Source organism: Rutidosis leptorrhynchoides, chromosome 2 (assembly GCF_046630445.1).
Source record: "Rutidosis leptorrhynchoides isolate AG116_Rl617_1_P2 chromosome 2, CSIRO_AGI_Rlap_v1, whole genome shotgun sequence".
Taxonomy (NCBI): domain Eukaryota; kingdom Viridiplantae; phylum Streptophyta; class Magnoliopsida; order Asterales; family Asteraceae; genus Rutidosis; species Rutidosis leptorrhynchoides.
In genome coordinates, this window is record NC_092334.1 from 27,770,994 (window position 1) to 27,843,082 (window position 72,089).

General features: G+C 35.4%; 1 protein-coding gene across 1 annotated transcript; it reads right to left on the reverse strand.

Moving 5' to 3' along the window:
- Positions 1-26,799: 26,799 nt before the first annotated feature.
- LOC139887737 (transcription factor MYB36-like) lies at positions 26,800-28,158 on the reverse strand. Its single transcript, XM_071870798.1, has 3 exons — positions 28,023-28,158; positions 27,772-27,901; positions 26,800-27,553 (listed from the first exon to the last, which is right to left on the reverse strand). The coding sequence occupies exons 1-3, from the start codon at positions 28,156-28,158 to the stop codon at positions 26,800-26,802; spliced, it is 1,020 nt and encodes a 339-aa protein (XP_071726899.1).
- Between the last annotated feature and the right edge of the window lie 43,931 nt (positions 28,159-72,089).

Below are 72,089 nucleotides of genomic sequence, written 5' to 3' on the forward strand. Positions count from 1 at the left end.
GCCGTTCTTCACGAAGGTATTGTGAGAAGATGGGACTTTCTCTATAAGAACTTCAAGGATTCTCAACCTTCCACCTTTGAAGGTGAATGAGACCCTCTAAAGAGTACCCGTTGGATCTCCGACATGGAGGGGGCCTTCTGTACTTGTGAATGTCCTCCCGAGAAGAAGACAAGATACGGGTGTGGTATGTTGAGGGGCGATGCTAAGTTGTGGTGGGACGCAAAGCTCCAAGTTTATAGTGAAGAGCAATGCATGGAATTCACTTGGGATGAATTCAAGTCCGAATTTTTCAAAGAACACCGAACTTCGGCCGATCTTACTAGGCTTAAGGACGAGTTACGTTCCTTGAGGCAAGGGTCGATGGATTTGAACACTCTCAAATCCGTGTTTTTGTCCAAGACCCAATTTTGCCCGGAATACGTCGGCAATGATAAAATGTTGAAGGAATACTTCTATCGAATTTTAAATGACAACTATCAAGAGAAGATTAGTGTAACGGTGGTAAAGACTTTTAATGAGTTGTTTGATATGGCCAAAGGCTTCGAGGCGCTCGTGTTAAGGAAGAGTGGCTTTACTTTTGGCAAGAGAAAGAATAAAGGTTCGAGCCATTCGAACTTTTCACACAAAAAGAACAAGAAGGGTCCGGTAATGTTAGTAGTGGGAAGAAGGGTGCTTCCGGGGATTTTTCTTATTCGTGCTACAATTGTGGACAAAAGGGTCACATGGCTCGTGAATGTCCGAGTCTATCCTCCGCAAACAAAATCACTTGTTTTAATTGTGGTAAAGAAGGGCACAAGAGGCCGAAATGTCCCGATTTGCGCAATGATAATGTTAAGAGGTTGGATAAGGTGGCGGGTACGGCTAGGGGTCGCAATTATTTGATGACCAATGATGAAGCCAAACAATCCAACAAAGTTATCTCAGGTACTTTCATGGTTAATTCTAATCCGGCAAGGATTCTATTTGATAGCAGTGCAAATTTGTCGTTTGTGTCTCCGAAATTTGTGTCTAAACTTAATAGACCGTTAGCTAAGTTAAGTCGTCCGGTAGAAGTCGAAATAGCAGACGGCAAGACGGTGCTAGTGGTAGATGTGTGTAAAAATTGTGATGTCGTTTTTGGTGCCAATAACTTTAAGATTGATCTTATCCCGATGACTTTGGGTGATTTTGATATCGTGGTTGGTATGAATTGGCTCGATCATAATAGAGCCGATATTGCATGCCATGAAAAATATATTCGAGTAAAGACCCCAAGTAGGGGAGAGTTAATTATTCACGATGATAAGCGTAGAAGACTTGTGCCGATATGCACTTTTGCACGGGCACATCGTTTCCTTGTTAGTGGTGGCATGGCTTTTCTTGCCCATGTTGTTGATACTCGTGATGAGCCAGCACCCATTCGTGAAATTCCGGTGGTTAGTGAATTCGAAGACGTTTTTCCGGATGAGTTACCGGGTGTACCGGCGGAAAGACAAGTTGAATTTCGCATTGAGTTGGTTCCGGGAGCTACTCCCATTGCTAAAACTCCTTATCGTTTAGCACCGACGGAAATGCAAGAGTTGCTAAATCAAACCCAAGAGCTACTTGAAAAGGGTTTTATCCGACCGAGTGCTTCGCCATGGGGCGCTCCGGTTTTATTCGTGAAAAAGTAGGATGGTAGTATGCGGATATGCATCGATTACCGGGAGTTGAACAAAGTGATGATCAAGAATCGTTATCCATTGCCTAGGATTGACGATTTGTTTGACCAACTCCAATGTGCAATGTATTTCTCTAAAATCGACCTACGGTTCGGCTATCATCAAATGCGGGTCCGGGAGGAAGACATTGAGAAAACAGCTTTCCGAACGCGTTACGGGCATTTTGAGTTTGTAGTTATGCCTTTTGGTCTTACGAATGCACCAGCAGCATTCATGGATCTTATGAACCGAGTGTGCCAACCTATGTTGGACAAGTCGGTAATTGTGTTCATTGACGACATACTTGTCTATTCGAAGAGTATGAAGGAACATGAACATCATTTGAGGTGTGTGTTAAAGACGTTGCGGAAGCAGAAGTTGTATGCTAAATTCTTCAAATGTGAATTTTGGCTAAGGGAAGTTCAATTCCTTGGCCTAGGGGTGGTCAGTATTTGGTTTGAAACCGTGGAACCCGAAAACCAAACCGAAACCAAACCGGAAAAAAACCAAACCGAATTTGAAAAACGGTTTTTGGGTCGAGTCAAACCGAAACCGAATTTGAATTCGGTTTTTGGTTCGGTTTTCGGTTTTGAAAATTCTGAATTCGGTTTAACCGAAAACCGAATTCAAAACCGAATTAAAAATATTTATATATTTAATTTGTATATTTATGTTTTAATGTCATTATAATTTGGGATCCAATCAATAAACTATGTTCTCACCCATATGACGATTTGGTACCTTACATTATAATTATGTTACTCACATTATTATGTTCTTTTTCTTAATAACAGAAGCAGTAAACGTCATAATTAAGCTGTAAATATTAATAAATCATCGAATTCTTAATAATTTAATAGTACACCATTGTTTTAGGATATAAATAACGAAGAAACCAGTAACGCCACAATTAAACTACCACCGTTCTCAGTTTTTCCTTAATATTCGGTTTTAACCGAAAACCGAACCGAATCCAAATTAGAATTCGGTTATCGGTTCGGTTCGGTTTTAACTTTGAATTCGGTTTTCGGTTCGGTTTTCGGTTTTGCTCAAAAAAAATTAAAACCGAATACACCGAACCGAATAAACCGAACAAACCGAAAACTGAACCGATGAACACCCCTACCTTGGCCATATTGTGAACAAAAATGGTATTCAAGTAGATCCGGGGAAGATAGAGACGGTGAAGAGTTGGAGACGACCGACTACGCCTACGAAAATCCGAAGTTTTCTCGGATTGGCCGGTTATTATCGTCGGTTTATCCAAGACTTTTCTAAGATCGCTTCTTCGTTGAAGAAATTGACGAGGAAGAACGCGAGGTTTATTTGGGAGAACGAGCAAGAGATTGCTTTTCAACTGCTAAAAGAGAAATTGTGTCAAGCTCCGGTGTTAGTGTTGCCGGAAGGTGTGGAAGACATGACGGTTTATTGTGATGCTTCGCTAAATGGGATCAGGTGTGTTCTAATGCAAAGAGGTAAAGTCATCGCTTACGCCTCTCGACAATTAAAGGAGCACGAAACGAGATATCCGACTCATGATCTTGAGTTGGCGGCGGTTGTGCATGCATTGAAAATTTGGAGCCATTACTTGTATGGTATCAAGAGTACGATTTATTCGGATCATAAGAGCTTGAAACATCTCTTTAACCAAAGAGATTTGAATTATCGTCAATGTAGGTGGATGGATGTGGTAAAAGACTATGATTGTGAGATACTTTATCATCCGGGCAAGGCGAATGTGGTCGCGGATGCGTTAAGTCGAAAGAGTCATCACCCGGCGTTACGATTGAGATTGTTACGTATGATTATTACTAACGATTTTCTTGAAAGACTTGGTGTGATTCAAATAGAGGCTTACGTTCACAACAAGCATGCGGAACGAATAGTGGGGCAATTGGAATTCATTACTATGGGCTCGCGTAGTTTGTTGTCTTTTCAAGGAAGGGTGTGGGTGACTAAGATGGGTGATTATCGACAAGTGGTACTTGATGAAGCACATAAGTCAAAGTATTTCATTCATCCGGGCGTGACGAAAATGTATCTTGATTTAAGAAAAGAGTATTGGTGGCCGGGCATGAAACGTGATGTTGTAAAGTATGTTGAGCAATGCGTCACGTGTTTGCAAGTTAAAGTCGAGCACCAAAAGCCGTATGGTAAGTTGCAATCGTTAGAAATCCCGAAGTGGAAATGGGAGCACATTATCATGGATTTTATCACAAAGTTACCAAAGACGGCGAGAATTCAATTCGATTCAATTTGGGTGATAGTTGACCGATTGACAAAAAGTGCTTTGTTTCTTCCCATTCGGGAAGCGATATCGTCGGAGACCTTGGCTAAATTGTTTATCAAGGAAGTAGTCGCTCGACATGGGGTTCCTATATCTATTATTTCGGATCGAGATACCCGTTTTACATCTCGGTTTTGGGAAAAGTTTCATGGCGATATGGGTACAAAATTAAAATTGAGCACGGCGTATCATCCTCAAATGGACGGTCAAACCGAACGTACGAATCGAACATTAGAGGATATGTTACGGGCATGTATTTTTGATTTCGGTGGTATTTGGGACGAGCACTTACCTTTGGTGGAATTCTCGTACAATAATAGTTATCATACTAGTATCGGGATGCCACCGTATGAGATGCTTTATGCGCGAAGATGTCGAACTCCAATTTGTTGGGGTGAAGTGGGACAAAAGGAAATTGGGAGTACCGATTTGGTTTTAGAGATGAATAGCAAGATTGATGTGATTCGGGATCATTTGAAAAAGGCGCAAGATAGACAAAATTCGTATGCCGACAAACGTAGGCGAATGATCGAATTCCAAGAAGGTGACATGGTGATGCTTAAAGTTTCACCATGGAAAGGTATTATTCGGTTTCGAAAACGAGGAAAGTTAGCTCCTCGGTTTATTGGCCCATTTAAAGTTTTAGCTCGTGTTGGCGAAGTTGCATATCATTTGGAATTACCCGAAGAACTTGCGGGGATCCATAATACATTCCATGTTTCCCATCTCCGTAAGTGTCTTGCGGATGATTCAACATGGGTACCATTAGACGAGATTGAGCTAAATAATAAGTTGGAGTATGTTGAGGAGCCGATTGCAATACTCGACGAGAAGGTCAAAAGGTTGAGAAATAAAGTGGTTCGGACTTTTAAAGTTCAATGGCATCGTAGTAAAGGTTCCGAGTTTACTTGGGAGCCCGAAGAGTTTGTTCTTGTGTATCTTCCTGCTTGTCATGCGGCGGTTCAAGTGGGGGAGAGTTGTAAGAACCAGTTTTTCCCTGTTATTTTGGACACCGTCCAACAGGGTGGGATGCCGTCCCAGATTGAAGGGCTGGACACCGTCCAGATTGCCTTTCGAGCCTGCTTTTGTGCTTTTGATATTTAAAAGGGGGTAACTTGGTAATTTCACATTTTGGACAACTTTAAGTCCCTATATCAATTGTGGAGCCTCATTTACTCCATCTACAACCACCAAACTTCATCCACTTCAATTCTAGAGAGAGAGGGTGATTCAAGTGTGAGAAAGCTCAAATCAAAGTAGAAGAGGCTTGTTTCGGGTTAGAGCTCGAGCATTAAAGTTATGCATCTTCCCACTAGCTACATTTTGATTGTAGTGGTAAGTATTAACCTTAATTTCCTTACTATTAATTATTTAGGGGTTAGGGTTTGGGTTAGTGATGTGTATAAAACCCATTTATTAGTGATTTGGGGATTTTGGGTAAGTTTGAGTCATGAAGACTCAAAGGATGACCAACCTAGGGTTTTGAAATGATAAATGAGTTTATGAGTCTTAAATTGGTTAGTTAACCATTAGAACACTAAGATGTTATGTAAATGGGTGTTTTTTGGGCATGTGGTGACCCGAATGGGTGTGGAAACCTCGAATGGGTAAAACGGGTATTTTATGACCTAAGTTGTCTTGTTAGTGTGAAAATGAGTTAACATTGTGATTATATGTGTGTTAAGACCATAAATGGCTAGGGTTAGGGTTTTGGCGAAGTTGACCCAATATTGGGGTTAAGTATGCAAATGGGTCGAAATTGCACCATGGGCCAAAATGACACTAGAATGGTGAGTGAGTTGGTTGACCAACTTGATCTTGTGTTTGATTATGTGCATAATGTAATAGGTACGTTACATTGAAGTTTGCAAGCTCGGTTATCCTTTACAAAAGACCTTGAGGTGAGTGGAATAATTATATGTGTAGGTATATAATGTATTTATTTGTTGTAGCGTGAGATGTGAAGTGTCGATGTGCTAAGACACCACAATTCACGTGACGAGTGAAGTGTCGATGTGCTAAGACACCACTCAAAGTAATATGACGGGTGAAGTGTCGATGTGTTAAGACGCCATCTGGGGTGAAGTGTCGATGTGTTAAGACACCATCCAGAGTGAAGTATCGATGTGCTAAGATGCCACTCCAAGAGATTAACGGGTGAAGTGCCGATGTGTTAAGGCGCCACTCGAGGTGAAGTATCGACGTGTTAAGATGCCACCTCAAATAAAACGAAGAGTGAAGTGTCGAAGTGTTAAGACACCACTCGGGGTGAAGTGTCGACGTGTTAAGACGCCACTTAGGGTGAAGTATCGACGTGTTAAGATGCCACCCGTGGGGTTAGTGTACGACGTGTTAAGTGCACTATGAAATATCCCGTTCATATTGATTATAAACGTTCCATATTAATTGATTTCGTTGCGAGGTTTTGACCTCTATATGAGACGTTTTTCAAAGACTGCATTCATTTTTAAAACAACCATAACCTTTATTTTATCAATAAAGGTTTTAAAAACATTACGTAGATTATCAAATAATGATAATCTAAAATATACTGTTTACACACGACCATTACATAATGGTTTACAATAGAAATATATTACATCGACATATGTTTCTTGAATGCAGTTTTTACACAATATCATACAAACATGGACTCCAAATCTTGTCCTTATTTTAGTATGCAACAGCGGAAGCTCTTAGTATTCACCTGAGAATAAACATGCTTTAAACGTCAACAAAAATGTTGTTGAGTTATAGGTTTAACCTATATATATCAAATCGTAGCAATAGACCACAAGATTTCATATTTCAATACACATCCCATACATAGAGATAAAAATCATTCATATGGTGAACACCTGGTAACCGACATTAACAAGATGCATATATAAGAATATCCCCATCATTCCGGGACACCCTTCGGATATGATATAAATTTCGAAGTACTAAAGCATCCGGTACTTTGGATGGGGTTTGTTAGGCCCAATAGATCTATCTTTAGGATTCGCGTCAATTAGAGGTGCACTAATTCTCAAAATTAGTGATGTTCCCTAATTCGTAGGCTACTAAGCAAAAAAGGGCATATTCGGCTTCGATCATTCAACCATATAATGTAGTTTCGATTACTTGTGTCTATTTCGTAAAACATTTATAAAAGCTTTCATGTATTCTCAGTCCCAAAAATATATATTGCAAAAGCATTTAAAAAGGGAGTAATGAAATTTATTTCATTTAATCAAGTCTTAACAAGCTTGATTGCTTAACACGTTAGAAACATTTAGTCATGTAAATATCAATCTCAATTAATATATATAAACATGGAAAAGTTCGGGTCACTACAGTACCTACCCGTTAAATAAATTATTTCGTCCCAAAATTTTAAGCTGTTGAAGGTGTTGACGAATCTTCTGAAAATAGATGCGGGTATTTCTTCTTTATCTGATCTTCATGCTCCCAGGTCAACTCGGGTCCTCTACGAGCATTCCATCAAACCTTAACAATCGGTATCTTGTTTTGCTTAAGTCTCTTAACCTCACGATCCATTATTTTGACGGGTTCTTCAATGAATTGAAGTTTTTCATTGATTTGTATTTCGTCCAATGGAATAGTGAGATCTTCTTTAGCAAAACATTTCTTCAAATTTGAGACGTAGAAAGTGTTATGTACAGTCGCGAGTTGTTGAGGTAGCTCCAGTTGGTAAGCTACTGGTCTGACACGATCTATAATCTTGAATGGTCCAATGTACCTTGGATTTAGTTTCCCCCGTTTACCAAATTGAACAACGCCTTTCCAAGGTGAAACCTTAAGTATGCCCATTTCTCTAATTTCAAACTCTATATCTTTTCTTTTACTGTCCGCGTAGCTCTTTTGTTTACTCTGGGCGATTTTCAATCGTTGTTGAATTTGGATGATTTTCTCGGTAGTTTCTTGTATTATCTCCGGACCCGTAATCTGTCTATCCCCCACTTCATTCCAACAAATTGGAGACCTGCACTTTCTACCATAAAGTGCCTCAAACGGCGCCATCTCAATACTAGAATGATAACTGTGTTGTAGAAAAATTCTGCTAATGGTAGGTGTCAATCCCAACTGTTTCCAAAATCAATAACACATGCTCGTAGCATGTCTTCAATCGTTTGTGTCGTCCTTTCACTCTGCCCATCAGTTTGTGGATGATAGGAAGTACTCATGTCTAGACGAGTCCCCAATGCTTGTTGCAACGTCTGCCAGAACCTTGAAACAAACCTACCACCCCTATCAGAGATAATAGAGACGGGTATTCCATGTCTGGAGACAACCTCCTTCAAATACAATCGCGCCAACTTCTCCATTTTGTCATCTTCTCTCATTGGCAGGAAGTGTGCTGACTTGGTGAGACGATCAACTATTACCTAAATAGTATCATAACCACTTGCAGTCTTTGGCAATTTAGTAATGAAATCCATGGTAATGTTTTCCCATTTCCATTCCGGGATTTCAGGTTGTTGTAGTAGACCTGATGGTTTCTGATGTTCAGCTTTGACCTTAGAACACGTCAAACATTCTCCTACATATTTAGCAATATCGGCTTTCATACCCGGCCACCAAAAGTGTTTCTTGAGATCTTTATACATCTTCCCCGCTCCGGGATGTATTGAATATCTGGTTTTATGTGCTTCTTTAAGTACAATTTCTCTCACATCTCCAAACCTTGGTACCCAAATTCTATCAGCCCTATATCGGGTTCCGTCTTCCTGAATATTAAGATGTTTCTCTGATCCTTTGGGTATCTCATTCTTCAACTTTCCTTCTTTTACAACTCCCTATTGCGCCTCCTTTATTTGAGTAGTAAGGTTAGTACGAATAATTATATTCATAGCTTTTACCCGTATAGGTTCTCTGTCCTTTCTACTCAAAGCGTCGGCTACCACATCCACCTTCCCTGGGTGGTATCGAATCTCAAAATCATAATCATTCAACAGTTCAATCCACCTGCGTTGTCTCATATTCAGTTGCTTCTGATTAAATATATGTTGGAGACTTTTGTAGTCGGTATATATAATACTTTTGACCCCATATAAATAATGCCTCCAAGTCTTTAATGCAAAAACAACAGCACCGAATTCCAAATCGTGAGTTGTATAATTTTTCTCGTGAATCTTCAATTGTCTAGACGCATAAGCAATCACCGTCGTTCGTTACATTAATACACAACTGAGACCTTGCTTTGATGCGTCACAATAAATCACAAAATCATCATTCCCTTCAGGCAATGACAAAATAGGTGCCGTAGTTAGCTTTTTCTTCAATAACTTAAACGCCTTCTCTTGTTCATCCTTCCATTCAAATTTCTTCCCTTTATGCGTTAATGCAGTCAAGGGTTTTGCTATTTTGGAGAAATCTTGGATGAATCTTCTGTAGTAACCAGCCAATCCTAAAAATTGACGTATATACTTTGGAGTTTTTGGGGTTTTCCACTTTTCAACGGTTTCGATCTTTGCCGGGTCCACCTGGATACCTTCTTTGTTCACTATGTGACCGAGGAATTGAACTTCTTCCAACCAAAATGCACACTTTGAAAACTTAGCTTACAGTTTTTCTTTCCTCAATACTTCTAGCACTTTTCTAAAATATTCTTCGTGCTCTTGATCATTCTTTGAGTAAATAAGTATGTCATCGATGAAAACAATGACAAACTTATCAAGATATGGACCACACACTCGGTTCATAAGCTCCATGAACACAGCTGGTGCGTTAGTCAATCCAAACGGCATAACCATAAACTCGTAATGACCATAACGCGTCCTAAAAGTAGTTTTTGGAATATCATCCTCCTTTACTCGCATTTGATGATATCTATAACGTAAATCAATTTTCAAATAAACCGACGAGCCTTGTAGTTGATCAAATAAGTCGTCAATTCTCGACAGTGGATAACGGTTTTTGATGGTAAGTTTATTCAACTCTCTGTAGTCAATACACGACCTAAATGTACCATCCTTCTTCTTGACAAACAAAACAGGAGCTCCCCATGGTGATGTGCTTGGTCGAATGAAATCACGTTCTAATAGTTCTTGCAGTTGGCTTTGCAGTTCTTTCATCTCGCTGGGTGCGAGTCTGTAAGGAGCACGAGCTATTGGTGCAGCTCCTGGTACAAGATCTATTTGAAATTCAACAGATCGATGTGGTGGTAGTCCCGGTAATTCTTTCGGAAATACATCGGGAAATTCTTTTGCGACGGGAACATCATTGATGCTATTTTCTTCAGTTTGTACTTTCTCTACGTGTGCTAGAACAGCATAGCAAATTTTTCTTATTAGTTTTTGTGCCTTCAAATTACTAATAAGATGTAGCTTCGAGTTGACCTTTTCTCCGTACACCATTAAGGGTTCTCCTTTTTCTCGTACAATGCGAATTGCATTTTTGTAACATACGATCTCTGCTTTCATCTCCTTCAGCCAGTCCATGCAACTATTACATCAAAACTCCCTAACTCTACTGGTATCAAATCAATCTTAAATATTTCGCTACCCAGTTTAATTTCTCGATTCCGGCATATATAATCTGCTGAAACTAATTTACCGTTTGCTAATTCGAGTAAAAATTTACTATCCAACAGCGTCAATGGATAACTTAATTTAGCACAAAAATCTCTACTCATATAGCTTCTATCCGCACCCGAATAAAAAAAAACATAAGCAGATTTATTGTCAATAAGAAACGTACCCGTAACAAGCTCCGGGTCTTCCTGTGCCTCTGCCGCATTACTATTGAAAACTCTTCCGCGGCCTTGTCCATTCGTGTTCTCCTGGTTCGGGCAATTTCTAATAATGTGGCCCGGTTTTCCACATTTATAACAAACTACATTGGCATAACTTGCTCCGACACTACTTGCTCCGCCATTACTCGTTCTGACACCATTTGTTCCTTTCGTTCTGTTAACCCCTGGTCCGTAGACCTCACACTTCGCTGCGCTATGACCATTTATTTTACACTAGTTGCAAAATTTGGTGCAGAACCCCGAGTGATACTTTTCACACCTTTGGCATAGCTGCTTCTGATTGTTGTTGTTGTTGCGGTTGTTATTGTTGTTGGAATGATTGTTGTAGTTGTTGTTGTTGTTGTTGTTGTTGTGTCGTTTGTTGTAGTTGCGATTGATGTTGCGATTGTTGGGATAGTTATTGTTGTTTTGGTGACTCTTATCACCGTTTTCCTCCCACTTTCTTTTGACTAGCTTCACGTTGGCCTCTTCGGCCGCCTGTTCTTTAATTCTTCCCTCAATCTGGTTCACTAGTTTGTGAGCCATTCTACATGCCTTTTATATGGAGGCAGGCTCGTGTGAACTTATATCTTCTTGGATTCTCTCCGGTAACCATTTCACAAATGCGTCGATCTTCTCTTCCTCATCTTCGAACGCTCTCGGACACAATAGGCACAATTCTGTGAATTGTCTTTCGTACGAAGTAATATCGAATCCCTGTGTTCGTAACCCTCTAAGTTCTGACTTGAGCTTATTGACCTCGGTTCTGGGACGGTACTTCTCGTTCATCAAGTGCTTGAATGCTGACCACGGTAGCGCGTAAGCATCATCTTGTCCCACTTGCTCTAGATAGGTATTCCACCATGTTAACGCAATACCTGTGAAGGTATGCGTAGCGTACTTCACTTTGTCTCCTTCAGCACACTTACTTATGGCAAACACCGATTCAACTTTCTCGGTCCACCGTTTCAATCTGATTGGTCCTTCGGTCCCATCAAATTCTGAAGGTTTGCAGGCAGTGAATTCCTTGTAGGAGCATCCTACACGATTTCTTGCGCCGTTAGCTATATTGCTAGATTCAGAGTTATTGTTGGTATGTAGCGCGGCCTGTACTGTAGCTATATTTGAAGCAAGAAAGGCACGAAATTCCTCTTCGCTCATATTCAAGGTGTGTCGAGTAGTCGGTGCCATTTCCTTCAAAATAGTCAAATGAAACAAGTTAATCATACAGAATATTAAGAGTAGTCAATAGTATCTCGTAGCATAATATGAACTCATTTATAAAAGCTTTTTCTTCATATTAGCATTTTATAAGTTTAAATTCGGGTACTACCTACTCGTTAAGTTCATACTTAGTAGCTAATATACAATTCAACTACTACAATTCCATATGAAAAACTGATTATAATAATATATCACATACAAATATTCTTCAAACTTACAACTTCGCTATATTACATATAACATGAAATATAGTACACTATGATACAGGACAGTTTTGAAGATAAATCTAGTTAATACACAAGTTGTTCAGCAAAGGAAATAAAGACACGTAATTCATAAGTCCAGAAACAAGTCATGCATTCTGGTTTTACTAAGACGACTTCCCATCCTTTGTCTTGTGGAAAATAACCGTTATGACCATTGGCTAGGCAGCATGTTGTAATGTCGTCAAAAGGACGAGGGTTTCGTAATGTCCAACAGCCCCGTAATAATCTAAAAACCTTGTTTCTCACCCCAACTACTGAATCCGTCACTTGTGGGAAAGTTTTATTTAAAAGCTGCAATCCGATGTTCTTTTTCTCACTTTGGTAAGAAGCGAACATCACTAACCCGTAAGCATAACATGCTTCTTTATGTTGCATGTTAGAAGCTCTTTCTAATTCACGAAATCCTATGTTGGGATATGTTGAGTCAAAATAGGTTCTTAACTCGTAGCGTAAAATTGCATTTGGGTTCCCCGCATTTAACGCTTTAAAGAAAACACGGCGTAACTTAAAGTCTCCCCAATGTGATATACCCCACCTATCAAAGGAAAGCCTTTTATAAACTAAGGCATTTCTGAAAAGTCTTTCAAATGTTTGACAAGTTAATTTCGCCATAACTAAATGTGTTGATGAATTCTGACCGACTCTAGACAAGATTTCCTCAATCATATCCTCTGGTAGGTCTTCTAAAATATTCGGTTTTCTACCCTTAACGTCCATTTTGTTTTTATACTGTAAAATAGACAAGGATTAGATTCGTAATAACAAACAATACAAGCAATTTTTACATAGAACATAAAAGTACAAGCACACTACAATACATTTATTACACAACATGCTCACACCCCTCTAATCTGAATCACTGGTTTCTTCTTCTTCGGACTTGGTTCTTTTTCCTAATCTTCTAGGGATATATGATGTTCCTCTAATACGAGTCGTCGTTTTCCACATTGGTTTAGAAAAACCTGGTTGTTTAGAGGTTCCCGTGTTATTGTCACGATATTGAAAATACGGGTGTTGACGGTACATATAAAGTTCATCGGGGTCGGAATCAGATTTCTCTATTTTGATGCCTTTTCCCTTATTATTTTCTTTTGCCTCATTAAATTGGGTCGTGGTAATTTCTATAACATCATCGGAATCCTCATCAGGATCCGATTCATCAGAAAATTGGTAATTTTCCCAATATTTTGCATCCTTAGCGGAAACACCATTGACCATTATTAACTTTGGTCCATTGGTTGAGGATTTTCTTTTATTTGATCGGTTTCTGTGGTTCCTACTATTCCCCCCTCCGGAACCTCTTCTTCTTTCGGTTCCTCTTCTTCTGGTTCCTCTTCTTCCGGTTCCTCTTCTTCCTGTTCCGGTTCCTCTTCTTCCGGTTCTTCGGGAACTTGTGAATCTTGCCAATATATATTCGACTCTTCGTTATTATTAGGTGATTCAATGAGATTTGTGCTAGAGGTAGACATCTATCACACAATATCCAACATGTTAAGAGATTAATATATCACATAATATTTACATGTTAATAATATATAGTTTCCAACAAAAATGTTAAGCAATCATTTTTAAAGAAAACACGGTCGAAGTCCAGAGTCACTAATGCATCCTAACAAACTCGATAATACACACAAATGCAAATTTTCTGGTTCTCTAAGACCAACGCTCGGATACCTACTGAAATGTCCCGTTCATATTGATTATAAATGTTCCATATTAATTGATTTCGTTGCGAGGTTTTGACCTCTATATGAGACATTTTTCAAAGACTGCATTCATTTTTAAAACAACCATAACCTTTATTTTATCAATAAAGGTTTTAAAAACATTACGTAGATTATCAAATAATGATAATCTAAAATATACTGTTTACACACGACCATTACATAATGGTTTACAATAGAAATATATTACATCGAAATATGTTTCTTGAATGCAGTTTTTACACAATATCATACAAACATGGACTCCAAATCTTGTCCTTATTTTAGTATGCAACAGCGGAAGCTCTTAGTATTCACCTAAGAATAAACATGCTTTAAACGTCAACAAAAATGTTGGTGAGTTATAGGTTTAACCTATATATATCAAATCGTAACAATAGACCACAAGATTACATATTTCAATACACATCCCATACATAGAGATAAAAAATCATTCATATGGTGAACACCTGGTAACCGACATTAACAAGATGCATATATAAGAATATCCCCATCATTCCGGGACACCCTTCGGATATGATATAAATTTCGAAGTACTAAAGCATCCGGTACTTTGGATGGGGTTTGTTAGGCTCAATAGATCTATCTTTAGGATTCACGTCAATTAGGGGTGCACTAATTCTCAAAATTAGTGATGTTCCCTAATTCTTAGGCTACTAAGCAAAAAAGGGCATATTCGGCTTCGATCATTCAACCATATAATGTAGTTTCGATTACTTGTGTCTATTTCGTAAAACATTTATAAAAGCTTTCATGTATTCTCAGTCCCAAAAATATATATTGCAAAAGCATTTAAAAAGGGAGTAATGAAACTTATTTCATTTAATCAAGTCTTAACAAGTTTGATTGCTTAACACGTTGGAAATATTTAGTCATGTAAATATCAATCTCAATTAATATATATACACATGGAAAAGTTTGGGTCACTACACACTAATGGTTGTTACGAACTCCGGCGGTCTTTAAACACCGTTCCCTTGTTCAATTGGTTAACCATGGTTAATGTGTTGTAGTGTAGCATATATATATATGCCTTTGTTGTTGCTAGCTTGCGGTATTGGAGGTTACTAGCTTTATACTTGAAATTGTAAGCTAATTGTATTGCTAGCATGTATGCGGTATGTGTGTAAGTGGTTGCAAGTAGGTATATTATATGTGTATGTGTATAACTATTGCATTCACTTAGCGTTTTGCTTACCCTCTCGTTGTTTATCTTTTTATAGGCTCCGGCGTTGATAAGGGTAAGGGCATTCGATTGGACTAGAGGTCCCGCTCGTGGTTTCGGGGACGTTTTTTGGTTTGATAGCTTTTGGAGTTTGACCTAGATTTGGGTAGTTTAACCCCCAAACACCATGCTCATAGTGTCGTTTGGAAATTAAACTAATGTGGTCGAAACTCATGATTTGTACGAAACTCGTAAAACGGCCGTTGCGGGCCCCGTTTTGTAAAACTCGTTTCGATGTTGGAAATCTTTTAGTTTTACTTATTTTGATATGTTGTGAAAATTGGTTTCGTTGGAAAGTGTCGGGAAGCGGGTTTTTCGTTCTAGCTTAATGGAAAACTGATCAGAACTTTTTAGCCCATTTGGACGCCGTCCAAAAAGGCTGGACGCCGTCCAGGAATCTGAACGTCGTCCAGTTGTGCAGGTCCAGATTTTTTTTTTTTTTTTTTGGGTCGTGTTTTGTTATAACGAGGGTTGGGTCGTTACAAGTGGTATCAGAGCATGGTCTAAGGGATTTAGGTGACTTGAGATAGGTGCCTAGACTTAGATTTAATTGTGTATGCATTTTTAAGCGGGACTTGTAGGAGACGGGTCGGACCGGGTGTTGATTAATGATTAGGTTTATGTGAACTAATCACTAATCAACACCATTAAAAGGATAAGACTTGATAATGCTGGTGAGTTAACATCTCAAGCATTTAATGATTATTATATGTCTATAGGGATTGTTGTTGAACATCCAGTTGCTCATGTGCATACACAAAATTGGTTTAGCTGAATTAATAGATAAACGCTTGCAGCTAATAACTAGACAATTGGTAATGGTACAAAACTCTCAATATTTATATGGGGACATGTAAATTTACATGATGCGACATTAATTCGCATTAAACCAAGTGCAAGTCATAAATATTCTCCATTACCAACTTAATTTTGGTCGAGAGCCAAATATTTTTCATCTTAGAACATTTGGTTGTGCAGTGTATTTTTAATTGCACCACCACAACAAATGGTTCCTCAAAGAAGGATTGAAATATATGTTAGATATGAAACATCTTCAATCATAAGATATATTGAATCCATGACGGGTGGTGTTTTTACAGCATGTTTTTGCTGATTGTCATTTTAATGAAAAATTGTTCCCTAAATTAGGGGGAGAAATGAAAAAAATAAATAAAATGATGTTTCATGGTGTGAACATAAATTAATGTATCTTGATCATCGCACAAAAGAATGCGAAATAAAAGTTCAAAAATAATGCATATGCAAGAACTTGCTAATAAATTACCCGATGCATTTACAGATACAAAAAAGGAGTGAGTAAATCATATATACCAGCAGTAAATGCTTAAGCTAGAATTGAAATTCCAAAAGCTGACAATAATGTCACTCATGAGTCTTCGCCACGCCAGAAATGTGGGAGACCAATTGGTTCAAATGATAAAAATCCTTGAAAAAATAAAATCAGCTGATAATGAGGTAAAAGAAAATGTTCAAGAAGAACCACAAATCAATATTCCTTCTGCAGAGGATATTGACGATGTAAATACATAAACTACAGTAAATTATGCAATATTATGGAACCGAAACAAAATGCCAAATATTGATTTTTCATATAATCTTACAATGACATCATGAATAAAGATGATGATCTGGAACCAAAATCTGTCATTGCATGTCAAAATAGACATGATTGGACTCAATGGATAGGAGCAATACGAGCTGAATTAGAATCGCTCAATAAAAGAAAAGTTTTCGGATCAATGGTTATTACTTTTAAAGATGTGAAACGCATGAGATAAAAAAATGAATTTTTATCCGAAAAGGAAATGAGAAAAAAAATGAAGTGACAAGATAAAGTTAGACTTGTAACTCAAGATTTCTCTCAAAGACCATGAACTAATTATGAGGAAAACTTATTCTCCTGTTATGGATGCAATTACTTTTAGATACTTAATCAGCCTAACAGTTTCTAAAATTTTAGAAATGCATCTCATGGATGTTATTACTACTTATTTAAATGAATCACTTGATAGTGATATATACATGACTATCCATGAAGGGTTTAAGGTATCAGAAGCATCCAATGCAAAACTCAAAGAAATGTATTCCATTGAATCACAAAGATTTTTATATCGGTTGAAACAATCGGGTCGCATGTGGTATACCCGATTAAGTGATTACTTGATAAGCAAAGGTATACAAATAATCTTATTTGCCCATGTATTTTCATTAAGAAAACAATGCCAGATATGTGATTGTAAGTTGTTTATGTCAATGATCATAACATCATATGAACAAATAAAGAGATCTATGAAATCATTCAACTTCTAAAAAAAAAAATTAATGAAAGATATTAAAAAAAAAACAAGTATTGCCTTGGATTGTAAATTGAGCATATGCCTAATGGTTTACTTGTACATCAAACAAACTATACCGAAAAGATTTAAAAAACATTTTTAAAGACAAAACCATTGGTTGATATATCACTCAATATTGACACTGATCCATTTCATCCCCGTGAAGATCATAAAGATCTTTACGGATCAGAAGTTTCATATCTTAGTGCAATTAGGGTTATTATGTATTTTACAAATTGTACAAGACCTAACATTTCTTTTGCAGTTAATTTGTTGACAAGGTTCAGCTCAACCCCTACAAAAAGACATTGAAATAGGATCAAGCAGATTTTTGATACCCTTGAAGAACTGCTGATTTAAATTATTTTATTCTAACGCTTCAAAACAAGATTTGGTTGATTATGTATATGCAGGTCATTCATCAAATTCTCATAAAGATAAATCTCAAACTCGATATGTATTCCTAAATGGAGGCACCACAAAATCATGGCGTTCTTAAAACAAACACTTGTTGCAACATCGTCAAATCATGACGAAGTGATTGCATTATATGAAACTACTCGAAAATGTGTTTGGTTGAGATCAATGACACAAATCATTATTGATTCTTGTGGACTAGAACGCTATAAAAGACCAACAACTATCTTCACCAACAACCATATATGAAGATAATGCAGCTTGCATAATACAAATGAAAGAAGAGTATCAAAAGTGACAGAACAAAATATAAATACTGACGAGGCGACTGTAGACAAGGGTTTGAGCAAACCATGAAGGAGACTGTAGACAAATTACAGAGGCTAAACTTGTACATAAAAGATTTAGATGATACAGTTTCAGAAGAAAACCTCAGATTCTTCTCATATACTCAAGATCTCGTAAAAGACAACCAGATTAAAATTAGATACGTTCAATCAACAACTCTGCTGATCTTTATACCAAAGCACTGTCAACCACTGTTTTCAGAACACACGTTCACAATATTGGCATGAGGCAAGTTCAAAAGATGTGACGACTCAGCGATGTCTACTTGAGGGGGAGTCAACTCTATACTGCACTCTTTTTCCCTTGACTAAAGTTTTTATCCCACTGGGTTTTTCTTTAGCAAGGTTTTTAACGAGACATTACTAGTTGCTCTCTAATAAATTGTCATTCAAGGGGGAGTGTTATAATATACATTGTGTGCCTAACATATTTATTTCTACATATTTCTAAAGTCTCAAAAGTCAAAGATTTGTGAGACAAATATCTAACAACATATCTATTAAACTATTTGATGAATAGAGTTGTACAGTGATTTAACTATTTGATGAATATAGTTGTACAGTGATTTGATTAGTATAAATTGACATCATGAATGTAAGTGAGAGACACCATCATTTTCTCATATAATTCTCAGAGTATACTTCCTCTCTATTCTTACATACAAATATATATATATATATATATATATATATATATATATATATATATATATATATATATATATATATATATATATATATATATATATATATATATATATATATATATATATATATATATATATTTACAAGTTCTTAATTAAAGCATAGGCCACTAAAGGTAGTTATAAACTCCTAAATTATAACAATAACAATAACAATAATAATAATAATAATAATAATAATAATAATAATAATAATAATAATAATAATAATAATAATAATAATAATAATAATAATAATAATAATAATAATAATAATAATAATAATAATAATAGTAATAACTAGAAAAAAAATTCGACCGCGCGTTGCTGCGGTTGTATTCAATTCACGGTCGAATTTGAATATATGTTGTTTGTTACCTAATATATTTAATAGGTTGAGTTGTTTGTTGAACGTGTATGTATATGTATGAAATACAACCCGAAATGTTAATGTTTTTTTAACGATGTTTGTTTCGCGCGTAGTTAGTCCCGTTGTGTTCGTTAGATTTTTTCGAGTTGAACGATGATTTCGAAAAAATTTAACTCGCACCAAGCGATATCAAATATAGCCCAAAATATTTAGTGTTTTTTTTAACGATGCCCGTTTCGCGCGTAGTTAGTCTCGTTGTGTTCGTGAGTTTTTTTTCGAGTTGAATGGTGGTCTCGAAAAAATTTAACTCGAACCGAGCGAGAAGATAGGGCCCGTTAAAAATGCGGGTGAAATTAGTTTCTTTTATTTTAATGAAATTATATATTTACGGTTTTTACCCCTGAATAAGTGTAAACTCGAGGGGTCGTTGTGTAAATTAAGTCGAAGTTGAGGGACCAGTTGTAGTGTGAACGCAAACTGAAAACGACAATCCGATGTAACTGAAACGACGGAATCCGCCATACCATTTAGTATATAGGTATAATAATAATAATAATAATAATAATAATAATAATAATAATAATAATAATAATAATAATAATAATAATAATAATAATAATAATAATAATAATAATAATAATAATAATAAAATGCTCTTTCTATTTTCTTTTTCAAATTTTTAACTTTTATTAAATATATTTATTTTTAATCCCCATCTTTATTTAGTAGTTCACTTTCTTTTGATTCACACAAATAAATAGTTTACTTTCATTAATATATAAGATCAATAAATGGGCAAAATTCTTTTTACTCCTACTTTAGGCCTCTAATAATACAGTGTGATAATGATTTTTCTTAAAATGTTTGTATTTTGTCTGTAGACTAATTGGAATAGGACGAAGGGAGTACCATTCTTCGATAAACATATTCTAATTGTAATATATACTCCCTTCGTCCCAAATCTATTGTCCCCAGACAAAAAACACACAGTTTAAGAAAAAATACCTGTCACGTGTACTTTTCTGTTAACTTTCCAGTTTTACCCCTTACTTTTATCTATCATTTTGTCTTACATGTATAAAGTAGCCAAGTAGGGGCACAAAAGAACTTTATCACATTATTTTTTTCCATTTATGAAAGTGGACAATTAATTTAGAACATTCAAAAAAGGAATAGTAGACAATAGATATAGGACGGAGGGAGTACTAAATACTAATAACAACTGAGAATATGGACGTTTCATAGCTGATAATTTGTAGTATTACCTAACGTTTATGTTAAGCTCTTTTTTCTTTTTTACTTTTGATTTTGCTTTAGTATTATTTTTTTTTATTTTTTTAGTATACATTTTTCTTTCTTATAATTTAATATAGGGCAAATGGCCCGGAAACGTAACATAAGTTACCCAAATTGATAATAAAAATAATGTCTAAATTGCTAATGTCCGAAAAAGATTACGATTTTTAATTTGGCACAGAAAATGACTATGAATTCAAAATGTGTGAAATTGGGGGTAACATCATCAAATTCATTAACGATCGTTAGTAAAAAAATACACGATTGGTCCTTGAAGTTTTTTAAAAAATTGCACTAAACATCCTCTTTGTCATCTTCATCATCAACTTCAATCCCAATCTTCATCTTCTTCTTGCAAATAATTAGGGCAAATTTCATACCACCACCATCGCCACTAATCTTGTTGGAGTCACCACCACCACCGCCACTACTTTCACCGGAAAATCGAATCTGAATCTTTTAAAATCATAATCAAAGGTTGTGGTGGTCTGAACCATTTACTGATTCGAACATCCGATTTACTGATCTGAGCTGGTTTTTTGGTGATTTTGAAGGTACAAAGTGTTGAAGAGGGACGCCAAAATTCGCGAGTTCAACGTTCTTCAAAGAGGACAAGAGCAACTGAGATTAAGTTTAGTATATGTTAGGATACAAACCAAAGTCCCACATTCGATATGGAAAAAAACAATGTATGCATATGATTTTAAGGGAAAGTTCATCTATCACCAATTGGTTTTAAAAAAAGATGGACTCTAGGACTTATATTGTAGGACATGTTGGGCTATTCGATCCTACAAGTGGTATCAGAGCCAGACTATAGCCCGAATGTGGTGGACAGCGCTACGGCGCACCTCTCTACGCATATATGCGCACCCCTCCTATCGTTGGCGGGGAGGCACTAGATGGACTTGGGTTTGAGGGGAGGATTGTTAGGATACGAACCAAAGTCCTACACTGAATTTGGAAAGATACAAATGTATGCATATAAGTTTAAGGAAAAGTCCCTCTATAACCAATTAGTTTTAGAAAATGATGGACTCTTGAGCTTATATTGTAGGACATGTTGGCCTATTCGATCCTACAGTATCGTTTACATTATGAGTTTTCTTAAAATGTTCACATGTTGAAACAAGTAGGGGTGTTCACGAAACCGTCAAACCGCGAAAACCGGCCGGACCGGACCGATTTATTGGTTCGGTCCAGTTTTAGATATTAGCGGTCCGGTCGCCGGTTTTAAGATCTCCAAACCGCGAAACTCGGTCCGGTTTGCGGTTTCATTAGGCTACCGGCCGGTTAAACCGGACCGGACCGGATTGTATATACGTCACTGATATTAATTTTATGTAACTATATACTTCACTGAATAAACATATTTATACGTACATAGCAGATGCGAACATGTTTAGCTTTGTTCGTGAGTGAAGTAAATAGATGCATTTGTATTTGATATGCAGGATGTATATGTAATATGTAATTATATATAAAGGAGGAATATAATTATATAATATGCATGACACATTCACTTAAAAAGAATGTATACTGATATAATTTGGAGACGTAAAGTCTTAATAAAGATGTATCTACAAAGAATGTTACTTAATAATAATAACTTATGAATCAGTTACGAAGGATTCACATTGTTTGTTTTGCCTTTTTTGGTACAAAAGGAGAAAAATGTACACAAACTTAATAATAATAACTTATGGAACTTGAAACCGTCAAGCCGGTTAAACCGGACCGGCCAAAACCGGACCAAACCGTCCAGTTTAACGACTTTCTTGGTCTACTCTGGTTTGATATATGTTTAAACCGTAAATGCCGGTTTGGTTTGAGATTTAATCAAAACCGGACCAAACCGGACCGTGAACACCCCTAGAAACAAGGTATGAAGATGATGATGAAGATGATAAAGAGGTTGTTTGGTGGAATTTTTTAACAAACTTCAGGGATTAACCGTGTATCTTTTATTGACGATCGTTAAGATATTTGACAATGTTACCCCCAATTTCACACTTTTTGAATTCGTAGTCCTTTAGTGTTTCAAATTAAAAATCATAATTCTTTTTGGGTATTGATAAAATGGACATTACCTTTATTATCAAATTGGATAATTTAGGTGATTTTTCGAGTCTTTTACCCTTTAGTAAATTATACCAATCAATATGTATGGTTGCAAACGATTCACCGATACAATGTATGTATTGATCGACTAAATGTATATATTTATATTTATCCTATATCTTTTATCAATGAAATGGATATTTGACTTTTAGTTAAGCAATAACTTTTTTGGTCGGAAATTTAGGTCGTACCTCATACATGACAAAGTGTTAAGTACATTTACTACCAAAAGAATAGAAGTCAAATCCTGGTAGCAACTCCATTTTAGTTTTTGACCTTTTCTTCAAAGTCAACAGGCTTGTAGTTCATGAGTGATTACTGATTAGGGGTCAAACTTTCAATATCACGTAGTAATTCTATTTTGTAATTTACAAGTAATTTACATATAAAAACCAATCAAGCTATACTTTCGTCTATAAATATATTATTGATTGATAAAAAAATAATTTACTGAGAATTCTAAAATTGTATGTCAAGTCAAAATTGACACGTTAATTAATTGATACGAAATCAAATTAATTATGTCTTCATTTGATGCATTATTCTTGTTTTTAAGAACCGATTGATCGATATAAATATATTGGAGAAACTAAATGAGCAATTATCTTAGACTATGTGAATCGAACGAAATCCATTTTCCTTACTAGGGTTGACAAAAAGAAAATCGAGTATAATATTACTTGATGCAATTATTAAAAGGAATAGCATATTTTATAATTTTGTAGGCATAAAATTCCTTGTAGTCACCTAAATGTACTAACTACCATTACTTTACATAAATTAACCAAATTGTTATATACTCTACCCAATAATTTGAACCCTAATAACTTAATTACTCATTTCTTTTTCATTTACTTGCTAGTAAAACTAGATGTCAACGACTTCCTAACAAACCCAATGGTGATAAATCCACTATTATTTTTGATAAACTAGTGAAATGACCCGTGAAATCACGGGTTTGTTTAAACGAAACAGTTTAATGATATATTGTAAGTATTAAGTGAATGTAAATGTTAAGTCATTTAGTTTAATGATACGTGGAATCACGGATTTCAATAAATAAATTTATCGTTGTTTTTACAAACATATTGAGACATGTATTTTCGCATATACATGTAACGTAATCAATCCCGTAAAGAAAATTCATATCTGAATATTAATAATAATTATAATTATAATTATGATAATACAAATAAATAATAAATAATAGTAATAAAGTTTGCTTATAAATTGAATATTTATATTTTTAATATAATTAATAATTATTAGTAATAAAAATTCCTCTTAAAATATTTTATGATTAAAATACAATTATTATATAAATATTGTACAATATGCTTTAAAATTTGTACATATGTTCATTGAGTGTTTTTTAGAAGATTGTACAATTTGTTTTAAAGTTTGTAAATATGGTCATGGGGGTATTTTATCATAAGGTTGTACATAATCCTTCAAATATTGTATAATTAACATTTTATATTTTATTAAAAAAATTAATTGTATTAATGACATCATTATGAGGGGCTCACAATTTTTCTTTTTATTTTTGAATTTTTTTTATACTTGAATAATTCTTAATTATGACATCATCATGATAGAAATTTAATATATACTATAGATTTATTAAATTATGCATTGTGTTTTTGTGAACAATACAACATTTTCCTACTTGTAAATATCTGTCTCTAAAAAAAACTATTCCTTTCATATTTTTACTATATTTTCCTGGACCTGTCCACCCTTCTCCATCGCCGACCACCAGTGGCTCGTCAGTGGCTCGATCTTTTTCTTTTTTGTTTTTTAGCTACTTTCTTTCTCTCTACTCTTTCCATCTTCTCTGGCTTTCAGATCTGGGTTTTTCATCCTATTTTCTCTTGTCACCGTCGTTCGAAGATGGCGAGGAAGGCGGGTTTCCACCTTTCTCGGTATTTCCTGTTGGACTGGTATGATGGAGGTGTTTTTTCTCTTGTTTCCGTTGGTTTGGGCTTCTTTTATCTCTTTCTCGTTTTTCTGCCGCTATTTTCGGCAATGGCCTTTTTCTTTCTTTCTTGATTTTGACCGAGCTATAGGTGAAAATATACTTTTATTATGTAGTTTTCTTTTGGGTTGGTTAAGTTTGGAGGGCTCACGTCATTTTTTGACGAGATACATTTTCGATGGGTTCTTTTCTCCGACCGGTTCTGCTTGCTTGCTCACTCGCCTTTGTCTACTTTTCATGCCTGCGTGTCCTTCCCTCTCCCTTTCAGACCATGTGGGTGTTTCAAAAGTGTGCTCTAGCTGCTCAGTATTCATTTGGAGTTGTTCCGGCTGACGGGGTATCTTTCCGTCCAAACACCCTTAGGTTTGGGTCTCTAGTCAGGAAATGCTCTAATGGTGGTTATTGGTTTACTGCTGATGTTAGCCCTTCTCCTTACGGAAGTCTTTAATGGTTGTTTTGACAACTAGCATTAGGTGTCACGAACTACATCGTTTCGCAATCTTCAAATTCACCGTAAAGTAGCTGCGACAATACAATAGAATCTATTCGTTTGAATCTGAGAACGAAACGTATCTTCAACCCATGAGGAGGTCATCGGTGGAGTCAAAGTTTGAGGGCCACACGACACCAACTCAAATACAAATAAGCCTCCAAAGAGCAATCGCCGTCTTATAGTGAAGAAAAATATGATCTCGGGAGTCACCTCCGATACCACACAATGGACACACGATAGAGCTAATGTCGAGCCCCTTAAATGCAACATTGACACGCGTGGGGATCATATCATTTAAGAGCAGCCAAACAGAGATATTTACCTTGATGGGGATCAACTTATGCCATTTTGTGATGCGATTACTAGACGGAAGATAATAATCATCAAATAGCATGCGTGTTCCATTAACTGTGACGATGCCATCAGATTGTAAGGTCCACATCCACCGATCCTCACTATCATTTAACAACATGTTCTACACGTCGGTATTGAGTTGGTCCAGGTTCGCTGATCTAGCCGGCGGGGGAATCCAACGCCAACGGCAATCTCCATTACAAAGACGATCACTCACTCGACAAGGTTGATCAACATCAAGGCGAATCATGAAATCTGTTATATTTCTGAGATAAAGCACAATTTCCAACCATTGATCCTTCCAAAATCTGGTGAAATTACTGTTACCCAACTTGATACAAAGTGGCCCATCTGGTATCACATTCGACATCCGCTTCGAAGTACATAGCTCAACAATTATGAATTAGGACAATTTACCAAATGCCATTTCCGTTTAAGGAGAAGTGCAATGTTGAAAGACTTGATACTACAAATCTCAATATATACCACCCTTTTCTAACGTAGCACGTACTTGGTTCCTATTTTGTAATGTTCCACTCAAGAAAATGAGAGCGTAATCGTTTAATTTCTTGAACCATGGACTCTGGAGCTTGAAACAAAGATAGGAAGTAAATCCCGAGACTACCAAGGACTGCATTAATCAACGTGAATCTACCACCGATTGAAAGCATATTTGCATACCATGAAGATAACTTCGACATGAATCTACCACCGACTTGAATAAGATCATTTTATTGAATCTCCAATAGAAGTAGAAGGATCTTCACGTGCAATTAGTTATGTTGATTTCCAATAGAAGCAGGAATCAAACTGGTATGTTTGAACATATATGGTAATCTTGGTTTAGCTTGTTATTACGTTTTATCATTTCATATATTTCTTCTAGCGTCTAGTTAGGGTTCAGTTTAACTAAAATGTCAATATGATAGTATGTGTTTGCAATCATTGTGGTGCAATTATCATGAATGAGGTTATGAAAATGGACCTTATTGCACGTATGCGCCATCATAACTTGGAAATTAATTAATTAATTATTTATATAGAATCTAAAATGTTACTATTATTATCATATTCATAAGATAATAATATAATATATACTCTTACTATACATTGATGAAAGGAAGTGATAAACAACTACATAACTACCCTAGTTATCCAAACTATACTTCTCTATACATTTTTTTTTTTTTTATTACTAGAGGCGACACGATCGCGCTATATTAAATTCTTTATAACTTGTTAATGATTAGTTATCCAACTATCCAAGTTGAGTATACTCCAATCGAACACATGATTAGATGACCAATTAGGCACGCTAATATTCGCGAAATCCTTCTCCTTGAAATCATGGAATCCACTGGTTTGTACTTCATCTAGTGATGCAATATTAATATTAGCTCTTTTGTTGTTGGCCAATAAATTGTCCTTTTCGGATTGTAATACCCAAAAATTTTGTAATTCCATTTTTCGCTGTTCTGTATCACCTGGTTCTGATACATGTGACGCCGATGAACCAGAAACATTGCTTTCGTCATTGACTAAATTGTCCATTTCACTTACCATAGTATTATAGAATGGGGAATAAACTTGTTGAAGGCTGTTATTTGGTGATGCATCAAGTTCAACTATTTGAGGTGTAATAATATCATGTGTAAAATGTTGCATCATTAGAGGATTTGACGATTCGCTTAATAAATGGAAATTTCGAATCATTTGTTCTTGATTAGGGTGTAACTTGCAAGGCCACATTGGCAAGTTAGCAGAATTGGATAAATTAGGGTTAACAAGGCTTTGGAGTTGCATATGAAGTTGAAGCCTTTCAATGGCTGAATTGCTTAGTGCTTCCATGCCTTTTGATTCTTTCATGTCAGAGTACCGATTCGTTTGAGACTGTTTACGCCTTTTAAGTAAATTCTTTTTAAGCTTAGTGTTCCAATAATTTTTGATGTCATTATCTGTTCTTCCAGGCAATTGGGCTGCAATTATGGACCACCTATATGATTTCCCAAGAAAATATTTATCAATAAATTATCTAATTCATAATATTTGAACTGTCTCATGCGACGAGACGTGTAACGTTCAAAAGCTAAAACAATACACAGCGAATATTTTCAGGTTTCAACTAATAACCATTATGGAAAATATCAGTTAGTCACTACTTTGGTTGTTACAAGGCCAATAAACTATAGTTCAAACTTTAAAGTTATATACCTGCTGCCAATGCTAATATAGAGACTGGAAATGATGTCATCTTCTTCTTCAGAGAATCCTCCATGTTTGATATTCGGTCTAAGGTAATTCAACCATCTCAATCTGCAACTTTTTCCACACCTGTTTATACCTGCATATCATTGTCAAGTTAGAACTCCAAAAATGATATTTCTCACACAAAAACACATAAATCGTCTATATCATTAAAAACATAAAAGCAAATATTATGAGCAATGAATAAAAATATATACCAATCTTATGAGGAAGAGCGATCCAGTTACCACCGAAACCATAGTTTTCGATGTAATGCTTGAGTATAGCATCTTCTTCAGGGGACCATGGCCCTTTTTTCACAATTGTTTTGTCACAGCAAGGTGCTCTTCCCATGGTTCTTATATTTCTTTCTATTTTTAATTTTTGGAATCTTTTTCTCTCTGTTTATATTTGTTTCTCTGTTTGATGTATGAATGTGTGACAATTCAAGTTGGTTGTGATGCATATATATATAGAAAAGAAAGTCAAAGTTTTGGTGACTCTCTATCTAGAAGGAACTATTAAATTTTTTTTACTTTAGTAAATACTACGTAATCTTTATAGAGACAATTTACGTGTTATATTGAATATTTTTTAAATTGTCATAAGGACTATTCTTAAAAAAAAAATTATGATATGCAAAGATTGTTTGTACTTTAGCTATAACCGTTAACGCTAATATACGACACATTTATGCATATAATCAATCTTTATGTATAGCACTTAAGGCTATAAATAGAAAATTCATAATAATTATATTATTATTATTATTATTATTATTATTATTATTATTATTATTATTATTATTATTATTATGGTTAAAGCTAAAAATAGGCCATATACTTTCATTTTTGTCCCAATGTAGGCTATGGTGTATCAAATGGTTACCCACTTTGGTACAAGAGAAATGACTGGAGATATCTTTTGGTGAGGTGCGGTAGGGATGTTAGTAGTGGGCTATGTGCTAGTGGGCATAACAAGAGAACTAGAAAGAAAGCACTTGATGAATCTCGAGAATCTAGTAATCAAGGTAAGCTTAAGGTTAAGAAAGCAGGTAAAAAGTACAAATGTAGGTCAAAACCAATTGAGGGTTGCCCTTTTAGGCTGTTTGCATCATGGATGCAAAATGAAGAATCTTTTCAAATCAAAACTTTGATAAAGGATCACAATTGTAGTAGACACTTTGACCTTGGTTCTTTAGTAACATATAAATGGATAGCAAGGCAGTTTGTTCATGAAATCATTGAAAACCCTCAGATGCCATATAGGACAATGAGAGCAGAAATAAAGAGGAGGTTTCTAATCAATGTGAGTTTGGGACAATGTAGGAGAGCAAAACAGACTGCACTTTATGATCATGAAGGGGGGTTGAAAGATCATTATGGTAGGCTAAGGGATTACATGGATGCATTATTGAAATCCAATCCAGGTTCCACAGTTAAGTTAGAGTCAGATGTTGGTGAAAATGGGAACACATATTTTTCAAGGTTTTATGTGTGTTTTAAAGGGTTGAAAGATGGTTGGAAAGATGCTTGTAGAAGTGTTATTGGACTTGATGGATGTTTTCTCAAAGCAACATGTAAAGGTGAACTATTGACTGCCATGGGTAGAGATGCAAATAATCAAATTTATCCAATAGCATGGGCTGTAGTTGGTGTGGAAAATAGAGACAATTGGTGTTGGTTCCTTTCTACATTGGCTGAAGATCTTGATTTGGGGAATGGAGACTATCTGACTATCATTTCAGATGGACATAAGGTTTGTTATTTTCCTATACTATGCTTGTAAATATTCCATAAATATACACTATAATTGATATTTTTTTTTACTTGATGATCATTAACAGGGCCTTATTGATGCTGTTATAACTTGGTTACCTAGGGCTGAGCACAGGCAATGTACAAGGCATATATATGCAAACTTCAAAAAGAGATGGTCTGGTGTACATTGGAGAAAACTGGTTTGGTCTGCAGCCTCAACTACAATGAGACATAAATTTGAAGCCATAATGGAAAGGATAAAAGCACTTGATGAAGATGCTCATAAATACCTAATTGATAAAGATCCAAACAGTTGGTCTAGAGCTTTCTTTGAAATGGATAGATGTTGTGTAGCATTTGAGAATGGTATTTCAGAAAGCTACCACAATGTGATAGAACCTGCAAGATATAAACCAATAATATCAATGCTTGAAGAGATTAGATTGTATCTAATGCAAAGGATTTACAACATGAATCTACAAGCTCAAGAGCTGGAGGATGACATTTGTCCATCTATTAGGAAACACTTGGAACACTTGAAGAGGTTAATACGGTAAGTCAAAAATATTTATGTATACATTATTTTCTTGATCAGTATGCAATTGTGTTAAATGGTGGTAATTTTTTTTTTTTTTACAGTAAATGGGATGTTTTTCCTAGTATCTATCAAGAGTTTGAAGTGACTAGTTTTAAAGAATCATATACTGTGAATCTAGCTGATAGGAAGTGTAGTTGTAGGTTATGGGATGCTAGTGGGATACCTTGTGTGCATGCAGCTAAAGCATACAGCTTTATACACAAAGATCCAGAAGAAGGTGTTAGCAGTTGGTATACTAAACAAATGTGGTTAGCTGCATATAGTTATCCAATCCACCCTGTGAGTATTATTTGTGGTCAAAGTCAAGAACCTCCTATTCTGCCCCCAATAAAGAGGAAAATGCCAGGTAGACCTAAAAAGAAAAGAATTAGAGATCCAACTGAAAATGATTATGAAGTTAGTAGAGTTGGAAGACAGATGACTTGTAAAAATTGTTGGGAAAAGGGTCATAACAAGTTAAGCTGTAAGAAACCACCTCAACCAAAACCACCACAACAAAAAATTGAAAGAAAAGGTAGAGGTGGAAGTGGATCTGGATCTGGTAGAGGTGGTGGTTCAGGTGGTGGTAGAGGTGATGATACAGGTGGTGGTTCAGGTGGTGGTAGAGGTGATGGTACAGGTAGTGGTAGAGATGGTGGTAGATCTGGAGGTAGAGGTGGTAGAGGTGGTGGTAGATCTGGAGGTAGAAGTGGTAGAGGTGGTGGTAGATCTGGAGGTAGAAGTGGTGGTAGAAATTGTGCTAGTGGTCCTGGTAATGTGGAAGAGACTACTCCTATGGAAGAATCAAACATCAACTTAGAACAAAATGTGGAAGAACCAACACCTGCTGTTGTTAACAACATGAAACAAAACACTCCTAAAGCACCTTTGAAAAGAACAAGGAAGCCCTCAGAAAGAATTTTTGGAATGAAAAAACAATTCAAATTTGATAAGGATGGAACTGGTTCAAACATTGAAATGCCCTTTAATCTGGATGAATAAAAGTAGAACAAGATCTGATGATTTGCTATTTTTAATTTAGTGCTTTTGCAAGTGGTCACAGCTTTCTATGTACATGTTGGTCTTTTGCAAGTGGTCACAGCTTAAACTATTGTGAACATGTTGGTTTTTGTGGTCAAAGTCATAGTGTTTGTAATGTAGTGCTTTTGATATGTATTACTTATTTTTTGTACATGTATGACAATGACAACATCCGACAATGACAACATCTGGAACTTTGCAACTTTGTTATGCCAAAAGATGGAACTTTTCTTTTCATTCATTCAATGGTAATCCATACATTACAGCATCAACATAAAACATCAAACAATACAACTAGATGGTTAACCATAAAACAATAAGCAACAATACAACAACTACACAACATTTCTTATAAAATCCCTTATCTTCTATTGTCTTCTTCAATTCTTCTCTTGTCTTCTTCAATTGCAACTGCAAATTCATCACTTCACTTTCCAATTCTTCTAGTCTAATTCTGTCATTGACTATTTGTCTTTGGTCTTGGTTTAAGCTACAGTGCATATCATACAACACCTTTCTGTACCAATCATCATTAAGTTCATAATCCAGCCAGTAAAACGACCCACATTGACATCCTGAAAACTGGATTACAATGAAGCTCTCGAATTAGGGGTTTTTTCAAAACTAGGGGTTAATTATTGAATAAAATTAAAAATTTATAAAACATATACTTACAGATGAATTGGGGCATACCAAGAATATCCTAGCGGGGTTCTTTTTGGTCCAAGCAATTCTTTTCTTCAATGATAATCCACAACGACACAAACCTGACATATTAGGGTTCGTGGGGTATGAAGAAGATGAAGAAGATGAAGAAGACGAAGAAGACATCAATTTTGTGAAGATGAAATCGAATTTAGTGTTATAAGATTAGGGTTGTAAAATTAGGGTTCGTGGGAAAAAAATTGGGGATGAAAGTGAATCTGATGTATAAGAGTGTTTAAATAGCCAAAGTGGTTCCCAATACAGGTACACGTCAGATTAGGTAGCATTAGCCGGTTTTCAAGTTATGTTCGTGTACATTAGTACAACTTTTAAGAGTATATGACCTTGGTATTTTATGGAGTATATGGCCTACATTGGAACAAAAATGAAAGTATATATGGCCTATTTTTGGCTTTAACCCTTATTATTATTATTATTATTATTATTATTATTATTATTATTATTATTATTATTATTATTATTATTATTATTATTATTATTAAAGAATTGTGTATGTAATACTGAGTATATTGATAATTGATCTATACAAGTATACCAATTTCAGTAAAAATTAAATAAATGCGAAAAACATATCAAATAAAACTAAATTTTCAACAAAATAGAAGTTATAATGTACAATACCAAATTTTACCATAATTAAAAAGATCAAGGGGATTTTGTCATTTTACGTGTTTGGTGCATAGATGTACAGCTATGACTCCCTGAAACAAAAAAAAAAACAAAAAAATTGACAAATTATATCAAATATCAAAAGGAAGTGGCTACCATCAAAGATAAAGGAAATATTAACCTAAATTTTATCTTTTATTTAGTATAATTAATAATAATAATAATAATAATAATAATAATAATAATAATAATAATAATAATAATAATAATAATAATAATAATAATAATAATAATAATAATAATAATAATAATAATAAAAATAATTATACATTTATTTTGCTAACGGCAGCCCTAAAGGCCGTCGTCAGCATGCTTTAACATGATGGTTACTAGTTATTTTCTTAATGGCAATTATCAAAATGTACAATAAAATAAAGCGTGTTAACGACAGCCTTTAAGACTGTCGTTAGTAAAATCCTTATATAATACTACGTATAATATATTCTTAGTCAATATTCTGCTAATATACCCCATACTGCAATAACTAATATCCATACAATAAAGTTTCAAACTCATAATATACTCTATACAAATACGTTCCATATTATCAGTAATTCTGTTAGATTAAATATCTCTTAAATGAATATTTAACAAGCAGGTGGGCACATTACAGTAGCAACCTTGAAAGGTAGTTGAGTTGTAGTTTCCACACATACGAGGCAACTAAATATAGCAAATGAAACATAAATGTGGTATATGTAAAAGTTACAAAAGTTTCATGACAAGACCAACATGTAAATAGTTGACCATGCGTTTAGTGCAAAAGCATCAGGTAAGTCCCCATCATAAGCATTGCACACTTCTCTTGCCCAAGAATAAACAAATGTGTCATTGTACCTACATTTAACATATCATACATTCAATACTTTTTTTATAACTACTACAAAAGAAACTTATAAATTCAGATATAATCAAGTGTAAAAGGATGTGAATCGAAATGAATAGATTACTTCGTTTCTAGACACTGACTACAAAAGAACAAAAATATATAATGCAGGTCAATAAGTAACAACTTTGGTCAGCGCCGAATATTGAGGCGTGCAAGGCGTGCAGCCGCATAGGGTCCAATATCTATAAGAGCCCAAAAATATATTTTAATATTACATACCTAGGCTCATTTTACATACATAGGTTCATTTGTTAATTAATAATTTAAAAAATTGAAAAAAGAATATACATAATCAATGTCGAATACTCTGTAATCCAATACTGAGCTCCAATACTCCGACATCGATTCTATCAATTTATATGTAATAATTTTAAAAATTATAGTTACATGTACATAAAATGGCCCATATTATTTTTCGAACATGGCCCATAAAATTGACAGGACGGCCCTGACTTTAGTAACCAAAATATAGTATCAAGTTCAATTGGTTGTTTATGTAAACACAACTCAAAATGAGCCTTGCGACGAGACGCGGACATTCCCCATGCTGCGGTTCCCTCCGGTCCGTCCACGGGTTGGGTTAGGGGAACATCTTAGAGATTTCATTCGCGGATCCAAACGCGCAAACATCAATTAAGATTGGTTGTAACAAATCATCACTAAATAGTTACCTAATGAATATGTACAATAACATTTATACAAACAACAGTATATATGATTAGTCGTTATACATCATTACTAAATAGCTACTTAATGTGTTTGGCATGATGGACAACATTATGAATGAGACATTAAAATTTTGTATAAAAACGAAAACACCAGTTTACTCAAACATCAAACATAGAATTAATTATACGTTATCAAAGACGTAAAATTTAAACATTGTGTTGTAGCTCATGTGGTAGTGGTCTGCCTCTCTTAGCGAAAAGTCGGAAGTTCAACTCCCGTGGGGTGCTACATTGCACACAATGGCACCCCTTTATCCTTGAATTCCACTCAAGGGTGCCTTTCGCACATCGCCGTGCGGGGGCAGTGGGGGAGGGGAGTTTTACTGCCCATGCCCTCGGATTGGGTCGGGTTTCCTCCTGGGCAGCAGTTGGGGGCGGGTTATGCAACTGCAGGGAGATGAACGCGTGGATAGTTAAGTCCCCATGAGTGATCTCGTACTGCTGTTAAAAAAAACGTAAAATGTACGTTATTAGCAACTCTCCCTTGATACCAGTCAAATAGGGGTAAAATGTCGTACCTTGAGAAGTAGTTGGCATTGAAGTCGTTAAGGCATCAACCTATTTCATATTTGAAATTAAATTGACATCACAAATCAAAAAATTGGAACTTCCTTTCTAAAGTACACAAATACTTTGTAAAAACAAAATAAATGATAGATGTTAACCTCTAGAAACAAAGTCAGAATGGTTAAGACAAATGATGAACTAAATAAATTATAACACTTAGTTGATGATACATTCTCAATCTGTACTGATGGATAGAACATAGCATATCCGTGCATCAGTTTGTTAAAAATAGCGAAGTTGTGATGTGGTACAGCGGTTGGTGGCCTGCCTCCTTTAGAGAAAATGCTTAGTGAAAAATGCTTTTTGGCGGGTATGTATTCGACTACCACACAACCAACTGGAAAGAGTAGATCGAAGGATTAATGTAATGATCCAACGAGTCATTAACCCGAAAACTTTTTTTTCACATTAGTAATATTGACAACAACACCACCTTATGTTTCAAAATACATCCAAACCACCATACATGTTTAAATGACATTAAGACGTTACATACAATAATTCTATTAACAAATTTTAGTACAATCCAAAAGATAGTTTTCGACCCCAAGAGTTTAAGTTCCAAACAAAACACGAGCATGGCGTTTGGGGTTAAACTACCGAACAAAGGTCGAATCCAAAAGTATCCTTCAAAAGTCCACAAAATGGAGGTCTCTAATCCACAAGCTTACCATTGCCCTTATCCGCACCTGAATCTAAAAAGAGTAAACAACGAGAGGGTAAGCAAAATGCTTAGTGAATGCAATAATTATACATATACATATATAACCTACTTACTCGCAAACACTTACACAATACCGCATGCACGCTAGCAATTTATTTAGCATACCATGAAAAAGTATAAGGCTAAAAGTCTCCAATACATCGCAAGCTAGCATAACCAATAGCATATAGCCAATGCAATATAATATGCTAATACTACTAACACATAACCATGGTTAAACATTGACAACACAAGGGAACGGTACTCGCACAATGACTGTTGGTACTCGCACAATGACCGTTAGTGTATACTAACCCCCAAGGTGGACGTCCACACTTACTGAACCATCCTTCACGCACATGTGGTCTCCGTCGCTTAAAAGATTAGTGAATCCTCATGCACGGATAACACTATAGTGAATCCTAACGCCCGGATAACACTAATCACAAGCATGCAAGCAAATAAACTATGTACACATACATATAACTATTCCACTCACCTTATCTCCTTAGTGAGAGTCAATACCAAGGACCCGCAACCTTCAATGCAATGTACATATTACATTAGTCACACAATTAACACATAAACAAGTTGGACTACTTACCAACCCATAACCCTAGTGCATTTATGACTCATTTGCACTACTAACACCCACACTAGGTCAAGACTATTACAAATCACCAATAGCTAGTGATTATAGTCCAACACACTAACTAACACTAGTTTTGAGTAATAAACACCTCATCTTGCTAGTTGGGTCACACTACACCCATTTGACCCATTTCAAGGTCAATACTTGCATTTAGGTCAACCATGAACCCTAATACACCCATTTTACTAACACTTAAGTGTGCTAGTGATTTAATCAACCATTTAGACTCACTTTAGCTAAATTACCACATCAAACCCTAGATTATAAATCTTTGAGTCTATGTACACAAATCTTACCCAAAATCCCCAATTTAACATGGAAATGGGGCTTTCACCCATCACATGACCAAAACCCTAGCCATAACTCAAATTAAACACTAGAACTTGAAAGTGGAACTTACCATAACGGCAAAACGTAGTTAGCAATGTAAGACCCTAATTTCAAAAGTGTATAATGATTAAAGTTGGAGGATTCGGGTTTTAAAGTGTTTATCGTGCAAATCGTGTTGTTTTCCTACATTTTGAAGCCCGTATGTTATCGTGGGTTTTATAGGTTGTGGGTATAAGTCCGAATGGTTTAAAGTGCAAGAAAATGTCCATAAATTGAAGTTTGGAAGTTGTGAGGCGCGCTAGTTTGGTGAGAGGCGCGCACGTATGAAGAAAATGCAACCAGCCAAAATTTGCACTAGGTGTGAGGGGCGCGCTTTTATGAGCACTGCTCACAAATGCATTTGTGAGGGGCGCACTTTTATGTGTGCAGCTCACACAAATTACACTTGGTGCGCGGGGCGCGTATTAAAGTGTGCGCGGCGCGCGCACCCTCTGATTCAGCATACTTATGATTTTTGTAATTTAAGAAGGGTAGTTTGGTCTTTTCACTTGAGGGTCAGTTTTTGAGCGACAAAACTGACCCAATGCTTATCTTATCCTTATTTTTACCTCTTCCACCCATTTCCATGTAGAGACAGAGAGAGAGAGAAAGAGCTTAGAGAGAGAGCTCGATTTAAGGAAGAAGAAGAGTGAATCGGGTCAAGTCGCAAGTGTTAATGTTGTTCATCTCATTCCTAGCTACATTTTGGTTGTAGTGGTAAGTCTCGAATCCGAATTTCATTGTTTAGGAATCTTGTTCATGTTAGGGTTGTGACTAGTTAGTGTTATAAACCCCACTAGTTGCAAGATTTGGGGGTTTTGGGTGTTGTTAGGGTGTATGGACCTAATTAATATGGGTTTAAGGTTAGATAATGAAATTGAAAGTATTTGTCAAGATTTGGGTGTTTAATCACTAAATTATAAATGTGTTGATGATTTGGGAAGTTCATAAGAACTTGTTTACTAGTCAAAATGAGTATTGACTTTGATTATTGTCAAATTATGTTTTGGGTCAAGATTTGATGAATCGAGTGTTTAAATATTTGAATCAAGTGTTAATTGGTGTTTTGGAAAGTTAATCACTAGCCGTTAGTGATTAAGGATGTTTTTGAGACTTATGTCAAATGGGTTGACTTTGAATTGGGTCAAAATTGATGATGACACTAATTTTGGATTAAATGAATATTAAACACTTTTGTTAAGTATTAAATGATGTTTTTGAAGGTAAATACTCGCGAGAAGTAATTTTGGGTTAAAGTGATATTTTAACATAAGTAAAAGATAGTCAAAAGCAATATGGGTCAATATAGCACGTGTTGGGGTTTTGGTGTAATTGGCGTTTGAAATGATTACTACCTAAGTAGTAATTTAGTGTTAAGACCTAGGTTTGGTCTAATTAGTGTAAAAGTATGATTTGGGTTAAATCGTACTTTGTTGTGTTGGTTTGAATTATCACCCGAAGTGATAATTGGTTTGTGTCCATTAGGTGATTAAATGGGCGGGTTTTGGCGAGCAAGGTATGATCCCTCGGCTAAGGGATGTTTGTGTCGAGTTCTCTTTTAGAGAATGGCTATTTTTGTGTATATTGTACCTATGTGTGATATAGGTGGTTACTTGCTCGGATTTGAGGACGAAGATCAAGTTGTACATGACTTGTGCAGGCATTCCAAGGTGAGTGGAATAATTATGTGTGTACGTATATAATGTATTTATTTGTGTTGCGTGAAATGTGGGATAGTGGCGGTGTTTAAGACACCACATTCTACGTAACGAGTGGGATTGTCGCAGTGTTCAAGACACCACACATTGGCTTGATTGACATGTGGGATAGTCGCGGTGTTTAAGACACCACATTGTCATGGGAGTGGGATTGTCGCGGTGTTCAAGACACCACTCATTAGTTTGATTGACATGTGGGATAGTCGCAGTGTTTAAGACACCACATTGTCATGGGGGTGAGTTAGTCGCGGTGTTTAAGACATCACCTGGGGGATTAGTAGTATGCGGTGTAATACACTAATGGATGTTATGAACTCCGACGGTCTTTCGTGAGTATCGTTCCCTTGTACGATTGGTTAACCATGGTTGTGTGAATTTTGTATTAGCATATTTAATTGTGAACTATATGCGATTGGTATTGCTAGCTCATTGTGAATTGTGGTTTTTAGTTTATGCATAACGTTTGCATGGTTGTTGAATTGCTAGCTTGTATGAGGTATTGTGTAAGTGATTGCAAGTAAGTAGATTATATATGTATATGTATAATTATTGCATTCACTAAGCTTCAAGCTTACCCCTCTCGTTGTTTACCTTTTTACAGGTATTGTGATTGTGAAGCTAGTTAGTCGTTAGACTAGATGCGTAGGAGCACTTGGGCTCGATGGGGTAGCTTTTGGATTATCGGACGCGGATTAAGGATGTGATAGTCTCCGGTATTATGCTCTTGGTATCGGGTTGGGTTATTGAGTATTAACCCGTATTGCGCGTGATTGAGTCATTATTACAAATGCTTTTGTAATGCATTAATTGTGTACCAAGGGTCGTTTTAATTTGTTAAACGTATCGATACGATATTATGTTTTTGGTTAAAACAGAGTTGAAAATATAATGTATTAATGGGACCTAACTTATAAAAAAAATGCTTCGTTTTGGTAAACGGATTTGGGGATGTTACAAGTGGTATCAGAGCATAGTCTAAGGGAATTGGGTGACCTTGGAATAGGTTCCTAGTCTTAGACTTACTGGCGGTTATGCATTATTTGCGGGACTTGTAGGAATACGGGTCGGATTGAGATTTGTTAGTGTCTTAGAGTAGGTGACTAACTAGGACTAGTGCTTGTCCAAAGTGTGATTATGTGGGGCCTTATTTCGTGTATAAATTAGTGCCCTAGACTGCTAGTGCCTAATGTAAGTAGGCGAACTTGAACGCTATTTTAGTGATAGTCACCTAGGTTGTAGGTTGACTTGTTGTTGCGGTGTATTTGTGTATATTTATTATTATATTGTATATAAGTGTATATATACAGGTATCTACTGGTGCGGTGTCCTAGAGACGAATCTATTGGAGAGATTCGGATGTTTGGAGATTTTGAGTGATCAAGTTCATGGCAAGGACTTTGGTCATTCGGGTACTAGGAGTTATCGATGTTATTTGTGTGAATGTTGCGTCAGTCTAGGTAAAGTACTTTGCGTGACCATGTGGAAGTGGTAAGGTACGCAGTTGTAATAGTGACCGATCACCATTATTACGAAAGTGTATCTTGACACCAAGCATGACATGACGAGTACCGAACGGAGGAAACGTGGCATGGTTGGGGTAGATTCGGGACGAAATAGGAATCATGTATTGGTTCCTATAATATAGTGGTCTCAGGTGTTGTGCTTGTTGTCACATTGGATTCGTTGTGAGTCGAAAATTGTTACGGTGGTTTCGGTTAGCTAAGGTGAGTGAGCGAACTCACGAGTTCGGCGCGTACTTAGTCACCCTAAGTAGTGGGTTCATTATTGAGATTGTCGTTGGTTGTAGTTACCCATCGTAACTAGGATAACCGATTAATGTGTATGTGTGTGCGACGAGGACTTGAATCCCGTGATGGGACGTAGCAAGCCTAATGATTGTAGAATTGGGTTCCACTCTGTAGAGTGTGTGGTTAGAGAATCGCGTAAGGATCCTAGTTGTGAGTCGCCTTGAAATTGGCGAATCGAGGAGTCTCTCGGTCATTAAACTAATGGGAGTAGGACCCGTATGATGATGATTGCGTTAGTGTATTAGCGTGTTATGGATTATAGGGTAACATTCCTAACGGAATATCCCTTGTTGTAGTGGTTGTGTCGATGTGTGGAAGGATGTAAGACTTGGTGTTACCAAGCATCTCTTTAGTGTTAGATGAAAGGTTTCGTGAAGCTATATCGTTTGGCCTTGTGGAAATGGTGGATAGCGTGTGATCGCTAGGAACTTTCGATAAGCCGATAAACCGTAAGGTTTGTCCGGTAGGTATGACTTCGGGTCATTATTGGAGAGATGGGTGACATCGGGTGTATGGAACCCAAAGATCGAATTTCTAAATTTTGGTAGATTGGGGTGGGAGTCTGCATGACACTGCGTCAGGTGCCCCCTTATACCTGCTAGTGTGATGTTCAACTCCGGTAGTGGTGTGATCACTTTGTGCTTAGGGTGACCGTGAGATGCCCTTGGAAGTAGCAGAGATTACAATAGTGATCGACGGGTGATGGTAATTCAACGGTTGCCAAAGTTAAAGTTTAAGAGCATTGCGGTAACTACTTCTTATGAAGTAACGGATGAGCGAATCTTGTTGCTCTTACGTGATAGATGGGTAAATAACTAAGGATGAACGGTGAACCGGTGGCGGACTTAATGTTCGGTTAGACCGAAGGTTATGATGAAGTGTTGATATTGTGGTCGATGCAATTATTGTGTCAGATTGGTCACTCTTCTCCATGAGAGTGAGCAATTGTTGGTGAAGGTTCGCTGAATGGAAGGTTGGGTGATCTCGACTGAGATGCATGACTGATTTATCGGAGTGACGTATGCTTAGGCATAGAGACGTATGTGGGACTTTGGTGGAGTTCGCTTTACAAACGATTAAGGCAATAGATTTGATTTGTGGTATGAAGGTACGAAGTCGTCGCGTGTACGACATCTCTGGTAATCTTGTATGACGGCTCTGAGAGCCTAAAGTGAGTTTGCAGTGATTCGGTATTTATGATCAGTGATGAGAATGATCATGTGTGTTGTGGAATGGAAATTCCGCGAGATGTTATCATCTTGGCGGTGAGAAGGTGTAGCTGAATCCTAAGTGGGGGAGTTTTACTACCGCCTGAGGAAGCTCCGGTGGTGTTAGATCAAGTGAAGTGTAAGACTTCTTATGTAAGGTGTTCGTCTATTACCAAAGTGCGGTATGAGACCAAATGTGAAGCTTGAGATCTCGGAGTGACAGAATGAAGTTGTCGTTGCGGGTGCTCTCATAATGTAAATCTGGGTTACTATGAAGCTCAGGTAGTACTAGTGAGTAGGTACAAGCTAGATATTGTGGTGGTTGTTGTACTTTTCCCTGTTTCGGGAAACGTGATCGTGGAAATCGTCAGTGGATTATTCCATTTTATGGACGATTATGAGACGCATAGTGCTGGTTCCGATTGTTTCGCTTAGACACACGCGGATGTTGTTTGTTGCGAGGGTGCGTTCCCTAGTAATGCGACCCGTTGGGTGCATTGAAATGTCGAGGCCATCCTTAACGGATGGTCGAGGCAAGAGGATTCACCAGGCGTTGGTGGATATTATTGTGGGTCGCGTGACGAATTGCGAATTGTTGTGATGATGATTCGTTGTTGACGGGATTCTAGTACACGAATAGTTTCCATACTAGTACTTGGGCGCCGTACTGGATTAATCCAGAGACTGATGGTCGTGTGCGGATCGATTGATGAGAAAGTTTGTGTTTCCCCGTATGATTATTTGGGGATACCGAAATTTCTTTGTTGAAGGAATAACCCGGTTGCGGAGACGATGGAAGTTGGTCCTTGAAATAGAGAACATACTTGATTGGCCGGTTGAGTGGTGCATTATGGACTGTTGAAGTACGGAGTTCAACGCGGCATGAATCCTTCTCGATTTGGATTAACGCAAGACTTGGTTCACGGCGTAGTGGATTTAGTAGATCGCGTTGGGTGTTATAGTTGTGGATGTAGCTTGTTGCGAGTTGTAGCCGACAAATTTGAAGGAATATATGGTGTTTTCCGTATTTCCTAAGTGGGCATTTTGGACGTTGAGCGTATGCGATACCGCTGGTTGCGGTAATGCACGCTAGTGACTATTAGCGTGTGGTGAGATATTTGAGTTAATGGAAATCGTTGTGGACATCGAGTTTGGAGGTATGTCGGAGGACCATTGAGTGTGGGTCCAGTTTGTTAAGCGACGGAGATCACGGGGACGTGATTCAGTTTAAGTGAGGGAGAGTTGTAAGACCCTAATTTCAAAAGTGTATAATGATTAAAATTGGAGGATTCGGGTTTTAAAATATTTATCGTGCAAATCGTGTTATTTTCCTACATTTTGAAGCCCGTATGTTATCGTGGGTTTTATAGGTTGTGGGTATAAGTCCGAATGGTTTAAAGTGCAAGAAAATGTCCATAAATTGAAGTTTGGAAGTTGTGAGGCGCGCTAGTTTGGTGTGAGGCGCGCACGTATGAAGAAAATGCAACCAGTAAAAATTTGCACTAGGTGTGAGGGGCGCGCTTTTATGTGCGCGGCTCACAAACGCAATTGTGAGGGGCGCGCTTTTATGTGCGCGGCTCACACAAATTACACTTGGTGCGCGGGGCGCGTATTAAAGTGTGCGCGGCGCGCGCACCCCCTGATTCAGCATACTTATGATTTTTGTAATTTAAGAAGGGTAGTTTGGTCTTTTCACTTGAGGGTCGGTTTTTAGCGACAAAACTGACCCAATGCTTATCTTATCCTCATTTTTACCTCTTCCACCCATTTCCATCTAGAGAGAGAGAATGAGCTTAGAGAGTGAGAGCTCGATTTAAGGAAGAAGAAGAGTGAATCGGGTCAAGTCGCAAGTGTTAATGTTGTTCATCTCATTCCTAGCTACATTTTGGTTGTAGTGGTAAGTCTCGAATCCGAATTTCATTGTTTAGGATTCTTGTTCATGTTAGGGTTGTGACTAGTTAGTGTTATAAACCTCACTAGTTGCAAGATTTGGGGGTTATGGGTGTTGTTAGGGTGTATGGACCTAATTAATATGGATTTAAGGTTAGATGACGAAATTGAAAGTATTTGTCATGATTTGGGTGTTTAATCACTAAATTATAAGTGTGTTGATGATTTGGGAAGTTCATAAGAACTTGTTTACTAGTCAAAATGAGTATTGACTTTGATTATTGTCAAATTATGTTTTGGGTCAAGATTTGATGAATCGAGTGTTTAAATGTTTGAATCAAGTGTTAATTTGTGTTTTGGAAAGTTAATCACTAGCCGTTAGTGATTAAGGTTGTTTTTGAGACTTATGTCAAATGGGTTGACTTTGAATTGGGTCAAAATTGATGATGACACTAATTTTGGATTAAATGAATGTTAAACGCTTTTGTTAAGTATTAAATGATGTTTTTGAAGGTAATTACTCGCGAGAAGTAATTTTGGGTTAAATTGATATTTTAACATAAGTCAAAGGTAGTCAAAAGCAATATGGGTCAATATAGCACGTGTTGGGGTTTTGGTGTAATTGGCGTTTGAAATGATTACTACCTAAGTAGTAATTTAGTGTTAAGACCTAGGTTTGGTCTAATTAGTGTAAAAGTATGATTTGGGTTAAATCGTACTTTGTTATGTTGGTTTGAATTACCACCCAAAGTGGTAATTGGTTTGTGTCCATTAGGTGATTAAATGGGCGGGTTTTGGCGAGCAAGGTACGATGCCTCGGCTAAGGGATGTTTGTGTTGAGTTCTCTTTTAGAGAATGGCTATTTATGTGTATATTGTACCTATGTGTGATATATGGGGTTACTTGCTCGGATTTGAGGACGAAGATCATGTTGTACATGACTTGTGTGGGCATTCCAAGGTGAGTGGAATAATTATGCGTGTACGTATATAATGATTTATTTGTGTAGCGTGAAATGTGGGATAGTCGCGGTGTTTAAGACACCACATTCTACGTAACGAGTGGGATTGTCGCAGTGTTCAAGACACCACACATTGGCTTGATTGACATGTGGGATAGTCGCGGTGTTTAAGACACCACATTGTCATGGGAGTGGGATTGTCGCGGTGTTCAAGACACCACTCATTGGTTTGATTGACATGTGGGATAGTCGTGGTGTTTAAGACACCACATTGTCATGGGGGTGAGTTAGTCGCGGTGTTTAAGACATCACCCGGGGGATTAGTAGTACGCGGTGTAAGTACACTAATGGATGTTATGAACTCCGACGGTCTTTCGTGAGTACCGTTCCCTTGTACAATTGGTTAACCATGGTTGTGTGAATTTTGTATTAGCATATTTAATTGTGAACTATATGCTATTGGTATTGCTAGCTCATTGTGAATTGCGGTTTTTAGTTTATGCATAACGTTTGCATGGTTGTTGAATTGCTAGCTTGTATGAGGTATTGTGTAAGTGATTGCAAGTAAGTAGATTATATATGTATATGTATAATTATTGCATTCACTAAGCTTCAAGCTTACCCCTCTCGTTGTTTACCTTTTTACAGGTATTGTGATTGTGAAGCTAGTTAGTCGTTAGACTAGATGCGTAAAAGCACTTGGGCTCGATGGGGTAGCTTTTGGATTATCGGATGCGGATTGGGGATGTGATAGTCTCCGGGATTATGCTCTTGGTATCGGGTTGGGTTATTGAGTATTAACCCGTATTGCGTGTGATTGAGTCATTATTACAAATGCTTTTGTAATGCATTAATTGTGTACCAAGGGTCGTTTTAATTTGTTAAAGGTATCGATACGATATTATGTTTTTGGTTAAAACAGAGTTGAAAATGTAATGTATTAATGGGACCTAACTTATAAAAAAAATGCTTCGTTTTGGTAAACGGATTTGGGGATGTTACAAGCAAGTGGATGCAACACGATCCAAGCTCCAAATGACTAGATTTAGCTTCTTCCTTCTTTAATCAAGCTCTCTTTTTCTAAAACTTTCTCTCTCTAAGTGGGAGTGTTTTGGGTGAGCAATGAGGTAGAAATGAGATCTAGATCTGATCTCAAGCTATAAATACGTTCACATGTGAAAAGACCAAAGTGCCATTCTTATCTTTACAATTTAATTACAAAAACCCTGATCTGGCACAGGAACGTTGTTCCTCTCAACGTAATGCAGGAACGTCATTCCCCAATCTGCTCCCAAAATGGCCAGTTCAACTTTTTACACATTCCTTCGTTACACAACGTCGTTCTATTATTCTGGAATGTCGTTCAAGCTTTTGGAACGTCGTTCCTCATATTGGAACACTATTCCTTCTCTGTAGAAAATCTGGGTGTTACAATTAAATATACATGTACAGCTTATACAAAGAGCCCACGTATAATAATGTTCACGTCAAAATAAATAAAGAAGAAAAGGATTGGAATTCAAAAACCTAGATACATAGGCAAATAGACTCCAGCACGTTACCGGCTAACCAATCCACTCTTTGAATTTTAACTTATAAAAGAACATTTAACTGCACCAAAAAATGTTATATAAAACTAGGGATGACATCGGGTCGGGTTTAGGCCGGGTTTAGGTAATCTCATACCCGAACCCGATTAGAAAAACCCGTCCCAAACCCGGACCCGAACCCGTCGGGGCCCCATTTAGTTACTAACTAGCTGGTAATCGGATTTCCCCACGGGTATTCGGGTCCCCATTTACTTAAGAACTATTGGATAACTGAGTTATTTCACGGTTATTCGAGTCTTTTTTCGGGCATACGGACAGGGTAATCGGGTATACGGGTCGGATAATTGGGTAAACGGGCCGAGTAATAGGGTAAATAGGCCGAGTATATGGACTCGGGTCTTTTTTCGGGTATACGGGGAGGGTAATCGGGTTTGTGTCTAAAACCATCCCCGGACCCGAACCCGCAAAAAAATTAAAAGCTATCCCCATATTCGACCCTAGACCCATTTACCCGGACCGAACTCGGTCCAAAAATATCGGGTTTCGAGTTTCACCATCGAGTACGGGTTTTTTTTGCCAATCTCTATTTAAAAACTGTTGTGAAGTTGCATGCCTATGCAATGTCTACAATAACTTTATGCCTTTTCAAATGATATACAATTGAATACTAAAAGAATACAATAAATGAAATAGGAAAAAAGCTCAGATGTATGTATAAAATGAAGCAACGAAATATGACTTGTCATGACTGCAATTTATAGGTTACCCCGCCAAGATACAAATTCATTTTGTGTCATTGCTCAAGCCATCTCCCACATATTCACCATCATGACCTGTTTTTTAACATACTTTATATAGACCTTCCACTGGAGGTGTAAAAAGGCATCATACATTTATGTCACTCATTTACGAAAAGAGATGCCACCATGTCGGAGGATTACAACCACATTCTGCGAAAAGGCTGTGATATCCAAAGACGGCAACGAAACTTCTCGAGCCGAAAAAAAAGTTAGTCAACAGAACCAATGACCACCACCTCAAACAATCAACATAGACTTGCATTTGGTACAATAAAACACCTTGAAAAATAAAATATCAGTAAACATGTAAACATTCCATCAACTTACAGTTGAATGTAAACAAGCAGCATAAAAAAGGTTTTAAGTGCCCAGAACGAGTTTGAAAAAAAGGCCCCTAAGGTTTATATAAGCTATTTAAAAAAGGTTTTTAGAAACTATCTAATAATATAATCTATCTAAAAATAAGTCCATTTGGGCCTTGCTAGAATGCTAGTTGGCTTTGATTTATTTTTTAGCTTTTTGATTGTTATTTTCGGGCCTATTGTGCTTCGCCTTCACTGATTCAGATGTGTTTCCCTAGTTCCGTGATTCTCAAATCTCCGATTTTATTTTTATATTTAGAACATCTTGGGCCCCTGAAAATCCTTGGCCCCGAGCGGTTGATCACTTTGTTCCCCCTTCGGGCCTCCCATGACTGAAACATATAAAAATAATTAACAAACATCAAAAGGAAAAAGAATTGCACCAAAGTAGATCAAAGGACTCAAACCCTAATTAATCAGCTAATTGAGGCACTCATTGTGTACTTGAATCGCAACCAACGAACCAAAGAAAAACCCCAACATTTTAGGTTCAAAGCATAAACCGACGATGGCCAAAAAATAAGTGAAGCAAAAAACCTTAAGCGAACATGAAAGAGATATCATCGCCAGCCGTTTAGGTCCAAAGCATATGACAGTGACCAAAAATTAGGGAAACGAAAACTCTAAGAAACACACCGATGGAGAAACTCTGAGAAGTAGAATGGGGCATATAGATAATGAGGATTAAACCCACAATTAAGTGATGGACTTTTCCCTAATAAAAACATGTGTACATCAAACTAATACAAAAGGCCCACGTGTAGTGTTAATGTGAAATATGGCTCTATTAATCGAGTCAACAGCGAGCGTTGATTTATTGGCGACTTTACTATCACTTAGAATCTAAATTGAACTTCAAGTAGGTTTAAAACCCATAAAAATTAACCATTTTTCATGGTGTCTCACACTTTTTTAACTTACTTATTGGTTGGAGGTCCATTCGGAAGCAATCTCTCTATCCATAAAACATTGAGAGGGAGAACTTTCTCTACTTTTGGGATGTTTCACTCTAGGTGTAGAAATGACTTCTCTTTATTCTAGAATAGGGGAAAGATTGACTACATCTTACCTCCCACATACCCCACTTATGTAGGATTGAATTTTGTTGTTGTTGTAATGTTAATGTGAAAAAAAATACAAACTCGATTCAAACCCGAGAAAGCAAGAAAAGAGACTAAACACATTACCACGGAACAAATCTACTCTTTCAATTTTAACATGTAAAGGAAATCATTTAACAACAAAGAAAACCCGTGAAATTATATGCCTACCCAATGTGTACAGTAACTGTATGCTTTTTTCAAATGATATATATATATATAAACTAGTTTTATGAGCCCGTGCGTTACCGATAGTTGTATAAATTAGTTTTGCGATAATGTTAGTATTAATATTAATGTATAATAACGAAAAAACCCCGTTTAGTGGTACATTTATGAGCACGTCCTTAAAATACGTGTCCGCAAATGTTAAAAAGTTTAATATAGTTAAGTTTTATTTAAATATCATATTTTGTATTTGATATAGATATTTGATTGTTTATTTAAATTAAGTTACATACTTCAATTTTATATAAATAAAATAAGTTTGTTCGTTCACTACTTAAACGGATTTTTGGATTCGTGAAAGAGATTTGTTAAGTTTATATTTTATAAAGTCAACTACAATTTAAAAAGGATAAAATTTAAAAAATTAATTATTTAAAAAAAGAAAATATTGACAAAAATTGTAGAAATGACACGTGACAAAATAAAACTATGATGTAACACGTCTAACATATTGCATAGGATTATATTTAGGTAGGTATAGACTTATCTTTGTATAATTAAACGTAAATTTGACTAAAAGTTTATATAAAAAATAATAAAAAAAATTAAGTTATTTTGAAATTTTTTATAAATAAAATAATACTTTAAGACAAATAAAAATTATAAAATGGAAGTAACTGGGCACGGGATCCGAGAGGCAGAACACTCGATGAATTAAACGAGCTGGTTGCTGCAATGGCTGCACTGCCGAAGCCAAACAGGGAGCTAGACTGCTGGTCATGGTCACTTGATCCGAGAGGATGCTTCATAACAAAAAATTGTCGAGTCTGATCGATGAAGTCACGCTATCAGGGTCTATTCCGGATGCAGAAACTATGCGTAACAACCTCGTTCCGTTAAAGCTTGGGGTATTTGTTTGGAGGGCAAAGTTAAATAGACTTCTGGTACTCACCGAGCTTAACAAAAGGGGAATCGACTTGGGTACGATAAGATGCCCGACTTGTGATGATGGTATTGAATCGATAGACCACTCGCTCATCCCTTGCAAATACGCACTCGAGATTTGGGATAAAGTACATAAATGGTGGAACCTTGACATTTTGAGCAATCTTAGTATCAATGACCTTTTTGAGGGAAAAAATCTGTAGGTAAAACAAAGTGGGGGGTCAAATTGTGGCAAACTATTGAATGGGTCTGCGGGTACTACATTTGGAAAAACAGAAATCAAAAGACCTTTAGAAACAAGTGGTGGTGCGGTCCGGTCATTTTAAACGAAATTCAAGTCAAAAGTTTCGAATGAATTCGCAATCATTCGCACAAGAAGGAATTAGATTGGAACCAATGGCTTGTAAACCCGTCAATTTATTTAGACATGTAACCAGCTAAGATTTACCTTCTTCTGAGTCGTAATAATTGCGCAGAATTTAGGAGGAAACCATGTACAAATATAGACTTAGTTGTAGTTGAGACTAAAAGTGTACATAGTATAGCTTTCTTTCAGTTGGGCTCTAGAGTTGGCTGCTGTTCCTCATGGAACATGTATATATGTTGTATCATTTGTTGTTTTAAGGGCAAATTACATAAAAAGGTAATATATTTTCATGTTTTTCCTATTCTAGGTAATCTATTTCATTCGGATATAAAAAAGGAGTATTTTTTCAAAAGTTAATCAAAAAGAGGGGTGTCGTTAACCTTCTCTGTTAAAAAATTGAATTCGTTTCATTCATGTTTCTCATCACAAATTGATGTTACATACATGATCCTTATACTAATCCTAAGCTACTTTCATCATCAAATCCAGTAAACAACAACAGATTCGGTGCAATTTGATTTGTATTCATCATTATGCGAAAAGTCAACACAATTTGGCCTCCAGATCGATTCGGAATGAAATCAAGGAAAGTAAAATTGCAGAGTTCTTCATTTTCATCTAGTGATCGTGTCTGCAAATTTTGAAGATTTAATTCGTTGAATCGAATCCGAATTTTGTGGTAAAATTTTCGGAAAAAAAGTCAAACGCTATGTTCACGATCAAATTTGACGTATATGTGTTGTTTCAGATGAAGAAGATGATTTTAGAGTGTTAATGGAAGGATTTAGAGCAACTTTCATGAAAGAATCGATTTATAAAACTTCCTAAATTTCGAATTTAACGAAAAAAGTTAACGACACCCCTCTATTTGATTAACTTTTGAAAAAAACTCCTTTTTTATATCCGAATAAAATAGATTACCTAGAATAGAAAAACCATGTAAATATGTTACCTTTCTATGTAATTTGACCTTGTTTTAATATAATAAAATCTTTTGCTTTTCCCAGAAAAAAAAAATGGAAGTAAATGAGACATATGGGTGTATGTTTGATGATATCATATGTTGACTTAATTGTTGCATATATGTACCTTTTTTGTTTGTCAATCATTAGGACATGTAGACTGACTTTTGGTTATCAACAACTAACGTGGTGAGCGCCACATTAAAAAAGACAATATGGTGCGTAAAACTCACAATCCAAGAACGATCTTGCTTAATTTCGTAACAAAAAAAATGTGATAATAGCAAGCAGGGGCGATCCGACATACAGATGGGTGGTGTCCCGTAACCTCATTAGTATGAATTTCATTTAACAAAATACGCTACAAAACGTATAGGACACTCTTAAATTTAACTATAGAATTGTATATATACTATAAGAAGTGGCGCTCCTGGTCGTTTAGACAGGATGAAAACGACAATACCAATACAAATTTCAAAATACAAATTTCAAAAGACCCCCTCATTTATTGTCTTATATGCATATCCGTATAAAACGTAAGATTATTAACTTATTAACAAAAAACATAAATAAACACCACTCGAATTTTAAATGGGTTGTATCTCCGTTATCGACGCGAGTTAAATTTTTCCTTCATCACCATTAAACTCGAAATAATTTTACGAACAAAACAAAACTAGCTACGTTCGAAACGGACACCTTTTAAAAAACGCTAAACACACCGACATCTAAAACGTGGCTTAACACATGGGCCGTTTTCATTTCTCTAAATACATAACTCTACGTTAAATATGAATACGCAAGCCGAAAAGTCCCGCCGCATCGCGCGGGCCGATCCAAATCTCGTTCCATATAATTTGGGATTTATGGTTTAGTAAAAGGTAAATAGTCACTAAAATATCATTCAAATTTAATTAGTTTTAAAAAAGTTCGAAAATCCTTTGAGTTTTCATCATAAATTTGTCACTAATAATAGGAAATCGAGCGTAGATTGGGTGATCGTCTAAGTGATTTGTTTCTAAATACATGTATTTTGAAAGTAGTTTATTTGTTTCCAGTGCACTTTTTTATTTTTTCTTACATGAACATGGTTCACAATATAAGCAAAATTAATCATTTGTGATGGGCCGGAGGTCCTCTCGGAAGCAATCTCTTTATCCGTCGAATAAAGAGAGGGATGACTTTCTCTACTTTTGAGAGTGTTTCACTCTGGGTGGAAAAATGACTTATCTTTATTCTCGGATACGGGAAGGATTGTCTACATATTACCTCCCCATACACCACTCATGTGGTATTGGGTATTGTTGTTGTTATTGTTGTTGTTGTTGTTGTTGTTGTTGTTGTAATCATTTGTGATGATCTACTAGTAATAAGTTATTATTTGGTCACTAATAATTTATTTAGTTACTATTAAAAAAGTCGTCACTAAATTTTGGTCACTATATGACATTAGTGATCAAACAAATGGTCACTATAGTGACCAAATTTAGTATTTTAGTCTCTAATAATGTTTTGTAACGAATCTATAATGACGAGAAGTAACTAACATAATTTAGTTACTAACTTGATTTAGTGATCAATTTAGCGTTATTAGTGACTAATAAACATCGTCACTAAAACTCATTGTTATTCTAGCATATTTAGTAATTATCTAAGAATTTTTATCCCCTTACCTCTTTTTATACAACCCACGAACGCCAATAGAACCAACCGCAGATTACGTTTTGTATTAATTAATTATGACATACATTCTATAATTTTATTAATTGTTACTGATGTTTTATAACCAATTAATAGCAAATGAAGAAGATGAAGATTGAACAAAATCCATTGTATTGATAGTTAATGAACTGTTACATTGAATGAAGATAAGAAATACTTATATATACAAGACAAAATTGCTGAAATGGTCCCTGTAATTTGTACCAAAATGCTGGTTTAGTCCCTGTGATTTTTTTTTGACGTATTTCATCCTTGTGGTATGTCAATGTTGCTGATTTAATCCCTATTTCTGACGGACGTTAAAAATAACCATTAAACTTATCATGTGCAAATCACATGATGGGTAAATCTGTCTTTTTTATAACCTCACATGCTACCCAGTTGACCATGTTAGGTCCTTTGAACCACCCTGCAATACATCCAGATCCAGATCTGTAAAAACAGAATAGAAAAAAAATCTAAACTTATCCTCAACCACCAAAATTAAAATGAAATCTTTAAATTTATCAATCACACCTTAAATTTCAAGATGTTGAAATGGGTTCATACATACTTTATAGCCTTCATCCTTATTTTGTTATATACTTTGTATAAGTCAAACAAATCCAGACTTTAGAGCCAACTAATGTATCATATTCAATCATCTATATGTAAAATTCAGATTGGAACCTCCAAAACACAAATCGGAATTTTGTCTTTTTATTTTATCGCTTCATCTCCATAAAACCCTTTTCTGTTTCAAATGCAAACACCATCTGAACTTTAATATAAACACATTCAACCTTATCAAACTCAAAATCATGAAATAAAACATCAAATCAATTAAAAAGATTCATCACCATTGAGCACCTTTCAGATCCGTCGAGCACCGTCCAGATCCGACGATATGTAACAAACCACATCAATCGGTGTTTATGGGATTGTTAATGACGAAAACGAATTGAGGTTTGTGAGTTTTTGTGTATAACGGATCGAAGATGAAGATTGGATATGAAGTTCAAGAACATTTTTTTTTTTTGGATCTGATCTTGTTTAATTTTTGAAATCCATTAATTCAATCTTGTTTCACTGTTGCAAATGATTGCTCAATTTTAATTAAAACCAAATGTGTTTAGATCTAGCATTTCCATTTTCTTGTTTAGTTTCAACTAGTGGAGGAGCCCTCGCTTCGCGTCGGGACTCCGTTTCGGATATAATTTATTTTGTTTGGTTCGTAAAATTATTTCGTGTTTAACGGTTATGTCGGTTAAACCAATCCCGAATCGTACGAAAATTTAAAGGCTGCTAAAAATTTAGGTGGATTTGTTGGGGAGTTTTATGGAAAATAAAGAAGTTACGATTTGGCCCTTGAAGTTTAACTTTAGACCCCTATGGATTTTATATTTTTTTACCCTAGGAATTTACATTTGGCGTCCAAAAGTTTATAATGGTTGTCAATGTTTAGTGTGGTGTCATTGTGGGTACAACCTTTTTGCACGACGTACAAACGATTAAAACATGGGGAAGAGCTATTCATAAAGCCTTTGTCTTTTATATATATATATATATATATATATATATATATATATATATATATATATATATATATATATATATAATGTGTTACGTAGTTATTTTATAATAAGGAAAAAGTTAAACAATAATAAAGTGAAAAATTATGTGGTTGAAATAATAATAATAATAATAATAATAATAATAATAATAATAATAATAATAATAATAATAATGAATAGTTGTTAGTTAGTAAAAAAAATTATGTGGCCGATTTATAATGAATGAGAAGTTTAATGGTTAAATTATAAAATGTGAAAACTTTGTGGTAAGTTTGTAAAAGCTATAAAGTTAAGTATTATAAAGGGCGGAGTTGAATTGTGAAAATATAAAAGTTTGAGGTGAATTTGTGAAAATTATGAGTGTTACTATTCATTTGGCCTATGCCATTTAGATTTATAGGGTATAAAATGTGAAAACTTTGTGGTAAGTTTGTAAAAGCTATAAAGTTAAGTATTATAAAGGGCGGGGTTGAATTGTGAAAATATAAAAGTTTGAGGTGAATTTGTGAAAATTATGAGTGTTACTATTCATTTGGCCTATGCCATTTAGATTTATAGAGTAATTATGTGGTCGGTTTATTATGAATGAGAAGTTTAATGGTTAAATTATAAAATATGAAAACTTTGTGGTAAGTTTATAAAAGCTATAAAGTTAAGTATTATAAAGGGCGAGGTTGAATTGTGAAAATATAAAAAGTTCGAGGTGAGTTTGTGAAAATTATGAGTGGTACTATTCATTTGGCATATGCCATACTATTCATTTGGCATATGCCATTTAGATATATAGAGTAATTTCCATTTATAAGTCAAAATTCTTGTTGAATACCATGGCTACTGGTTCCATACTCAGGCGTGAGGTTGGGAAAAAGCATAACACATTAACACATTTATGGTTGCACTTTTAGAGCTAGGTTCTAGTTTTAATTTTGATTTAATCTCATTTTATTTTTATTTTTAATTTGGAGTTTATTTTATGAATATGAGTGTAAGGAAGTCACAGTTATTAAATTTTAAATTTAGTTAAAATATAAAGAATTTGAGGAAGAAGATGAAGTATAGATTAGGGTTCATCATTTTTGGGTGGAGAAGAAGGTTTAAAGAAAAGGAAGAAAGAGTTGAAGAAACTACAGGGACCGTTTAAGCAATTTTGGTACAAATCACAGGTACCATTTCAACAACTTTGTCAATAAAGGAAAGAAACGGACAAAAATACCCTCACATGTTTGGCACATGACTAGAGTTAACGGAGTTTTTTGATGGCCGTCGGTCAGAGGGACTAAATCAGCAACTTTTACATACCACCGGGACCAAATCCATAAAAAAAAGCATAGGGACGAAATCAGCATTTTGATACAAACCACAGGGACTATTTCAGCAATTTTGTCTATATACAATTCACTACCCTGTGCTAATATTAAGTTATAACCTAACCGCCTAAACTGATTCTAACTACATTCTGTTACAAGGTTGGAGTTGCTGTTGTAGTTTGACCCTTTGACTTAAGGTTGTATGCTGTTGCAGTCATGTATTTTCTGTAATATCCTGTATACCATTAACCTCAAGTCAAAGGGTCAAACTACAACAGCAACTCTAACCTTGTAATAGAATGTAGTTAGAATCAGTTTAGGCAGTTAGGTGATAACTAAATATTAGCACAGGGTAGTGAATTGTATATATAAGTATTTCTTATCTTCATTCAATGTAACAGTTCATTAATTATCAATACAACGGATTTTGTTCAATCTTCATCTTCCTCATTTGCTATTACCAATGTTACACTGAAAGTTAAAAATAGGTCCCTAATGAATTCTAAACAACTATCCGGAAAGACTAGAGTTATTCACAGTAACTAAATTGAAATGTTAATATATGTATTTCTTAAACTCTCCTCTATTGTTCTCAAGCTAATATTTTTCTAGCCGTGTATATTGGCACGATCATACCCCATGTTGGAAGCTTCGACGAGCCCAACACACCCACTATAGAGGACCTAGACTATACTAGACTCACTACACCAACACTTTGACGTTGGTTAGCCTTTAATTTTATAAATCCTTAGTGCACAATGTACTTAGGCGACAGTGTCGACCATATATCTTTAGGCGGTATAACCGACCATGTATTACTTAGGCGGCAGAGCCGACCATATAATAAGAACAACAAAAGTGCACTAAGAACTTAAACACAAACTAAGGCTTGATCGGGAAACTTAATAAAAACACTTATATTAAATTACAATTACAATATTACTTACAAGCTTTCTCTTCTCTACTTTCGCTAACTCACACTCTTCTTCTCTTCTTCACAACTCACTTCTTATTTCACTCTCACAACTACACACTACTTAATTCACAAATGAAATCTCCTCCCATATTTATACTACTCCATGGAACATTCTAGAACCTAGATATTTCCATGGATATATAAATATCTAGATATTTCTACAACCTACAAATATCTAGATTTTTCTTTTACATTTCAATTTCTAGATTTTTCTCTCATATTCTAATATCTAGATATTTTCTTATACATATTAATATCTAGATATTTTACCCATATACATTTACTAATTTCATATTATTCTAAATTTGCATTGTATTTTAACACTCCCCCTCAATGCAAATTTTCTTCCGACGATGTCTTGCAGACCATTCCAAGTGCTTCTCTGAATTTTGTAAACTTCAGTTTACTTAGGCTCTTGGTGAATATATCTGCTACCTGTTCATCTGTCTTTGTTGGCACCATCTTGATCTCCCCTTCAAGGACCTTCTCGCGAACATAGTGATAGTGTACTTCTATATGTTTTGTTCTTGCGTGAAAGACTGGATTCTCTGCTAGACGTATAGCTGATAGGTTATCGCAGAAAAGCTCTACTTGATAGTCTGTTGATTGATGAAGATCTTCCATTAGTTGTTTCAACCATGTAATTTCTTGTGTTGCTTGACGATGCCGATCGATATTCTGCTTCAGTGCTTGACAAGGATACTGTTGGTTGTCTCTTGTTGCACCATGATATTACTCCTGATCCAAGACTAAACATGTATCCAGTTGTTGACCGTCGTGTATCATAGTCTCCAGCGTAATCGGCGTCACAATATCCAGTCACGTGACATTCTTTTGTTTTCTTGTACAAAATGCCAAAGTTAATAGTGCCTTTAACATACCTTAAGATGCGTCGTACAACATCAAGGTGAGGCTTCTTCGGATTGCTCATGTATCGACTAACCACTCCAACTGCATAAGATATGTCTTGCCGGCTTAGTGTGAGATAAATAAAACTTCCGACCATCTTTCGATACATGGTAACATCTTGAAGACTTTTTCCTTCATCTGCTCGTAGTTTTGTATTCGGATCCATCGGAGTTGAGATAGGTTTGCAATTAAGCATTCCGTACTTTTGTAAAAGATCTCGCACATATTTCTGTTGTCCCAGAAATAATTCTTCTCTTTTCTACTCTATTTCGAGTCCAAGAAAATGTTTGAGTTCTCCAAGCTCCTTCATATGAAATCTGATAGACAGATTCTCTCTTGTTCTTTGAATCTCCTCATAGTGATCTCCCGTGATGATTAAGTCATCCACATATACTAGCACTATGGCTAGTTTTTCTTGATCTTGTTTCACAAATAAACTAGAATCTGAAGGAGCAACTGTGAAACCACTTTTTACTAAAAACTAGCCAATCTTCCCGTACCAAGCTCTTGGAGCCTGCTTCAAGCCATATAGTGCTTTCTTTAATTTGCAGACATGGTCAGGATGGGACTTGTTCTCAAAGCCTCTTGGTTGCTCCATATAAATTTCTTTGTCAAGTTCTCCATGTAAGAAAGCGTTCTTGACATCCATCTGCCACAGCTTCCAAGATTTGCTAGCGGCTAAAGCTAGTAGAGCTCGAATTGTTGTGATCTTCGCCACTGGACTAAACGTTTCTTCATAATCCAGCCCATTTTGTTGAGAAAAACCTCTAGCAACAAGTCGAGCTTTATACCTTTCAATGGAGCCATCTGATCGAGTCTTCACCTTGTAAACCCATTTACAAGATATTGGTTTTACATCTTTTGGCTTTGGAACTAAACTCCATGTCTGGTTTTCTTTTAGTGCATTAATTTCTTCTTCCATCGCTTTCTGCCATTCTTGACTTTGTGCTGCTTCTTCATAAGTGGAAGGCTCAATATGTATTAATTCATCCACATGAGCAGCATTGGCATACCTCGGATTAGGTTGCCTCGGCCTTGTTGATCTCTGTAATTCTTGCACATGCTCCTCGGCATCCATTTGGCTTGGACGAACCTCTTCGAATGTAGATTGATGTACCCCAGTTTTCCATGGACTCGTTTCCTTAGAGTACGATCCATCTCCTTCTTTAATTGGATCTGATATGTGCTCTTTATGTTCTTCTTTCTCTTCTGGAACTTCTTCTAATCCATGAGATTCTGGAAGCTCTATCTTTTGAGGTGACCACCATGAAGAAGCTTCATCAAATACCACATTTCTTGAAGTATGACACTTCCCAGTATTTGGATCACAACATCTCCATCCTTTTCTTGATTCATCATAACCGACAAAAATGCACCGAATTGCCATCTTGTCAAATTTGCTTCGTAGATGATCTGGTACGAAGACGTAGCATACACATCCAAAAACCTTGAGATGGTTGACGGTTGGCTTGATCTTCCATAATCTTTCATATGGTGAAATATATCCCAACTTTGTTTGTGGGAGTCTGTTAATCACGTATGAAGTCGTCCTCATACATTCGGCCCAAAATTTTCCTGGTACATTCTTACCATAAAGCATACTTCGACAGGTTTCAGCAAGATGACGATTCTTACGTTCTGCCACTCCATTCTGTTGTGGAGTATTAGGGCAAGTTAATTGCCTTCTGATCTTGTGCTTCTTAAGATAGATATTGAACTCGGTTGATAAATATTCTCCTCCATTATCTGTGCGTAAGCATCGAATCTTAGTATTGAGCTCACTTTCTACCTTGTTCTTGAACTCTTTAAACTTCAGAAAAGTCTCCGACTTCTCCTTCATGAAGTAAACCCACACATATCTTGAGAAGTCATCAATGAATGTCACCATATATTTCATACCTCCAAGTGATGTTTGTTTCACTGGGCCGAAAACATCTGAGTGTATGAGCTCTAGTGGTGTCTTGGACTGATGCGCTGACTCCTTGAATGGCAATTGGTGAGCTTTGCCAAATTGACATCCATCACATATTATATCTGTTCGGATATCAATTTGAGGAAGCCCATTTACTATGCATTTTACCATCATCTCCTTTAACTTGTTGTAGCCCACATGCCCAAGACGTTCATGCCAAAGATCAGCCGTCTCATTTTTTCGAGTCTTATCCACATAAGCTGTTTCAGCAGATAATACATAGACCGATTCTATTCTTCTTCCATGCATAACTGGATTGCCAACCACCTTTACTCTCTTGAATACGGACACATCTTCTGGTCCAAAGAGCACATAGTTCCCTTCTGCTGTCAATTGTGGTACTGACAGTAAATTCTTCTTTAGGCCAGGGACAAGATACACCTTCTTGAGTTGGAACTTATGAGAGTCGCCTTCATTTGGAATTATTGTCTTTCCAATGTGAGAAATAGACAACCTTGAATTGTCGACTGTCAACACGACTCTCTTTCCTTTGTAATCCTCCATTTCTTGCAGCTTCGTCCCATCGTTGGTCATATGGTTTGAGCACCCAGAATCGATGATCCAATCATCTTTATAGTTTATTTTTTACTTTAAAGTTGTTGCAAGAGCTTGATCTTCTATGTCAGCTTCAACAGAGAGTCCAGCTTCTGCATCCCATGTTTCCTCATTAATGGTTGCTTCGAAAGTGACCTCTTTCTTCTCATCTCTTGCGGCGGCCACATTTCCTTCAAAAGTTCGCCTTCTGGGGAATCTACATTCTCGAGCAAAATGACCCTTCTTGCCACAATTGAAGCATTCACCATTCTTTCTCTTATCATTTTCCCCGTATTGTTGGCGATGATCTCTTCTTCCTTGTTGAGCTCCCCCTGAAGCATTGCTTTTTGGTTTTAGATGACTTTTGCCTCCATATGCATGTCTTTCTTTCGTCACTTCTTGTCTTCGAGACATAGTTTTCTTCTTATTGGTGAAGAGTGCTTCTTCTTCGCCTTTTATGCTCACTTCATTCATCTGCTTGGCTAATGCCTCTTGGTTAGCCAATAAATTCTCCAGCTCTATTAATGATGGTTGAGTAGGCCATCCTCTCACAGTGGCTATAAATCCATTATATTCGGATCTTAGGCCGTGGATGATAATTCTCTTCATCTTTGCTTCACTCACTTTCTCTTCAGGAGCAAGTTGAGATATCTCACGGCAGATAGATTTCACCTTGGTGAAATACTGAGAAATAGACAGACTTCCTTGTGAGATACCCGCGAGCTCATTTTCCAAGAGCTGGAGGCGTGCTTCATTCTTCTTTGAAAATAATTTTTCAAAAGTTTCCCAAGCTGCCTTTGGTGTTTTCTCGTCACGGATGTGCTCCAATAGATCCTCCTCGATTGTAGTCTTCAATATAAATAAAGCCTTCCCGGCCTTGATGTTCCATTTTCTAAAGGCTTCGGCATTTTCTTTCGGTGGAGGCGTTGTGTCACTGCCAGCAAGTATTTCCCATAAATCTTGTTGTGACGATCGCTCCAAATCCATATGGACGAACACGTCATTCATTGATTTCATTGCGAGGTATTTGACCTCTATATGATACGTTTTGTAAACATTGCATTCTTTTGAAAAGGCACACCATAAATGTATATTTAAATCAAAGGTTTTCGACATCTGATGATTTCTACATATAGACAATCACCGTATATAATAGTTTACAATAGTACTTTCGTTGACAATGCAGTCAAAATAAGGTACATGGTGATGAATTGGTGAATGCAACGTTTTCTTGAAAAATATGCCATGTAAGACTCCATGCACATAGCTTGTATATCATAATAGCAAACAGCGGAAGACTTCTAAGGAACCTGAGAATAAACATGCTAACAAGTGTTAACACAAAGGTTGGTGAGTTCATAGTTTGTATGTTTCGCATAATCTATATATAAAGATGGATCACAAGATTTCAGTTGTTTCATCCAGAAACGTTTATCAAAATATTCTACGAAATTGAGCACCATGGTAACTAAACTTAACGTATATATAATTTATACCCTTTGTATAATCATCTTAATAATACACGCAAACCAACGTGTACGCTTCTCAAATAGCATACGTCCGTTAAAAGGCTAGTGCTCTAGCTCGGACTGGGATATCAAGCCCTATGGATCCATATATAACTACTCGCGCCCACCAGTTTTTATAACCGGCAGTTATTAGTTACCAAAGCTAAGGGATTTTCGGTTCAAACTCGGTGTAGAATTTAGTATGTACTTGTATCCATTGCGTTTAAAATAAAGTGCATGTATTCTCAGCCCAAAAATATAGATTGTAAAAGCAATTAAAAAGGGAGCAAATGAAACTCACACATATAAATATTGTAAAACAGTTAATAAAGCATTTGCATGTATTCTCAGCTCAAAAATGTAATGAGTAAAAAGGGAGCAAATGAAACTCACGCATATAAATATTGTAAAACAGTTAATAAAGCATTTGCATGTATTCTCAGCCCAAAAAATATAAAAAGGGAATAATGAAACTCACCTTAGCAGCACATAAAGTTGTTCATCGTAATGTGACCGAAACTCAGAATATCAAATAATCGTAGATCTCAACCTAGAGAACATATGTTGGTCAATAAATGTCTATCAAGCTAGGTCAGGTCATAGTGTATCACAATCCTAATGCTCGATATCGACATACAAAAGTTATCCAATGTTGTTTCAAAAAGTCAATTTTGACAATAGTTCAACAAACGAGATGTACCTTATATAAGGATTCATTTACTCGGTTGGTAATATTTAAAAGTTCACTTTATCAATCTCGTAAACAAGTTGTTTAAATCTTAATTGCAGATTCAAAAGCAATTTCAATTAACGTCAATCATAATTCAGTTGATCGTATCTTTTAATTCGTTCATCGAAACTATTCGATATCTAAATGAAAAGTTATTGATTTTTCGCCAGCTTTTCAAAAACATGTATATCATATACCTTTTACCAGTAATATATGTATTTAATTAGTGATTCATTATAAATTGTTTAACGACAAAATTTAGCATACAAGCATATATAAATATATATACTCGAGCACTAGACATGGATACATAATTAATATATAAAAGATAAGATATGATTGCTTACGTATCAGTATTGAGATTCAATATTGTAGGAAAGTACGTAGACGTAACGGAGATGATAAACACTAGGTTTGATTCACAAATATACCCCCGAACATTACCCATAACCTCCTTGACAATAACCCATAATTTCCTTAGCTCTATACCGCTTGAAAACCATTTTGAAAGTGACACGCTCATAACCTCGTCGTAGTATTTTATGTTTAATACTAATTAATAATTTTAATAATAATAAGATTAATAATAATATTAATCTTAATAATAATAATAATAATAATAATAATAATAATAATAATAATAATAATAATAATAATAATAATAATAATAATAATAAATACGGAGTAATATTAGAGAAAGAAGTGTGAAAACTGAGCAATTTATAGAACCTTTTCTGAAAAAGTACCCCATGCGATCGCATGAGATTTGTGCTTCAAGGCCATGCGATCGCATGGCACCCTGGGACAGCTCACAAATTTTTAACTTCTTGTTTGTCGACATAATTTTATATTATATATATAATATATTTAATTTATATAATTATTAAATTCACATGCATAGTTGACTTGTAATTTTTGTTCTGATAAGTCGTACGTCATCACTCGACTTATGTCCCGATTCCGGTTTTTCAAATGTCCTTTCGTACGCTGAGAAAACTTGCATTTTACGTTTCGTGTCACGTACCTTTGTCAAAATATAGCCTTAAATTATCCCTAAACTATACCACTCAAAGTATATCTTAAACTTTCGAGTATTTTGGTCATTTACTTTTATAAATCATCGTCTCGCTATTTGTTAATATATATATAATAACAAATCGTTTTATGACCAAGTTAATATATATTTTCAACATTCATAAACATGTTTTAAATATACGTCGCAAGTTATTCATATAATTAATATTCTAACTTATCATATATATTCAAATAAATATTTAAACCAATAAGTTTAATGTACGGTATCAAACAATTAATACATTGTTACGTTTTCAAGTTATAGTATATATATATGTATCTATATACATATAATTGTTCGCGAATCGTCAAGAATAACCGAAAGGTATTTGAATATATGAAAGTAGTTCAAAAATTTTGAGATTCAGTTTTACAGACTTTGCTTATCGTGTCGGACATGTTAATCATACAAAGATTAAGTTTAAATTTGGTCAGAAATTTCCGGGTCATCACACCTGTCCTTGTAGGTAGGATTCTATAAGCTTCTTCCTTATTTCATATTTCCTAATAGATTTTGAAAATGCTTAATCCAGTTCTGATTCTTGATATTTTCTTGGTTATCGTATCCTTCATTCTTCTTTTTCATCTGCCACCAGAGGAGGTTATTTTCTTCTACTATTACCTTGGGGTTATAGTGTTTTTCATTCTCTCGTGTCTTTATATTGCTATACACATTGATATACACGGTTTGTAATTTCGGGGTTTTTATCGGGCTTTTTATTCTCCATTATATTTCGGAGCTTCATGCTTTTATTTTTCCTTCCCGACTTCAAGTCAAGCGAATAATGGTCCAGAATTTCGTAGGTATGGAGTTTTGGATGAACATAGTTAATGTTCTAAGAAGGGAATTGTAATGGCAAGATCTTGATTTATCAAATTACCAGAATATCCGAAAAAGACTGAATCATCAAGAAATATATTTTCTTGATATATTTAGAGATTATATAGAATGAAAGAGTTATGTAACATGGTTCATGATGAGGGTGGGATCTGTGAACCTTTATCACGTTCCATTAGAAACTCAGCATGACTTACTGTAATATAATCACGTTGATCAAGTGTCATTATATTATACTAACCCATGCTTCAATTCCCAACATTACTTCAAAACATCTATTTTTCGAATTTTTCAGATTTTAGAAACTAAAATAGTTTCTTTTATGATCTAACATAGATAGAGCGAAGAGATGAATGATTTCAGATAAGAATGGTTATAAAAAAATATCTTCAGAAATATGGAGGATATTTATAATGGAAGATACGATGATATCTTAGAATTTCTAATATCAGAGGATGATGCGGAAAATCTGTCTGTGAAGGTTTAGAATAAGAAGTAAGGTGTTTGCTAACGATTTTAGCAGACACTGAATCATTTGGATCCTTTGAATTTAGATTTCGTCCTTGTGATTTGTCCACAGCCTCCTTCATGGTCTGTTCAATCCATTTTCCAGTTCCAAATCTTCTCTTTTTCTCAGCTTTACCACCTTACCATTCTTTATCATCAAACTTTTGACTGTTAAGGTCGTTTACAGTTTTTGCTGCTTCATCAGCATTGTTCCAATTTTAGAGAACTAGTTCATAGTTTAGGGTGTTTTTCAGAAACTTCACATTCGAAGTCTGTAAGTCTAGGAGATAGACATTATATGTTTATATATAACTGTTGGCGTAGAATTGCTGCAAAATTCGAAATACTGATTGTTAATTCCCGGTAGTTGGTATGGCAATTATCATTACAAGATGTGGATGAGTACATGATAGGGTTTCAATGAGTATAAGGATTTTTCGAAAGATCAAGGATAAATGAAGTTGTTGGTAAATTTACTGCTAATGTGGTGGAACATGAAAGGTTCCCCAGTAACAAAAACGTATATGTCAAGGTTATAATAAGGCTAATCTGAAAAGTCGAGGTTGACTGGTTGGAAGTATAGTAAAACTGAATACTTTGAAAAAAAGATTGCAAGATTATTTTCGGTAAAAACAACGCTAAAGGATCTTGCACAGTTATGAAGTCAAAATATAGCTTTGAAAGATGTCGAGATCTAAGAATGATGTCACCAGTTCAGAGTTATGACTTGGATTCTGATCCGTCAATATGTAATCGAATTTGTATGAAAACGATTGTATATCGTTGTGAGCATTGTTAATAAGTTTTGAATCAAAGTTGAAGAATGTACAGTGTAACATATTAATTGCGAATTTATATATCAAAGTTATAATAAGGCTTATTCGAATGAATAATTGAAGTTGATTTGTTGGAGCTGTGACAAAACTGTCTATGTTGAAAAGGGTTTGAAAAGTTATTTTTGCTAATAAATGCCAAATGGTCTGACACGATTACGTGTTAAACTATGACTTTGGTTTCGAGAGTTTTTCAGGTGCATAACTATGAGTAACATGTGGTTGGATCATCATCTCGATGGTTCATTGTTTGAAGTGTTTTTCAGAAATTTCGGACGGTTTGAACACATATTGTAATCGTTAATATACATATGATGTTCTAGCACAGTTTTGAAATCAAAGTATAGCTTTGAAAGATGTAGGGATCTAAAAGTGATGATATCGGGTATATCTCGACTTGGATTCTGATATGTTAAAATCAGAATATGTAATTGATTTTGAATGAGTATGGTTGTTTTGATTTCTATGAAAGAATGTTTCTCGTTATGAAAGTAGTTGATGATTGGTTGAATCAGAATCGAAAAATGTAACATGTTAATTGTGAATTTATATATCTCTCGGGAATTACCTACCTGTTAAAATATTCTCACTATTAACAGTTTATACAAAAGAATTTTTATTCTCGTCTTTATGAAAATATATGTATGTATATTTTCTTCAGATGTAATACAGATTTAATGAGTTAATATCATATTAAGCTCATCTGGTTTTTGACTAGGACTAGAATATATAATCTCTAAAACTTTTAGAAACTACATATTCTCTGCAGAATATTTCTTCGATGAAGTTATGAATCAATACTTCATCGTTTGTTGTTGTTGGTATTCCTTGGTATCTATGGTGCGTATAACGTTGATGTTCGAGGTACAGATTGTGATGTTGAGGTGTGCAATGCGGATGTTGTTGTTGGTGGTGGTAATGATACTGTTGACGTTGATGATGGTGGTACTGTTGATGCTGGTGATGCTGCTGGTGCTTGTAACCTTTGTACCATATTCTCTAAAGTCAACACTCGAGCACGAAGCTCGTTGACTTCTTCTACTACACCGGGATGATTGTCGGTTCAGACGAGCGGACGAATAAGATTTAGAATGTGAGATAGTATATAATCATGACTAGATACTCTGAAAATGAGAGAGAAAATGGTATTACGAACAGGTTCGCCGGTAAGTGCTTCAGGCTCTTCGCCAAGAGGGCAATGTGGTGGATGGAAGGGATCACCTTCTTCTTGTCTCCAATGATTGAGGAGGCTACGAACCCATCACCAATTCATCCAGAATAGATGATGGCTAATTGGTTGATCCATTCCGGTTACACTGTCTTCGGAGTTCAGGTGAATATCCATATCGAAATAGCTGTCGGAATTTAAGGAATTTGAACTAGATACGGGATCCATCTTGTATAATTAGGGAGATTATTTTTGATATGAATTAGATTATAGAATTTAGTTTGGTATTCTTCAATACATAATTTACATATGTATATATAATACCAAATTCCATAAATCACGGAGAAATTTTCGAAACATGTCAGGAAAAGTTTACAGTATCCGATATGCTAAGATATGTATTAGCAGATACGCTGAGATATGAATTTTATCTACACACTATTCATGCAATAATTGCAGGTAAATGTGTCTAGACTTAAGAATGATAAGCATGTAATTTCTAACAAGAAATGATAAGTAAAACTTTTGACATGTAGACACAGTCGAAGTCCAGACTTACTAATGCATTCTAACAACTATTAGTTAGACATACTCATGCAAGACCTGGTTCACTAGGACCAATGCTCTGATACCAACTATGACGATCGCTCCAAATCCATATGGACGAACACGTCATTCATTGATTTCATTGCGAGGTATTTGACCTCTATATGATACGTTTTGTAAACATTGCATTCTTTTGAAAAGGCACACCATAAATGTATATTTAAATCAAAGGTTTTCGACATCTGATGATTTCTACATATAGACAATCACCGTATATAATAGTTTACAATAGTACTTTCGTTGACAATGCAGTCAAAATAAGGTACATGGTGATGAATTGGTGAATGCAACGTTTTCTTGAAAAATATGCCATGTAAGACTCCATGCACATAGCTTGTATATCATAATAGCAAACAGCGGAAGACTTCTAAGGAACCTGAGAATAAACATGCTAACAAGTGTTAACACAAAGGTTGGTGAGTTCATAGTTTGTATGTTTCGCATAATCTATATATAAAGATGGATCACAAGATTTCAGTTGTTTCATCCAGAAACGTTTATCAAAATATTCTACGAAATTGAGCACCATGGTAACTAAACTTAACGTATATATAATTTATACCGTTTGTATAATCATCTTAATAATACACGCAAACCAACGTGTACGCTTCTCAAATAGCATACGTCCGTTAAAAGGCTAGTGCTCTAGCTCGGACTAGGATATCAAGCCCTATGGATCCATATATAACTACTCGCGCCCACCAGTTTTTATAACCGGCAGTTATTAGTTACCAAAGCTAAGGGATTTTCGGTTTAAACTCGGTGTAGAATTTAGTATGTACTTGTATCCATTGCATTTAAAATAAAGTGCATGTATTCTCAGCCCAAAAATATAGATTGTAAAAGCAATTAAAAAGGGAGCAAATGAAACTCACACATATAAATATTGTAAAACAGTTAATAAAGCATTTGCATGTATTCTCAGCTCAAAAATGTAATGAGTAAAAAGGGAGCAAATGAAACTCACGCATATAAATATTGTAAAACAGTTAATAAAGCATTTGCATGTATTCTCAGCCCAAAAAATATAAAAAGGGAATAATGAAACTCACCTTAGCAGCACATAAAGTTGTTCATCGTAATGTGACCGAAACTCAGAATATCAAATAATCGTAGATCTCAACCTAGAGAACATATGTTGGTCAATAAATGTCTATCAAACTAGGTCAGGTCATAGTGTATCACAATCCTAATGCTCGATATCGACATACAAAAGTTATCCAATGTTGTTTCAAAAAGTCAATTTTGACAATAGTTCAACAAACGAGATGTACCTTATATAAGGATTCATTTACTCGGTTGGTAATATTTAAAAGTTCACTTTATCAATCTCGTAAACAAGTTGTTTAAATCTTAATTGCAGATTCAAAAGCAATTTCAATTAACGTCAATCATAATTCAGTTGATCGTATCTTTTAATCCGTTCATCGAAACTATTCGATATCTAAATGAAAAGTTATTGATTTTTCGCCAGCTTTTCAAAAACATGTATATCATATACCTTTTACCAGTAATATATGTATTTAATTAGTGATTCATTATAAACTGTTTAACGACAAAATTTAGCATACAAGCATATATAAATATATATACTCGAGCACTAGACATGGATACATAATTAATATATAAAAGATAAGATATGAGTGCTTACGTATCAGTATTGAGATTCAATATTGTAGGAAAGTACGTAGACGTAACGGAGATGATAAACACTAGGTTTGATTCACAAATATACCCCCGAACATTACCCATAACCTCCTTGGCAATAACCCATAATTTCCTTAGCTCTATACCGCTTGAAAACCATTTTGAAAGTGACACGCTCATAACCTCGTCGTAGTATTTTATGTTTAATACTAATTAATAATTTTAATAATAATAAGATTAATAATAATATTAATCTTAATAATAATAATAATAATAATAATAATAATAATAATAATAATAATAATAATAATAATAATAATAATAATAATAATAATAATAAATACGGAGTAATATTAGAGAAAGAAGTGTGAAAACTGAGCAATTTATAGAACCTTTTCTGAAAAAGTACCCCATGCGATCGCATGAGATTTGTGCTTCAAGGCCATGCGATCGCATGGCACCCTGGGACAGCTCACAAATTTTTAACTTCTTGTTTGTCGACATAATTTTATATTATATATATAATATATTTAATTTATATAATTATTAAATTCACATGCATAGTTGACTTGTAATTTTTGTTCTGATAAGTCGTACGTCATCACTCGACTTATGTCCCGATTCCGGTTTTTCAAATGTCCTTTCGTACGCTGAGAAAACTTGCATTTTACGTTTCGTGTCACGTACCTTTGTCAAAATATAGCCTTAAATTATCCCTAAACTATACCACTCAAAGTATATCTTAAACTTTCGAGTATTTTGGTCATTTACTTTTATAAATCATCGTCTCGCTATTTGTTAATATATATATAATAACAAATCGTTTTATGACCAAGTTAATATATATTTTCAACATTCATAAACATGTTTTAAATATACGTCGCAAGTAATTCATATAATTAATATTCTAACTTATCATATATATTCAAATAAATATTTAAACCAATAAGTTTAATGTACGGTATCAAACAATTAATACATTGTTACGTTTTCAAGTTATAGTATATATATATGTATCTATATACATATAATTGTTCGCGAATCGTCAAGAATAACCGAAAGGTATTTGAATATATGAAAGTAGTTCAAAAATTTTGAGATTCAGTTTTACAGACTTTGCTTATCGTGTCGGAAATGTTAATCATACAAAGATTAAGTTTAAATTTGGTCAGACATTTCCGGGTCATCACACCTGTCCTTGTAGGTAGGATTCTATGCAAGTCCGCCAATAACCATAGTTGTGGTTATTGAGACTCTTGATTCCACTGCTCGTACTTGCAAGATCTGCCATCATGACGTCCAACGTTCAATAAGCTTGGTCCCTGACCGATGAGCTTTCACAGTTCCTAACTGTGCTCCGACAGAATCTCCCTTAGAGCCTTGGTGAAAACAAGTCGATGTAAACGTCCAACGTTTACCGATTTCCTCCACTTGAAATGGTCCCGAACGACCCGCTCTGATACCAATTGTTGGAAGCTTCGACGAGCCCAACACACCCACTATAGAGGACCTAGACTATACCAGACTCACTACACCAATACTTTGACGTTAGTTAGCCTTTAATTTTATAAATCCTTAGTGCACAATGTACTTAGGTGACAGTGTCGACCATATATCTTTAGGCGGTATAACCGACCATGTATTACTTAGGCGGCAGAGCCGACCATATAATAAGAACAACAAAAGTGCACTAAGAACTTAAACACAAACTAAGGCTTGATCGGGAAACTTAATAAAAACACTTATATTAAATTACAATTACAATATTACTTACAAGCTTTCTCTTCTCTACTTTCGCTAACTCACACTCTTCTTCTCTTCTTCACAACTCACTTCTTATTTCACTCTCACAACTACACACTACTTAATTCACAAATGAAATCTCCTCCCATATTTATACTACTCCATGGAACATTCTAGATGTAGTGACCCGAACTTTTCCATGTTTATATATATTAATTGAGATTGATATTTACATGATTAAATGTTTCCAACATGTTAAGCAATCAAACTTGTTAAGACTTGATTAATTGAAATAGGTTTCATATAGACAATTGACCACCCAAGTTGACCGGTGATTCACGAACGTTAAAACTTGTAAAAAAGCTATATGATGACATATATATGGTTATATATATAGTTAACATGATATTATGATAAGTAAACATATCATTAATTATATTAACAATGAACTACATATGTAAAAACAAGACTACTAACTTAATGATTTTGAAACGAGACATATATGTAACGTTTATCGTTGTAACGACATTTAATGTATATATATCATATTAAGAGATATTCGTACATCATAATATCATGATAATATAATAATTTAAAATCTCTTTTGATATTATAAACATTGGGTTAACAACATTTAACAAGATCGTTAACCTAAAGGTTTCAAAACAACACTTACATGTAACGACTAACGATGACTTAACGACTCAGTTAAAATGTATATACATGTAGTGTTTTAATATGTATTTATACACTTTTGAAAGACTTCAATACACTTATCAAAATACTTCTACTTAACAAAAATGCTTACAATTACATTCTCGTTCAGTTTCATCAACAATTCTACTCGTATGCACCCGTATTCGTACTCGTACAATACACAGATTTTAGATGTATGTACTATTGGTATATACACTCCAATGATCAGCTCTTAGCAGCCCATGTGAGTCACCTAACACATGTGGGAACCATCATTTGGCAACTAGCATGAAATATCTCATAAGATTACAAAAATATGAGTAATCATTCATGACTTATTTACATGAAAACAAAATTACATATCCTTTATATCTAATCCATACACCAACGACCAAAAACACCTACAAACACTTTCATTCTTCAATTTTCTTCATCTAATTGAACTCTCTCAAGTTCTATCTTCAAGTTCTAAGTGTTCTTCATAAATTCCAAAAGTTCTAGTTTCATAAAATCAAGAATACTTTCAAGTTTGCTAGCTCACTTCCAATCTTGTAAGGTGATCATCCAACCTCAAGAAATCTTTGTTTCTTACAGTAGGTTATCATTCTAATACAAGGTAATAATCATATTCAAACTTTGGTTCAATTTCTATAACTATAACAATCTTATTTCAAGTGATGATCTTACTTGAACTTGTTTTCGTGTCATGATTTTGCTTCAAGAACTTTGAGCCATCCAAGGATCCATTGAAGCTAGATCCATTTTTCTCTTTTCCAGTAGGTTCATCCAAGGAACTTAAGGTAGTAATGATGTTCATAACATCATTCGATTCATACATATAAAGCTATCTTATTCGAAGGTTTAAACTTGTAATCACTAGAACATAGTTTAGTTAATTCTAAACTTGTTCGCAAACAAAAGTTAATCCTTCTAACTTGACTTTTAAAATCAACTAAACACATGTTCTATATCTATATGATATGCTAACTTAATGATTTAAAACCTGGAAACACGAAAAACACCGTAAAACCGGATTTACGCCGTCGTAGTAACACCGCGGGCTGTTTTGGGTTAGTTAATTAAAAACTATGATAAACTTTGATTTAAAAGTTGTTATTCTGAGAAAATGATTTTTATTATGAACATGAAACTATATCCAAAAATTATGGTTAAACTCAAAGTGGAAGTATGTTTTCTAAAATGGTCATCTAGACGTCGTTCTTTCGACTGAAATGACTACCTTTACAAAAACGACTTGTAACTTATTTTTCCGACTAGAAACCTATACTTTTTTTGTTTAGATTCATAAAATAGAGTTCAATATGAAACCATAGCAATTTGATTCACTCAAAACGGATTTAAAATGAAGAAGTTATGGGTAAAACAAGATTGGATAATTTTTCTCATTTTAGCTACGTGAAAATTGGTAACAAATCTATTCC

Bases quoted from the DNA above. Each gene is read 5' to 3' on its own strand.
- LOC139887737 (XM_071870798.1), bottom strand. From the start codon at position 28,158: ATGGGAAGAGCACCTTGCTGTGACAAAACAATTGTGAAAAAAGGGCCA. The intron at 27,902-28,022 runs GTATATATTTTT...AATGATATGCAG, and splicing joins CGCTCTTCCTCATAAGATTG to GTATAAACAGGTGTGGAAAA. The intron at 27,554-27,771 runs GTATATAACTTT...GAAATCATATAG, and splicing joins TATATTAGCATTGGCAGCAG to GTGGTCCATAATTGCAGCCC.